The sequence below is a fragment of the Camelus bactrianus genome, chromosome 7 (genome assembly GCF_048773025.1).
Source record: "Camelus bactrianus isolate YW-2024 breed Bactrian camel chromosome 7, ASM4877302v1, whole genome shotgun sequence".
In the NCBI taxonomy this organism is placed as follows: Eukaryota; Metazoa; Chordata; class Mammalia; order Artiodactyla; family Camelidae; genus Camelus; species Camelus bactrianus.
The window spans coordinates 10312437-10381197 of NC_133545.1; the positions used below are offsets into that span (position 1 = coordinate 10312437).

Below are 68761 nucleotides of genomic sequence, written 5' to 3' on the forward strand. Positions count from 1 at the left end.
AAATGTGTATCAAATAAAATTTCCCGAACCAAGTCACTCTACTGATTTGTTTTGTAAATGAGCAAACACATAAATCAAGTTTTTCTCTGCAGCATCCAGGATGAATTTTCCATCTGAGGGGCTACGTTTAAGCTCTTGCTCCTTCTCTTTCCAGCTGGGTGATCCTGGGGGAAAGAGTGAATCAGCCTCTAGCCCCAGTGTTCTCAACTGCCATGTAAAGGCAGTGGCTTCCTTACTGGGTTGTTGTAAGAGGAGACTGAAAACTCTGTCAACTATAAAGTGATATTTATATGTTAGGGATTATTATTTATCCTCTGTCTCCCCCATCCCTAGACTCTTAGTAGATGATCTCTCTTCCTGCTTCTCAAAGAAAATAGACTCCATCAGACAGGAAGCCCTGGTTTGCCAACATCAAACGTGCAACCCACCAGCATCTGCTCCAACCTTCCTTCCACTGGAACAAGAGTCGGACCCCTCCATTCGAGCCTAGTCCTCCTCCCTGAACTCTGCCCCCAGCCCTGTGGCTGCCTTAGGAATTCGCACTCAGTATCGATTCATCTTCCCCTCTTATACTTTGAATGTCCCCCTCCTCAGTCACATCTTTTCATAATCCCCTAACTGATCTAGTGTCTCCCATTATGACAAAAGAAGCACTTTCTTAGGCTGTTGTATTTTAGAACCGTCTCTCCATTTGTTGGGGGCAGGCATGCCTTTGGTGTGTCTCCTTCAGTCCTGCAGATAAAAGGGACGTATCTTTGTTCTTGGGGACCCAGGCTTCAAAATGGAATGTTAAGTGTCTTGCTTGGTCATTTAAGTTGGTACTATTAACAGGACTGCTAAGCTCCTGCAGAATTAGAGGTCCCACTACCGTCACCACCATCAAATATGTATTTAAAGGCCAGGGGTTCTTAAACTGTTTTGTGCCCTGGACCCCTTGGCAATCTGGAAAATCCATGGTTTCCCCCTCAGAATAATACTAAATGTGGAAACAAAAGACATAGAATTACAAAGGGAATCAATTATATAAAAATACAGTTATTATAAAATTATAACATAGTAATATATCTGCTTCTTTATAAAAGCATTAAATAAGAAAATGTTGAGGCAGCTTCAGTACTACCATAATTTCAAAATAGTGATGAACATAAGATATTGTAAAAAATCTACAACTGTTATGTAATGGAAACATCTGCAATTTTTATGGATGATAAAGACACAGCACAATACCTCTAATACAGCTGTGGTTTGCTGCCTACGTGCATAGCTGAAGTGCGTGGGGAATTTCAGTTACAAGTTAGTGACCATGAAGATTTTTTTTTCCAATCCAAGGTTATGGACTCTGGATTCTGTCCATGGATCCTGGGACAAGAGTCCCTGTTTAAGACAGTACTATCTCTAAACTGGGTTTATTCCTCCTATCCAAGACCCATCCACAGGAGATTCGGAGCACGAAGCAGCAACCACAGAGAGGATGGAAGCATAATTTCACCTTGGGGCTGTGTTTCAAGGGACCAGTTAAGAACGTGCCAGTGTTATACTGGGGCATTCTGCCAAAGTCCTATATTTTTAGACCTTCAAAATGGACTTATTAATATTGTAATTTCATTGAGAGTCAAACTAACTAATGAGCAGAATTGGACATTTGTAAAACATAGGCTTTCCTCAAGGATTTCCATAAATTATTTGGGATGGAAGGCCTGACAAAAGGCAGGAGAAGAATCTACCTGTGTGTGTGATTTTTAAACAAAAGTTGATCTAATTCTCATAGCCTGTTTCTTTCTAAAGTCACAATACATCACGAATAATTTTCTGTCAACAAATACAGTTATAAGATAGTATTAATGGCTGTACAGTATTCTATTATAGGCCTGTAGCACAATTGATTTAATTAAATAAAGGGTTGAGCATGTGGGTTGTGTACAATCTTTCATTATTATATAAACTGTGCTCTGATGGGTGCTATGGATTTAATCTTTGTCCACATTCTATTTTTATTTTCTTAGAATATTTCTATAAATGGAATTGCTGTGTCACAATTTAGTTAACAATAGCAATGCATATTTTAAAGATTTTTTGATCAGTACTGTCAAATTGTCCTCCAGAGAGGTTGTTCCGGTTCATACCAGAACTGGCATCTTTGACCTTGGCACAGAAGATGACAAAGAGATTGGGAGAATGTCTCTAAATGGTGAGAAGCAGGTCAGTGTTGTGCCTCTGGGATTCTACTTTTCACTGATGTTGGAAATACCTTTAAGACAGAACATGGGATGGAACTGAGTCTTAGACCTGGGATCCCTTGTATTGACTTGATTTAAATCATTTGGATAAATCCAGCCTTGTACAGCTGTGTTAAGGAGACAGGGGAAGGTTTGTATTCATGTTTGGACCAGAGTCATGGTGAGAATGGTGGAATCAGAGAGCACCCCAAGGGGAGAGCTGTTTCAGGTGAGAAGGTGTGAGCAGAACTGGCCACCGGAGTCAGTGCTTTCTCTCATCAAACAATAGGGATTGGGAGCATTGCTATAGCAATGAAGGCTGTTGCTTCTTTTATCTCTCTTTTTTTTTAAAAATCATCTTTCCATTTTCTTTCCCTTGCAGCTAGACAATATATTCCAGGAGGGCAGAAGCAACTTGATACTTCTTTTGTATAACCAACAAAAGCTGACATGGGGGAAAAATGCTTTCTAATCCTCTCCACTGTCAAAGTAAGACATCAGATCCTGCCACAAAGTAAACTGGACAAATAAAATCTCAGTACAACTGACCCTTCCCTCTTTTCTCTCGTGGTTTTGTAAATGTAGATTTCATTTATTTCTTCATGCACAAGAAGCCAAAGATCAGTTCTCTCTCCATCATCCCATCTCCCAAATCTGCAGTTAAATTATTAGTATCTTCTCCCATATCTCTCATCTGGGATTCCACAGAATATAGTGGTGATCACCCTAAAGTTTAGCTTCCTATTCATAATCTAAAAATTTTTTAATTGCATTCATAGGACTTGGTCTCTTTCCCTGTTCCATGACCACACCAGGGTCCCCGGCCCCTGCCCTATTCCCTGTCCAACCTCAAGAGGACATAAAAGCAGGTGGGCACCAAATAGACCCTGAATTATTTTGGTACTCCCTCGGTGGGCTCTCTTACACTTGGGTGTACTGCTTAGATAGAAGGGTCTCGTTCTTTTCTCATGTGACTTTTATGGACTCCACTTCTTGCCTGCCTTAACTAAAGTGCCCACCTGACCCTTTCCACTTAGATCTCAGTCTCTCACAGAGGAGACCGTTGGTACCCACCCGACCCGATCCCACAGGCCAGAGGGCAATCCTCCTGTCTTTTGCCTGGTGTCCTGATGTCCAACCTCTCATCTGTCAGAGAAGACCGAGGCTCAGAAAAGTTACATTGGATATAAAACTGTCTTCTATCCAGCCTTGGGTCCTGACATTTTTATTTCTCCCGAGATATAATTGAATTGTCTTTTATTCTCCCTCCCCGATCAGGCCTGGAGTTAGATTATCCGCACCATCCCCACATCTATGCCTGATTTTTCCGCGAGCGCCGAGCACCAGGGAAGTCTAATACACTATCCACTTGCAAAGACTTCTCGTTCTGTTTGGGTGGACAAGACAGAGCATGGGAAACGCAGAGCAATCGGAGCTGTATCCAGTCACGCTCCCATTTGTGTCCCAGATGCAGCCCCAGGAAGAAAAGAAGTGTTTGCGGGATTTGGCGGCCAAGGACCTTCATCTAGGCTTTATTCTCACTCCCGCCCCACTTTTTCCCTAGGCATCCCCAACCCGGATTCTCAGAATCAATCCCCTAGATCCGAAGGGTGGGCCCGGGGTTCTTCACCCAGTTCCTGAGACCCAAGGCGGGCATCCTCCAGCAGCCCCCGGGCGCGAGTCCAGCGGGGACCGCGCGAGTCCAGCGGGTACCCCGCGAGAGGCTCCCGCGCGGGACTGGGGAAGGGCGAGGGAGGGAAGGGCGGCGAGGCTCCGCCGGCAGCCCGGCTCCCCGAGGGAGCGCCGCGGGGAGCGCGGGGAGCGCGGCGGCGGGGTCGGGGGCAGGGCGGGGAGGCGCCGGCACAGCCAATCCCCGGGCCGCCCCCTCCCCGCCGCCACGAGCCGAGCCGGGGCGGGGGAGCCAGGCGGCGGCGGCGGCGGCGGCGGCGGCGGCGGCGGCGACGGAGGCTGCCGTGGGGAGGGATGGAGAGGGGAGGGGGGAGCGGAGCCGAGCGGAGACAGCCGCGGCGCTGCAGAGCGGCTGGGGCGGCGGCGGCGCGGCTCCCGGTGCTCCCCCCGGCGCCCGCCCCGCGTCGGTGAGGGCCCGGCCTGGAGGCCCGGAGCCATGGGCTGCATCGGCTCCCGGACCGTGGGTGGGTACCGCGGTGGCGCGGGCGCGGGCGGAGGCAGGGCTCCGCCGGGTCCGGTCCTCTGGCCCCCTCCCCCACCGCCCCCCGCGCCCCTCGGGGTCCCTCTCTCCGCACCCGCCCGGCCCGGCCTTGCTCCCTCACTTTCCCTGAGAGCTCTCGCGGTCCCTGCATTCTTCCCTCCTCCTTGCTCTCCTCTTGCGCCTCCGGGATTTGCATCCCTCTGGGCTCTTTCCGTTCTCTCCATCTCCCTCCTGCTTCCTTCCATTGCCCTCCCCCAGGCGCGGTCCCTCTCCATCATCTCTCCACCAACCTCCTCTCTTTCCTCCGTCGCTCTTCCCTACTCTCCCGTCCCCTCACCCTCTACCTCCAGGCCATCGGCCTCGACTCTGCCTTCCCCAGCGCCTCCTATCCTCCTCATCCATTTCTGGAGCAGCCCCCCTTCTAAGAACCCCCAGACTCAGTTCTCAGCCCCGAGTCCCCTTCGCATTCTTCACCCATCCGCCTCCATCTGGCTTTGATGTTTTGCCCCCATCTCTTTCCCTCTCTGTTGCCTTTTTCTGTCGTTTCTGCCTCCCCCGATTTGCTTTGTTCACGTGCATTTTCCCTCCGGGGCGGAGGCGGGATGAGCCTGATGCCTTGGGGAGGGGAATGGGTTCCACGCCCGAAGGGAATGGGGCTGGGCTGGGCTGGGGTGAGGGGAAGAGCCGAGGACGCCCGGAGAAGGCAGGGGTTCAGAGCGCGGGAGAGGGGTCGGGAGCCCGCTCCCAGGAGGGTGGGGCCGGCCGGCGAGAGATCCCGGGGACCTGACTGCACCTGTCAGCGGGGGCTGGCGGGGCGGGGCCGGCTCTTTATTTACCTTTGACTGAGCGAGGGAAGAGAGGCTCCTCCTAATTCTCCCCTCACCTCTGCCTTGCTACCACCCCCTTCTCCCCAACCCCATGCACCCACTCCGCTCTCACAGCTCAACAGATTGATTCAACCTTCTCCCAAACCCCTCAATTTTTCCCATTCCAACTCCAATTTCTCCCGCCTACATGCCCCAGTGACCTCAGGCTGAGAGAATAATTCGTATTATTATTACAAACAAACTCACTCTCCGGCAGCCTGATTTCTCTGAGCCCCGATTTATTTCCATGGATACCCCCCTTCTCCTCTGCTTTCACCTCTTCTCTGGGTTCTTTCCCTCCCCCTCCCTGCCCCCCATGGCTCTGACTCAGCTCTCCCTCTCCTACAAAGGCCACCCCCCCAGCCCTCTCCCACTCTGCCCTCCCCATCTCCCTTCTCCTCACAGACTGTTCCCCGCCTGCCCCGTTCCTACTCTGTACGGCCAGATATCCATCTTTTCTCTTCCCTCCCAGCCACAGCCTCTGGTCTGACCCAGGTCACCACTCCCCGTAGCCCCAGGGGAGAGCGTTCCCACTTTGGACGGGTCTTAGCTCTCTCAGACCTGGTAACCGCCATCCCTTCCTCTTGCACTAGCTATGTTACTGCATGCTGAATGCCTCCTGGTGCCCCAAGCCCCTTCAATTCACCCCTTCTCAAGAGTGGACCCCTAATCCTAAATTCACATTCATACAACTTAATGTGCAGAAAGGATCTAAAAGGTCAGATGGTTCTGGCAGCCATCTGGTGCTTGAATCCCGAGCATCCACCACCAAGTGCCTCTTCCCCAAGCCTTCCAGTAGGCACACCCTGCCCTCACACCAGCAGGCTCCCTTCACAAGGACCTCTGGCCTGGGCTGAACAATTACCGGCCTCCAGTTTCCCAGTAAGCCCTCAAGCCCTGTCCACCCTCTCCCACTGTCTTTTGTCTTCTCTTTGACTTGAGCTCCTATTCTTTTAGTTCCTGTATCAAAGAGTCCCCTGCTGCCCTCCTGCTGTCCCCCTTCACTCCCCTTTAATCCATCACTCATCTCCCCACAGTCAGGGAAAATGATTCCATCTCACTCGCTGCTTCCTCTGCTCCCACTGCTTCTAGGTGAACACACCCAGGTCTTACCTCTGTCCCCACCAAAACTCCCTCCTGTCACACAAATTCATCAACTCCTATGGAGGGTCCTCCAGGGAAGATACAGTTCTTCCACCTCACAAATAACAAAGCCAACACTTAGGGAAGCTTGTTCCTAGAAGAGTTCTGCCCTTACTTGTAGAAACATAACAGAGGACAAGTGTCATTCCCACATACTCCCCTACAGAAGCTCTCAGAGGTTCCCCTGGACAGAGTGGAGCACTATTTTCCCGCTAAAACCCAGCCACTGCCTCTTCCATTTAAACAACAAATAAGGCCATAGAACCCTTTTTCTGGGTGGGCTATGCCTTTTATTTTTTTAATTGAAGTGTAGTTGATTTACAATGATGTATTAGTTTCAGGTGTACAGCAAAGTGATTCAGATATATATATGTCTGAAAGTTATTACAAGATCTTGAGTATAGTTCCCTCTGCTATACAGTAGGTCCTTATTATGAATGTGCTGTTTTTGGTTGAGCTCAGCATCATCTCTCCTACCAAAACTCTGAGGAGAGCAGGGATGTGAAAGGAAATGGTCAATCAGAAGAGGAAGCAGTAGCTGGAGGGAAGGGAGGGGTTGGCAGGGGCTGGCCCCCATTTGTGGCCTCTGCATTCTGAAGGAAAAGAACGGAGAGGGGCTTTTGGGGTGGGCATAGGGAGATGAAAGGGGAGGAACTAACCATCTGTCCACCTTAGGAAATGAGGTGATCGCAGTCGACTGGAAGGGCCTGAAGGATGTGGACCAAATCAACATGGACAGCACCAGCTCGCTGCATGGGAGCAGCCACCACCGGCCATCGACCGAGGTGAGGCCCTCCGAGCTCAGCTTTCCTCCCAAAGAACCTCTAAAAGTCCCCGGAACCACCATGCACAAAGCCTCGTCCTTCCGTCATCGTCCTAAATTCCAGGACAACATCCCAAACATGCCTTCAGACTGAACCTTTCACAGAACATTTCTCCTTTCCTCCAACACAAGCCAAATGCTCCACCCTGAGACCCTAATTCCCTGCATTAATCTCAGGAAAGCCCTCCCTACTCCACACTCTTCTGGAAGGCGAGGTTACTTGCATTCCTGGAAGTGCCCGAGATACCCACTCCCTTTCCTCTCTCCTCACAGCAAACCCGGACGGATTTCTCCTGGGATGGCATCAATGTGAGTGCAGCTTCCCCCAGACCTCCCCAGTCCACCCTAACTCCTCTTCCTTGTGCTCTCCCTTAGACCTGCCCTAGGACATAGTGCTCCCTGGCTCCAGCAGGTACTGCGAGCCTTCACAGTCTTTACCTACCCCCAAAATTTCAAGGGTGCTTGGGGGATAGGCCTCCTTGGGACTCCTGGGTATAATGGTTTCCTTGTCACCTGCCCTAGCTCACATCCTTCCTCCTGGAAGCCATGGACTGTCCTCCACATATAAAGCACCCCACACCCTCTTATTCTTCTGCCCCTCCTCCCACATCCCCTACCCCAGCTCTCCATGGAGGACACCACTTCCATTCTTCCGAAGCTTAAGCGAAACTCTAACGCCTATGGCATTGGGGCCCTGGCCAAGTCATCGTTCTCAGGTGAGACTCCCGACCTGGGGATGCATCAGACAGGAGACTACCTGTAGGCTCCTGGTCTCAGTCTCCCTGTTCCTCCAGGCTTGAAGAAGACCTTCATCCCCATACCCCTGACCTATTTGCCCTTTCTATCAAGCCTCCCATCCTCCAGCCACCCCTCGGGTATGGAGCTTTGGGGCATCCCTGCCCCTCTTATGGGACTAGGGAGGGGATAATCAAAGGGGTCTGGTATGGGTATTGTGTGATGTTCTGGAGGATGTGGGGAATGTCTGGCCCCTCAGGGATTTCTCGAAGCATGAAGGACCACGTGACAAAGCCCACAGCCATGGGGCAGGGCCGGGTGGCCCACATGATTGAGTGGCAGGGCTGGGGGAAGGCACCAGCCATTCAGCCGCAACACAGCCACGAGGCCGTTCGCAGGGATACAGATGCCTACTCCGACCTCAGCGATGGTGAGAAGGAGGCACGTTTCCTAGCAGGTACTTATTCCCCAACTCCTTAATAGACACATTTTCAGTATGGCTGGAGACTGACCCTCAAACCCGCTCCCCTGTGGCAGGACTGGCTCTGTCCATGTGATGACCATCAGACAATTTCCCAGCTAGCTCTAATTTCAAGGACTCAGACTTGTTAATTCTGCTAAGAGCCCTCAACTTATTTACATTATTATCTCAGAAATTGAGGGGAATTAACATGGGATTATGGGTCCACTTGATGCCTTCTCTCCTATATGGTGGGACTACCCAACCCCCGAATTCCCTCAGACAGGAAAAAAAAGCTGGGGCTTTAGACTTCAGAAAGCTCTGCTTCTTCTTATGTTTCTTGATGAGAAGGAAAGAAAAGCCTTGAGGTTCTCTTCTAGCCTTTGCCCATCTGCATATTGCAGTCATGAATTCATGTACAGGGCTCATTATCGTGACAACCACCAGAAGATCGAGGGACCTGGGTGAGGAGAGGGGGCGTCCAGAAGAGCTTTGATTCAGTGCAGGTGTGAGGCAAGCGTATAGTCTACCTACAACTCTGGCCTAAAAACTTTCAAAGATAAAACTTCTGGAAATCCCCAATTTCAATCCCTTAGAATATCTCACCAGAAGGCCCCCAAATCTTGCCCCTAAGAATCTTAAATCTGACATTCTGGAGAGTCCCCCATGATTTTGCCTTGTTTTGGGACATATACAAAGGCTGCAGTGTCCAATACAGTAGCCACCGGCCACATACTGAGACCTTGAAACGTGGCTAGTCTGAGTGGAGATGTGTTATAAGGGTAAAATGTCGACTGGCTTTCGAAGACTTCATATGAATCAAAGAGTATAAAATATCTCAGTAATTTTTATATGGATTACATATCGAAATGATAATCTTTTATATATTTTAAATTAAATAAGATGTATTATTGAGATTAATTTCACCTGTTTCTTTTTAATTGTCTTTAATATCGTTACTAGAAAATTTTAAATTGCATAAGTGGCTTGCATTGTATTTCTACTGAAAAGAGCTACACTGATGTCCCCCGACCCCATGCACGTGTCTAGGCTTCCCAGAGGTAGCTTGTGCTAACTATATTTCTTCTTGCAGGTGTCATGGAACAGTTTGCTATCTCTGAGGCCACTCTCATGGCCTGGTCTTCTATGGACGGTGAGGACATGAGTGTTAACTCCACCCAGGAACCACTGGGCTGCAACTACAGTGACAACTACCAGGAGCTGATGGAGAGTCAGGGTGAGGGATGATGGTTCCAGAACCTGACCCCTGAGGCCTCAGAGGCCTCTTCAACCATCTAGACTACCTCCATTCACCTTTGTTCTAAGAATTCCTGTTCATATCAGCTTCCCTACTCCCCTCCCTCCTCCACGCCTCACCCTCAGTTCTCTGTGCTGTTGTTACTGCCTTTGAGAGTCTGACCCCACTGACATCCGTGATTCTCTTTACAGATGCCCTCGCTCAAGCCCCAATGGATGGATGGCCTCACTCCTATGTGTCCCAGGGCATGTACTGTCTGGGGTCATCAGATGCCTGGGAAGCAAGCGACCAGTCCCTCATTGCCTCTCCAGCCACAGGATCCTATCTTGGCCCTGCATTCGATGACTCACAGCCTAGCTTACATGAAATGGGGCCTTCCCAACCTGCTTCAGGTTACTCTGCTCAGGAGCCTCCACCTTTGCTGGGGGGAGACACTGACTGGGCTCCAGGGGTGGGCGGTGTGGACCTAGCAAGGGGCCCTGCTGAGGAGGAGAAGAGGCCGTTGGCCCCCGAGGAGGAAGAGGATGCGGGATGCCGGGACCTGGAGTCACTTTCCCCACGAGAAGACCCCGAGATGTCCACTGCTCTCAGCCGGAAGGTGTCTGATGTCACATCCTCAGGGGTGCAGTCCTTTGATGAGGAGGAGGGTGAGGCGAACAACTAGCTTCCTCCCACGCCACGCCCTGCCTTCCACTCCCACCCGAGGGGCATGGCTGCAGCAACATCCTCCCTCCCCCAGCAGTATAGCTGCAACTGGAGCAGAAGACCTAGAGGAGCCCAGGAGCTGCCAATCCTCGCCAGCAAAACGGAGGGCCAGGCTGGGATTTTATCCAGGCTTACGCTGCGGAACCCACAGGTCCAGGAACTAGATGGCTGTGAACTTCACTTGGCTGCCGGCTTCTGGGTCTGTGATTGTGTTCTGGGCACAGGTGCGCAGAACGGCTCATGGCCGTCCCCAGGATCTCAGTTCACTCCCTGCTCTCGTCTCCCTGTAGCCCTGACTGTGGCTGTCTGAAGGCCTCCTTTCTCCATGCCACTCTTGCTTTTCCCGACTCTTTTCTCTGGCTGTGGCCCAAGCTCATCTCTCATACGAGGAACAGACCTCAGGGGCTGTGAGACGTGGCTCAGTGGGCACAGGAGAAGCAACTTAAAGACCACGTCTCCTCAGAGGGTGGCGATCTGCCCTCAGAGGAAACTTGGCTTCTGGGATCAGGAGTCACGGAGGAGGTGGACGTGGCAGCCGGGGCACAAACATGGTTCCTTCTCTCAAGGGCTGCCCAAAGACCAGGCCATCACTGGTGAGACCGATAACAAACGTGGCCACTGGTTCTGGGATCTTGAATATCCTGTAGCCAAAAGAAGGACCCTAAGGATCTGGGAAGGGACCCCACCAGGGCTGGCTGCTCCAGCTCCTGCTTCCCTCTTCTGCCTTCTTCCATTCCCCCGCCTGGGAGCCCCGGGCTGAGCAGGTGACAGAATGCAGGTGTGCTGGCCAGACAGGGAAGCATGAAGCTGTGTCTCCCTCCATCCACCCCCTAATTCTCTGGAGCTGTTTACACTTTTCTCTTTGCCTTTTCTACATTTTTATAACTTCTTGGGGACTCAGGGTGGAGTAGGGTGGAGGGAGGAGTCCGGTGCTGTCAGATCCGGGCGGGACAGGGTGTTTGCCGAGGAGCGGCCCGCGTGGGCTCCCCGTGCTCCTCTTCGCCTCCTCCCAGGACTCCCAGGAGGGCCGCGCAGGTCCCCCTCCCTCCCTAGGCCTCCTGAGGAGGAAGAGAGGAGAATCAGGGTATTCTTCTTTCCAGGACGGGTTACACTGAGACATACACCCCTGAAACTGCTCGCCCTCCCGCACCCACTTTCCATTCTGGTGGGGACTTCCGCGCAGCACGTGAAGCCCCGGCGCTTCTGCAAGATGTCGGGACGCAGGGGCCAGGGTGGACGGGTTGACGGGAGAGGCAGCAGCAGCGCACTGCCCCTCCCCTCTGCAGTGGTGCCCCAGAACCTGGGCAGGAGAGACACACTGAGAGGATCCTTGTCCCACCTCCCTCCTTTCTCACGCCCAACTAAGGCTCCGGCTCCGAGGCCTCGTGTCCCACCCGAACTTTGTCAGGGGTCCTGCTACTTGTCTCCCCTGCCCGGAAGGGAGCACTGAGGCCCTCTCTCGGAACCTGGGCACACACCATCCTCACCCCCAGGCTCCAGACTTCTATTTCCTCGGAATGAGGAAGCTGAAAGTTGGGGTGTTTCTGTCCATCTACGACCCCGCCCCTGCGCATCGCGTCCACACTCTCATGCACACGCGCACGCGCCTGAAATGCAACCAAGGCCGGGTCCCACGTCATCGGGGGAGGGGAGGGTGACTGCCTGAGGTTGGTTCTTGGAGGAAACAGGAGCAGGCAAGGTGAGCACAGGTAGGTGAAGTCACCTCGTCTAAAGCTGTGGGTTGTGTGATCACGTGACCCGGCGTGGGCGGCCCTCGCCGCCGGCCCCGCCCCGCACGCCTGCCGCAGGTCCCTGGGGCTTTGCATGTCACAGTTCCCTCCTCTCACGGGGTCAACCCGCCCCCTCAGTGCATCATCCTTTCCTCTTAGTCTCACTCCCTTCGTGCCCCACATTCCGCCCCCAAACCGCAGTGGACATCCAGTCTGAGCGGGTTCATTCATCACAGTTCCTTTTTTGCTCAGGGCCCTGTGGGGTTAGGAAAGGTCACCTAAAGGAGCATTCTTTCCTCCCTCCTTCCCCGAGGAAGCCAAACGGTTCCCGCCGATCCCTGCCAAAACATGATTACAACTCTGAAGGGCTCTAGCAGAGTTGGGACGTTAGTGGGGCGGCATCCCCAGGGTGCTGGCATCGCTGCGGACCAGAGGTTGGGTGGAGGGGTCTGCATTTTGCAAGAAGCTCCCCCTCCACTCTGAAGAGGGAGAAGACCCGAGGAGCTGGCCTGGGACCCTCTTAGGACTCTTCTGGAGGGAGGAACTGCCTCTCTGGTGCTGGGGGCAGGGTGCATGGGGTTTGCTTATAGCCTATTTTCTGGGGAGGGGAGGGGCATGTGCAGGAAGAGGCTGTTGGGGGGTGGGGGAGGGCTGCTTTTCCTTTGGGGTTAAAGGCTGTGCAGCACGTTTTACAACAGCCCCAGAACAGGGCTGTTTTTATATCATTGTGAATGAAACTTCTCTTGCTAAGTGCTTTTCTTTTGGTGGGGGGTGCACTTTTATTTTCAATTCATTTTATTAAAGGAAAATCCAAATCTTCCATTGCTCCCCTCCCACTGTCCCCCACTCCCCCACATACATGTTCCTTCTTATCCTTGTGGTAAGGAGGGAACCTTGGTGAATGAGTTTATCATCTCTCCTCACCCCCACCTCTCATCCCACTCTCCGTCTTCCAGGTCTGGGGAATCCCCATTTTTATGGCCAGTCTTAGCATGTTTTCTTAATGTGACATTTCCTCCCCAGGCCCAAGAGAGATTCTATGACATATATTACAGAGAGAATTATATATAAATAGATATATTATAGATTATATATACACACGGGCATGGGCTCCAATGCCCACAGCCAGCCCCCTCCCCAGGCTGCAGCCTCTCTCTCTCTTGGCCTGGGGAGGGGGGAGGGATGTATTGTTGTTGGAGAGGGCTCCTGGCTGTGTTCAATGGCACTAAACAGAATGTGGTGGCACCTTTGACTATGAGTGTCTTATTTGGGGGGGTGATGGAAGCCGGGCATGGGGTGGGGAAGGAGGAGAATGCAGGGGATGGGGCACAACAGCAGAACTAAGGAAGGCATAAAAGGAGGGGAGGACAAAAGAGTTGGATGTGGGAGCAGGAGTTTCTGGCTGCTCAGAGCACCTGGGACCACTTGGAGAAAAGGCAGGGTGATGGCAGGCTCCCTGTTGCTGATTTGGGGTGACAGGGATATGACGTCCCAAGTGCGGGAAGCATCAGAGAGGTCTGCCATCTTGACATTGAACCCCTAGAAGAGGAACACAAATAACCAGTCCCTAAGAGGGGCTAGTATCTGGGTGAACCAGTGGCCCAGCTGCCCTGAGCCTTGGATCTTGGCAGGAGAAGCCCCAGCTAGAACAGCTGGAGGGCAGAGCTGACTCACAGGCAGAACAGAGCAACAACTACAGTGGGAGAGGGAGTGACCTGGAAACTGGAGGAAGCTGTGGTGTGAGATGGGGGAACTTCTGCCAGAGGGAGTTAAACAAATCCACTGGGGCTGCAGGACCATTTAGCCACAAGGCACCGCCCCTTCCCCACAGAGCCTTCCTGCGACCTTGCTCCTCACAGGCTGTTCCCCCAATAGTCTCTTTATCCACATTTCACTGCTTAAATGGAGGACAAAGGAGGGCGAAACGGGATTGGCCTTCCACCACCCTGGTAATGACCCTGCCTGGGGGCAGACAGTGGGAGCCACACGGAGTCTGGAGGCCGACTTCAGGAAGTGGCTGTGGGCAAGTGAAGGACAGGGTGGGGGGCTCTGAGAGAAGGGGCTGTGGACAGTTTGTGAGTATATTCTGGGGCCATCAGTCCATAAGGCCATGAGGTGGTCCCATCTCCTCCTCCAAAATGGCACTGGCAGGCCACAGTCCCTCCACCCCTGCCTGGGGAAACTGATGGGCAGATGGGCAAGGCCAGAAAGATATCAGGACAAGAACACTGGGGAATTGTTGGGGAGTGAGGGGAGCCAGAGAGAGGCAGGTACTCCCCACACATGCACAGACAAACTCAGGGAGAACATGGAACATCAAGGGCCCTTCACAGGGGTCAGAACCACCTGCCTGTCTGGGGATGGGGGAACATGGCCCAAATCATTGACCAAGGCTACGCTCTGCCCAAATTCTGGCCCCTCCTCCAAAACTATCACTATCACAATTTAAAATTCCCAGCAGGGACCAGATATTGGTTCGATCTCTCCAACTTCAAGACATATCCTCTCCCACACAGAGCCACCCTCTGGCCCAGGTCTCTGGACAGTCTTTATGAGGAGGTCCAGGAAGTGGTCAAAGGATCAGTTCATCCTCATCCTCCTCATCGGTGGATCGCAGACTGGGGCCCTGCAAGATATCAGCCAGCTCCTCTTCCGGCCCCGGACTCTCCACCAGCTCCAGCTCCTCAAGGTCACCCTCTGCCTTGGCTGGGGCCCGGGAGAGAGGGGGCTCTGGGGAGGGGGATGGCACCGGGGTCTCTGGGGAGGCAGGAGCCACATCCCCTGCCCCAGTGGCCCCAGTTTCATCCTCAGGCAGGCTCCAGGCATCTGCAGGAGGGAGCGGGCCCCCAGGATTCTTTCGAGTCGAAGTTGTACTCCGGAAGCTGGCGAGGGGAGGGCGGAGCTGCACCCCAGACTTGGTGTGCCCCTCAATGGCCTTCTGCAGCTGGGGAGCAGAAGGGAGGGGAGAGCACAAAATTGGGAAGAAAAGAGGATGGGAGTAGTGAGAGATACAGACACCAGACACAAGAGACGAACAGAGAACAGAAACAATAAAAGGAAAAGGAATGGGAAAGAAATTGAGTAGCAAGAAAGATGGACAGCAGGGAGGAATCAAAGGGAGAAGACAGAAAAGGGAAAAGAGGGCGTGATGGCTGAAGAGCCCCACCTGCAAAGCAGTGAATCTCAAGACCCCTGACCCAGGTCCTCCTTCGGCCCCTTCTTAGTGACCCTCAGGCCTCCTTCAGTCACTTCCTAGCTCTTCCCTCTATCCCCACCCTACATAGTGCACCCTTATGAAGCCACGACTCAGGCCCTGAACCTCCATCCTCAAACCCATGAGGTCCATGGAAGATCACAGGACCACACAGCTTTCGCCATCCTCTCTCCCTCCGGCTGGCTGCACCCCATCCCCCTCCAGTCTCTGCATGAGAAATAGGAGGAGAATCTGGGGGACCTCCCGGATGTTAAAACCATCCTCCCCACCTCACCTCCTTATCTGGCGCCCACCCCTTCCTCCTGCTGCTCCAATGGGACACATCCGCTCTTACCTCCTCCAAGGCCAGCACACCCCTGAGCTTCCCCATGCTGGTCACGTAAGCAAGGTGGAGGCCAAGAAGGGAGAACAGCGTGTGAGTCTGCGAGGAAAGAGCAGCAGGTCAGAGCGCAGGGCCGCATATCTCCCCGCCCCCTCAGCAGCCAGTGCGCGGTGGGCGTGGGCGAGGACTTGCCTTGTGCAGAGACGTCTGCTCCACCAGCTGGAAGGGAGACTGGTCAATACAGCAGCAGTCAAAACAGACAGGCTGGCTCAGCTGCTCCTGCTCCCAGGCCTCAATCTGCCGGCAGAGGAGGGCCGTCACCCAGTAGCAGAGCCCCGTTCAACCTCAGATCCACAGTCTTAATCCCAAACAGCCCTCCTAGCCCTGGCCCATGAGCCTGAAATCTGCAATGAACTATCACAGCTCCTCCAGATCAGGAGCCCTCCTCCCTTCCCCCCAGGGGACAGCACCCTCCTTCCGCCCCCATCAGGCCCCAAATCGACCTTCACCCTCAGGCACTCAGAACATGGTTCCTTCTTCCACCCTCTGGTGCTCCAAAGGCTTCTTCTTTCCTACCCATCTTTCCAGTCTTATTTCCCACTGCTCCAGTCAGACCAGACATGCTTCTGCTTCTGCAGCTGCTGGCCTGGGCTTCCCTAAGGGCCCCACCCTGACCCCACACCCCACTCCCGACACTCCCAGTCAGATGTGCCATGTTTCAGGTCCCCTAGCGCTCTGCGGGGCTGCTCTCCTTTTCAGTAATGGCACTGGCCTTGGCTCTGCCTACCAGACGGAGCTGCTGCGGAGTCTTGTGTGGCATCACTCGCTGTGTGTTGTGGAGAAAGCAGCACACCGGCCTTTTACACAGCAGATCACAGTGAAGATTTGTTGGATTTGAAGAGCTGGACTGGGTCGCATGGCACCTAGTTGGCTTGAACAAGCCGTTCTGTGTGTATGTGTGTTTGGTTTAAATTAGGTGTTTGGTTTTGTCTCTGATCAAAGCGTGAAGGCACAAAGTCCAACTCTCCTCTGGATTTTAGATTTGCAAGCCAAAATCCCCAAGATTCCAAACAAGCCAGTATCACTCTGGCTCTTGTAAGTGAATTTAACATTTTCTCTAATCTCTTTTCGGGCTGTCCCCTCTGAAGGACGGACTGCTTTCCTTTGCTTTTCCGTTTGTCCACATTTACATGTCCCAAGCTTCAGAGGACACCACCTAGTCCTCGTGTCCAGTGTTTGCTCCACAGTGCTGACTCTCCATCTGGTCGGTCCTGATTTTCCTGGACTGCAATCACACCTCCTCTGAACTCTCACTTTCCCTGACTAAAGGTTCACACACAGCTGGGCACCTCTCACAGCACAGGATGGATGACCACTTAGCAGGTACATTGCAGAGAGAATTTACTTATAAGACAGGGAGGCAGGCCTTTGCCCACCCTGGATTGGTTGATCCTGTCCTCCTGGACCTTTCGGTGATCATCTCTGGCCTCCGTGGTTCCATTTATGCCTGCCTTTAAGGAACAACAGCAGCAGAACCACTTCCAGTGCACGTGTACCAAACACCTTCACTGCACGAAGCAGTATTCTAATCTCTTTACCTGTCTCCACTCACTTAATCCTCTTCAACAACTCTATCATTACTTCCATTTTACACATGGGAAAATAGAAGCACAGAGTGCTTAAGTGTTTGCCCAAGATGACACAGAGGTGGCCTTCTGACCTTGACTGCCATTCGATCATGTTCCAGGACCCCCAGCTTTTGTCTACTCCGGGTGTGGTGTCTTCCACGTGAAAAAGCTCAGCATCAGGTACAAACCGGGGCACTAGCCATGTGTGTTCCTAACAGAGCAGCAGAATTAAACAAGTCATAGCAAGGACTTCTGGTGACCTAGAATTGAATTATTTCACTGTTCCCAGAGGTATCATCTTGATATTGCCAAGGGTGTCATCTTGATCTAGTCTGAAAACCGTGTTCAAAACATCCTGAAGTTTGACTCCTGCTGAATCTTATTTCTCCAAAATGGCTCAGTGGGTCCCCTGGGAGTTGAGAGCTGCCTAACGTCTTCCTTGAGAAAGACATCAGCTAAAAACATGTGAGCTCTCTTCTTTTTATCCCCGATTGCCCTTTATTTCTAGCGGTCATTAAATAACCTCACTGATCAATGAGTCGGCTTTTTCTCTTTGATGTATCCAAAAAAGTATTGTTGGTTTCAGTGTCTAGTGAGGTGCTCTTTAATTGTAGCCACGACCCATCTGATTCCTGTTTGTAGGCAGAAGGAAGAGTTGGATTTTTTTCCCCTCTGTGATCATCCATTTGATTTTTCAGGTCATTTATCGGAAATGTGTGTGTTTTGAGGGGTGTTATGGGGAGAAGGGGAAAACATCCTTTCCCTCTTGTCACGCACCACCCCTTCCTCCAGCCCTGAGTACTTTAAATTTTTAGCACGTATTTATGCTGGATATCCAAATAGATGTTTATTTAAAGATAATACGCATTGTGGTATTTCATCAGCTACATACTTTTAAAGTTCTACCTTTCAGCCTCTGCAGCAAGCGCGTATTCTTTTTTCACTAAACGGAATGGTTGCTAATGGATTTTTTTTCTTTTCTTTCTTTTTCTTCAAATTGAGGCATAGTCAATGGATTTTGTTGGTGTCTCTCCACACCCAAGAGCAGTTTTAGTCAGCACAGCTCAGCCGCCTGCTTCCAATCGCTGGGCCACATTCTGTTCACTGCTCACAACCAAACCCACTCAACGCTGGATTTTCTCTCTCATGGACTCCATAACTACTTCCTTTAGAAAGTAGGCATTTGTCCCCACAAGGCACCACTGTCAATATTTGCTCTCAGTTTGTGGTCCTTCCCAGTCTCGCTTCTTGAAATTTTCCAGTTGTCCACTATCTCCGGGCCCTGATCAATCCAGCGTTGAAACCTTACCAAGCACTGATTTCCCCATTTTAGTTTCCATGCTGTTCTTCCACATCAGTTTCAGCAAGTGCTGGCCGCCCAGTGAATGCTACAGCAGGTAAATCTCGTCCTTCCCTCATAGTCTCTGCCAGGTCCAGAATATCCCTAAGGTCTAAAAGGTCTAAGGCTCATTCTAGCACCATGGGGCCATCTACACATGGAAGCTCAAAATCTCCCTCCTCTGAAATGACATTGGTCCCCCTGAGAACACCACCAGCATGTGCCCCAACCTCCGAGCAGTGTGCCCAGAACCCTCTTCATAGTCATTTACAACCTCTCAAAATGCTCTCCTGAAAAAAAAAAAACAAAACAAGACTCTCCTGCCTGGACTTGCATCTTACTCTTACAACAACACAATGAAGGTCAAAACAATGAGCAACGTCTTCATTTGACAAGGCAGTCCGCCCCACACTGCTGTTCCCCTTACTTACCTCTTCAGGTGACATGTTATCCACTAAGTCCGTTGAGTCCTAGAGAAAAAAGCACAGGTCCAAGTTCCTTCCCCTTTCCTTCCTATTGGAAACTTAGCCATCTCTCCGTGACCAGGACACGGATGTCTCTTTCCAACCCCTCGTCCCTTCCATACGAGGAAGGGTCCCCTCCTTGCTGGGACCTCTTCCCTCCCGACTTACGGATCACAGGTTTCTCACTCGTCAAAGACAAGTCCCCTTTCCCTCATCCCCCGACGTGGACACAGCTCCTCTCACCTGGGTCACTTTCTTCTTTGTGGGGCGAGCTCTGCCCAGCAAGCAGCTCAGCAGGGACCGAAAGATGGAGGGTCTCTGACCTGAGAGGAGTGGTGAGTGGACGGAAATGGAAACAAAGCAATATCCATCCTGGGAGGAAACGGTCAGGGGCCCCAAGGAGTCCCTGACATTTTGCTGCAAAAGGTCCTTCTCCCACACACCTCACCCCCATAGACACTCTTTCTTCGACCCTCCTCGTCCAGCCCTTGCCCCCATGCCTTGGGACAGTAACATGGAGACTCAATGAAAAGAATCCCCCCACCGCCACCATCCCCTGGCCTCACCCCCCCTCACAGTAGTAACCTGTAGGTTGAGGAGTGCCCAGAGATAACCCACAAGGCATGAGGCAAGGGTGAGGGGCATGATGGGAGAATCTTCACCTGCAGGCTCCGGTGCTTCCAGCTGCTGTTTGTGGCTGGGCAGGGGCCCATTAGGCTCTTCAGAAGGCAGTGGGGCAGTAGGAAAGGGGTGAGGAGAAAGAAGAGGAGGCAGCTGTAAAGAATAGTAAAAATTCTCAGTCCCAGAGAAGAAGCTGCCTAGTACTTTCCTGCCTTTACCAGCTGGTGTCCTGGGAAATCTATCTAATGCTATTCTTCCCCTGTCAGAAGTCCCCTATCCCTCTGAATTCTGCTACCATCATCTGCAACCTTATCTCCTTCAGTCCCTGGAACCAGGGGCACTAGTCTCTTTGACTTTGTCAGTGATCAGCATCTAACCCTCCCCTTTTCTACTTCCCCTTTGTCTTGATCTGTCCTGTTCCCCTAGCCCTTCCCAGCCTGGTCACCTCCGGCTTCCCATAGAGGTCCTCATCTTCATCCTCATCCACAAAGGCGAAGGACTCAGGTCGACCCTGGGGCCCGATGCCACGGCGCCCCTGCCCAGCCAGCCGCACCTTCCCGTCGAAAGGCAGCTCAGACAACTTCCTCGCCATGTCCTGGGCTGCCCGCAGCCTCCGCTCAGGACACAGGTGACGCTGCAGGAGGGACTGCAGTTCTGACCGCTCCACAGAGCCCAGCAGGATCATTGACTCTGGGGGAGATCTGAGATCAGCCTGAGGGCCAGCTCAGCTCCCCCTCTCACCCTGCTCAGCAAGATGAACTCAGGGACAGAAGCCCAGCACCCCCGTCTTCAGATCCTACTCTCTCTTCCTAAAAATTCATTTCAAAAGTCTTTCAGGATTGACCTCACTCGATCCCTTTTATGTCACCCGTTTAGAACTTGTAGACCCAATTGACAGTACACTAATTGGTGCTAATTTGTATTTATTTTGATGCAGCCTTCACACAGACTGTTTGCAAATAGGCGAAATTGTTATTAAAATAGGCAAATCAACACTGTCTCCAAAAAAAGAAATATCAAAATCCATTCATAGACAGAGATGTGAATATACTTAGAAAGACGTCTACAAGGATAACTGATACTTCATCACTTAAAGATTCTGGCTCCTACTAGATGTCAATAAAATGCCCACATTTCCTGGGAAGGTCTTTTATATCTTTATCAGCATTCTGCTACTATAATTACCATTTTCATTAAGTTTTAAGGCCACAAGACTGTGGCAGTGTTACTGAGACAAACCTTACTGTTAGGTCTTAGTCATTGTTATAAAAGCCCTCACCTCCTGGGCTGCACCTCTGTTCCAATGAGAAGCCACTGCTTTAGAGACCACTGAAAAGGTGTTTGGGGTTTGGGAAATTATTTGGAAAAATATTAAAACTAATCTAACCCGGGCGATTCAGATACACTGATGATCTGAAATCAGAACTAACCATTTAAATGGCTCCAAATGGTCCTACATGATTGTCTCTATTACATTCATTCAAACATTACACAAGTGTTTATCTGATATCTACTAACTACTGATAAGGAGGCGGTCTGAGGGAGACAGGCATTATAGTGTCTGCCCTCAAGAACAACCAGCCTAGTGAGGGAGATAACACACAGTTATACAGACCACAGTAAGAAATAATACAAAGCAGGACCAAGTGCCAAAGGTGGGGAGAAAGGATCGTGAAAGAGGTGAAACCACTGCTCTTTAAAACTGTCCCCTCCTTCATATGGAACAATTTCATCTGTTCCTCAAATTGTAACGAACAGCTATCACTTAGTTAAGCAGCAAAGAGGACCACGTAAGAGGCTGTAAGACTGACAGCTGAGCCTCATTTGCAGATTCCCTATTTACAAATTCACCTACTGCCTAAGATATATTTGTATCCCAAAATAAGTCCTCGCGACGCTCACCCCCTCATTCACAGCATATGCAAAGTAGAAAAAAAATCTGAGCCACCCCCCTCCAAACAGATTTCCAGCTGAGTCTGAACAAAGTAATGCTGTGCCTTTTTTTTTTTTCCCAGCTTTCATATTATAAGCAAGTGTTCCTTTCCTGGTCTCATTGAATGCCAAGCTTTTTGCATTTTTGTGTTTTGTGTTGGTGATTTTGCTGTTTAAAATTGCCCCCTAGCAAGAAGGCTGCGATGTGACTTAAGGAGAAAATACTTGTGTCAGATAAATTTTGTTCAGCCATGAGCCATCGTGCTGTTGGTCGTGGTGAATTCAATGTTACTGAATTAACAACAGATAGTAAATAAGATGTCTTAAAGGAGAAACACACACATAAGACAAGTGTATGCTTTGATTACTTGAAAAAAATGTGGTGACCAGAAGTTTGCAGGAACCTAACCCTGTATTTCCCCTAGGAGCAATGGTTCAGTATAGTATCCCTAATTCAGTGTTAATGGTGACTTTATAGAACATAACTACAAGGAATAATGAGACTCAACTGTATTTCTTTAATTGGATCTTTGTCTTCTTGTGCTTGTGTTGTGGCCATGCTTTTCCTTCCTTGAAGATGACATGTTCCCTAAGGAGCACAAGCTGGGTGCTCCCTGTAGCAGACTGGGTGGCCCCTACAGACAGGGCCATACCATAGTGCCTCCTCCACTTCTGTGGAGCCTTAGCTCAGGTCATTAACTGCTTCCTTCCTTCCCACTGACCTTTTGAATCGACCAGTGGTAAAGTCTTGACCGTGGTGGTCTGGAGCAGGGTTTGCAACTCCCCATACGTGCAGGAAGCTGAAACAAACTTCACATCACGTACCATGATGTCCTCAACAAAGATTGTAAATTTGCTATGGAAGGAGAAAGCACGGGGGGTTAGCCCCACCATATGCCTGTCCCTTTGCTGTCCCTTCCATTCCTCCTGTGATGTTTGCCATGCATTTGATCACGTATAACATTTATTAAGTACATGGGAATATAAAAATAATTTTAAAAGTAGTGCTTCCAGATGTTGACCCTAACCTCACTCTCAGTCTTGGAACCTCCCACCCCAACCCCATCAAATCTGAACTAATTCCAGCTGGTGCCCCTGACCTGAGCTGGTTCCAACCAAGGTCAGGCAAGTAGGGTAGCTTCTTGACCTGGATGATGCTGTCATAAAGGGAGGGCTGCAGGCTCTGAGCCACCATGTTGGCCAAGATAACAGCCACCATCATGGGTAGGATGTGAGCAATCTGACCCGTTAATTCGAAGCAAATCACGGCTGTGGAGACTGTGTGGGACACTGCGCCAGTCAGCGCTGCTGCTCCTAAAATGAGACACAGGACTGTGGGTTAGGGGGGCTGTTCTTGGCATGGAGGCTAAGTGGGGATGTAACGGGAAGGAGCTAGAATCGGGAGACATGACCCTGGTCAGTGCCAACAGTCACTGAGATAACCAGTTGTCAAGAGTGGGGGCCAGAATGCTGAACTGTTAGAAAATCATCATTTTGATCTCACTCTGCGACCTTTGGCAATTTACAAAAATGTATGAGTGCCCAGTTTTTCATCTGTAAAATAAAGATAGTGATGCGCTATCTACTCCTTGCTTTTAAAAGTTTGGATCACTCTTAACTGAGCATTTAAAAACCCATTTACAGCATTTTGCTTTGGACCTCAGGTTTTGATGCCAACAATTTATGAGCAATGGAACCCTGATTCTACTGTTTCTCAACTGTACGAGTAGAACTTGATTCTTCTGGAACCCCACGCTCTCATCTCTAAAGGGGTCATTAAATCAGTTCTAAGGCCCTTGCAGATCTAAAACATGATTCCATAAGCTCTTTGAAGATAGACTCTGCCTTACTTGTTTTTGGTTATGTTTTCCCACCAACCCAAACAGGCCCTAGTGCATTAACTGTATTTCTTATTTAAATATTGGGGCGGGGATAGTCTATGAGAAAAGATGCTGGGGAAGCCATACATGAAAATGGACAAGAAAAAGTCACAAAAGGAAAATATCGGGGGTATGAGTCTACTGGATGGTGCACACAATATACTCCAGAACATGAACTGACACAGGAGATACGCATACTGGGAAATGTCCACCAGCAAGCTTGCGGGGGTACCTGACAGGCATGAGGATGGGGAGTAAGAGGCTTTGGCAAAGAACTATGGTGGGCAAGTAAGGCTGCCTATAAAGCTGATATGCTCTTCTATATTAAAGGGAGGCACGGCTTTAGATTCTATGAGATTTCAGTGAAGACAGGAGGGAGGCAGCAGGCATAATGATTCTGGGGAATATACTGGTCCCTCTTAGACATGGTTTTGGTTGGCTAGGACTATAGATTTCATGGAAAAGATCTCAGACTCTCAGAATATTAAGGCTGTAAGCTATCTCAGAAGTCATTTTAGAATAAAGAAACTAAGGTGCAGAAAGGCAGCTAACTTGCCCCATGGTCACCCAGGTGACAAGAGGCAAGGGTGGGTCCAGGGCCCATGTTTCCTAGCTCTGAGTCATGTGCTCTTAAGTCCCTGCAGATTAGGAGTGTTCAAGCCAGTCACCTGCACTGTTGCTTCCATGATTCTTTGGGAGAAAAAAAAAAAAAAAAGCCTTTACCAAACATCCAGAGGCAATAGTAGGCGCCCTCATCCTTATCATCTTAGTTAATCCCCATAATCCCTTTTCTACGTGAAGAAACTAAGGCTCTAAGATGTTAAATAAGAGCTAATGAGAGTCAGAGCCAAGGCTTGATTATTTGAATAAAAGTTGAATTAAATAGCATTACATTAAAACATATTGTGTAGCCTGGGATGAAGATGTCATGGGAGAGTTTGAGTGTGGGTACGTGGGGTTACAGGAGGGTGGAGTGTGTCTCACCAATTACTGCGTAGCCCCCAGGCAGGATCTTGTAGATGATGCCGTCAAATAAGATACCATCAGGGAATAGTATGGCCATGATCTCTCCCACCAGCCTTCCAAACGCAGCTCCTGGGGAGAGACAAAGGAAGAAGGAAGGTGTTGAGAGATCCAAAGTCCTTATCCTCTGTTTTTTTCAGAGCCAATCCCTCCTCAGGCACTAAAACCGAATACAAGCCCCCAGCATTCCCGGTCTTTCCTTACTTTCCCAGGGCACTAGATTGCAGCCATCAGTAAGATCCCAGACTTCCCATCAGAACTTACCGAGCACAAACACAGGCATGAAGCCTCCGCAGGGTATGGGCATAGTGGTGGACACGATGGACATCCAGAACTGGGGTGAAAAGAGACGTCAAGACACCCTCTCAACTCTGCCCAGAACACACATACACACTCAACCCCCTTCCCACTATCCTCCTCCTTCCTTCTTCAAGAGTTATAGAAATCCTGGGATAGCTTATCCTTCTGGTAGCCGTCTTGTCTGTCTCCCTCCCTTCCTCCAGAAAAACATGGGACGCTCAGGCTAAGAGATCACCAAAGACAGCACCGTAAGAAGGTTCCTCCAGATGGTTAATCCCAATTGTTCCTGCTTGCAGTAATAATATTTCCCTTTAGGCAGTCAAAACAAGGACTGGAGCCCTAGAGGACTCCTTTGTCACTGACCCAACAGGCCCTAGCCCACTGTATCCTCTTAGCCCAAAAAGGTCCTCTCAGCAGACCAGCCTGAAACTCTTGAACCTGGAGGATATCTTTTCCTGGCCAGATTATGTTTCTGAAAAAAGACCCCCTAGTTCTAAGTGGCAGACACCTTAAAGTCATCGTGACTTACTAGGTGACTGACTTAGCTTCAAGATGGTCATTTACGAGGCCATATATATGGCAAACCTCAAGAGGGAACCTGGAGTGAAGACTGTCCTGCCCGAGCCATTTCCTTTAACATCAAATCACCTTAGACAAAGGATCAGAAAACAGATCTGTCCTGACCCTACTGGAAGAGTACACTGAGAAAGCTGACAAAATCGGCCAGTATAATAGAAAAAAAAGCTCTCCAAGGCCAATGTTGCCAGGTAGTGGTCCTACAAAAATTGAGATGATTTCAGAAAAAGCAGTATGTACATTCTACGGCAAAGAACACACAAGAACTGAGAAATAGTGGGAAAAGGAGTAGTGGTTGAACTTTCGAAATTACTGTCAAAGAAATTAAAATATGAAACATGATACATAAATTAAGCAACAGGTTTACATATCACTTCCAAAATAAGTAAGCCAATCTTAGAAAAAGATCTCAAACTGATTTGGTGAAAGATGATGGCAGCTAAAGGTCAAAACAAATTGCCAGGATCAAAATGTTTACAATTTAAAAACTGCACCAACTTTAATGTAAACAAATGAGAAATAAATGTCTTAATTTTATGAAACTTACAAAGATTCCCTGGAGCCAGGGCTGACCTCAAGAGGCAACGATAAAGGCTCTGAGAAGCTTCATCCCAGACAGTCTGAGATGAGGAAGATACATATGTCATCATGTCAGACTATGACTGTTGAAAACAGTTAAGAACTGCAAAGTCACACGTACAAATGAAGAGGATAAGGATGGAGAATTCCTCGAGTGTGTAGCTTGTCTCTGCCTTGTCTGAGCATCGGCACAATGCTCAGTAAATGCTCAGGTAGTATGTAGAAGGAAGGAAAGAAGGAAGAAAGGAAGGAAGGAAGTGAGGAAGGAGAGGGAGGGAGGGAAGGAGAGAGAAAGAAAGAGAGAAAGAAAGAATGAAAGGGAGAGAGATTGGTCAAACAGTATTCATGCAAGGCAAAAAAGCTTCTCAGAGCTAATGTTTGCTTAAAATCTCCAACAGTCATGCTTGCGGGAGAACTTGTTTAAACTTGGATGACCAGACAGCACGGGGGGCTGCCCCATCAGACCGGACATGGAGTTCCAGGCACTTGTAGTTTAAGCTTCTTAAGAGATTCTGACATATAACATTTTGAGACCCCTTGAACTCTTCTCTCCTGTCTCTTTGGAATAAGTACATGAAAGCCACAGGGGATTTTGTAGGCTCAGTTTAATCTGAGAGCTCCAGTAATACAGATAATACGTGGCTGATCGATCTGCTTTAGAGGATGAACTTTAGATTATCCTCCAAGATATGTGTAAGAGCAGAATCAGGATCAGAGGACATTGAAGTCACCAGCTCCTAAAGCACAGAAAACGCCACTTGAGATTTGCAAACGTTTTAAGCTACTAGCACATGAAAGGGAAGATCCAGAAGCAGTATAAGTAGGTGATCTGGAACACAAATAGCCCCCAAGATTTTAAACACCCAGTTCTAGAGAACTGGGAAACTAGAGACCCGTTCTCACAGATTTTCCTCTGTTTAGACCCTTCACAAGAAGGAACCACAGGAAGATCAGGCAAGAAGAATTCTACAGAGCCTCAGGCTGGGTGGAGAACTCGTGATACTAGGTAGAAACGGTAGACTTAGTAAAAGGGAAACTGAGAAGCTGTAATTATATTCATGCTTCTTGTAAAAGCGCCAGACTTACAACAAGATGGCACTTTCCATGTCTTAAGATTGAAGAAGATGGAAGCTCCCTTCATCAATGCTACCAAAGAGCTGGACTGAGACCCTGATCTGTGAGCACGGATAGTGCCAGAAGACCACGCAGGCTAAATTTCATATCAGACTGGAAAAACAGTTCTGGTCACTTTCAAAATTTTAGCTTGGCTTGCCCACGCTTTGGAAATAATAAGGGTACGCTTATATGTCTAATGATAGGACAGTGAAAATGCTGGAAGCAGTGATAACTAGGTAATATCATGGATTTAGAGCAATGAATGGTTTTATATTTAAAATATTATAGAATATTATAGGCCTACTGCAAACAGTTGGGCTTGAAATACAGCCCCAAAGATGTGAGTTTCTTTTCTTGATTCACTTATGACGTAAACATGATCAAGGATATAATTCAGTGAGAAATTAATAATAGTGCCATATAGCTGAGTCCTTCTCTATAATCCTTGGTTTCTCAGAATAAACTTGAATCCGTGAAGTGGAATCCAGATATATACTCGGGAATCTGGGGAAGTGAGGTGAGGTGTGAAGGAAATGTTGAAAATATATACCGAATTCTGTTTCTCCAAAAATTTTCAAATGCCTAACATTTCAAAAGTATATATCATCCCAAAGTTACCATATAGCTTAGTCTATGATTCCATTTGTTTTTAATTTTGGGGGAGATAATCATATTTATTTGCTTAGTTATTTTTGATGGAGGTAGTGGGACTTGAACCCAAGACCTCATGCATGCTAAGCATGTGCTCTACCACTGAGCTATACTCTCCCCCCATATAGCTCAGTCTAGACAAGTATCAGAAACACAATTATTATCATTGAACAATAAATTCTGAGGTGCCATCAAAAAACTTGGATGTGGTTACCAGATGGGTCTGTGTACTCAAAACTCAATTATAGAATTTTTAAAAAATGCCTATAATGAAAAAGAATATGAAAAGGAATATGTACGTATGTGTAACTAAATCACCATGTTGCACACCAGAAATTAACATAATGTTGTGAACCAACTATACTTCAATAAAAAATTTTTTAAATTAAAAAATAAAAACCAATGAATTGCAGGACGTTGGGGTTTATAAATTAGAGAAGATTACTATCATGAAATTCCAAAAATCAAATTCCTAACAAGACACTGAGAACTTCTTTATGACAGAAATATCAAATCTTTTGAAGGGAGAAATCAAAATGATCTAATTAATAAAGTAGATGTTCCAAATTTTTGAGCTATAGACTCAATTAACCCACCTGGAATGGGATGGGAAAGAGCAAACATAAATATAGCTTCCAGAGACCCACAGCAAATCCTGAGAATGTACGTGACAGAGTTGGAACCTGGTGTGTCAAGCACCTGGTAGCTCTAATCATAAGATCATTGACAAGCACACTAAATGAACAGCAAAACACAAAGAAGGAAAATTTTAAATAATCAACCATAAGCATAAAATTTGCCAAAGCTCAACAATCAAGTATTATATATTTGGCACATACTAGGTACATAATAATATTTTTTGAATAAATGAATAAATGACCCACTACAGCTCTTAGAATATGAGTATAACTTAGTGACTTATATCCTGGGGAAACACAGACTCACAATAAGTGTCAAGAATAAGTTAATGGCAAGGTATTAAAAAACATGAAAGTTCAATGTGGACAGACTTTCAAATGAGAGCCCTAATACGCAGAGGAAAATGCTGGATTATTCAGGCAAGACATACTTTAATAATAAGGTAATCATCCGAAAAGGGGAACAGGGGAAGCAATCAGCATCTGAAACAGATGTCACAACCAAGGATGGAAATAAAAATATATTTGCAAAAGGCAGTAATGGAGAAGTTTGCAAACACCTGACAGGCAGGTAAGGGATAGAACGCATGCACGTGAGATAAGCTTTTGTTTCCTAGTTGAAGTTAGAAGAAACTGGTTTAAGAATAGCAAAATCTTCCCAGCCTCACTACCTAGATAGAGAATAATAACATTTATAAAAATTATTTATAGTCACTCATAAAATTGATTTAAATATTTTATCCCTTTTGTAATTCTAGAAAAGAGATTACCCACTAGACTGGGGGAAAAATGGATATGTAAATCATCTAAAAAATTGATAATCAGACACATGGGGAATGAAGCTCCTAATTATCTAATAGGCGGAGGGGTTTGGTTAATTTATTTGAGGTTTTTACAGTTATGTGTATTGCTAAACTCTATCTTGCCCTTATTTACTTGGCTGCCGTGACGTATCAACAATTTAGCAAGTGGAACCTTTAGAAGGGTTATAATAATTATGGCACCATCCCTAAGTTGACATGAATGGAACAATGAACCCAGAAATGGTTCACTTCTACAGATGAGCAACTTACTTATGCTCCGGTTTCCAAGCTATTTCTTTTCAGGTTGGACAAAGACCAAATGAAGTTTTAGCCTCCCCTCCCCTCCCCTGTGCAAACCCTGGTTCCTAGATTGGAAACAGAAGCTCGGGAGTCAGGAGTGTAGGTACCTTCATGATAAAGAAGAGGAGGATGATGACGACAACATTGACTTTGGGGTGGATCCACACAGCAGACCGGCCCAGGCTTTCCGGGTCCCCTACGTGTTTTACCCACGTATTGTTGTCAAACAGGGAACTGATGGCTTCACGAGGCATCAACTGTGAGAGGAGGAAGCAAAAGGGGGCAGTTCTCAGGGGTGTTCAGTACTTCCATTTTTGTAAGAGAACCGATTCCCCAACTCATTTTTCATAGGATCCTTTTGCTTTTTTCTCAGGGAGAGACTCTATCCTCAGGCACAAGTACCCAAGTTCAGAAGCCTGAGGGACATCTGTGCTGTTTCCTCTTGTCTGTGTGGCCCAGCCCCAGCTTAGTCCCAGTCATGTGTTCAGTGACCTGACCCCCTGCCCCTGGCTCCCTTGGAGCTGACCTCTCCGGCCATGAATTGACCCATTCCTGGTGGAAAGGTGAAGGAGGCGATGACAAAGGTAACAATTCCAGGATACAGCAGGCGGCTGAAAAAGAAACAGAATGAAGCCTCATCCTGGTTTAGCATCACACTGGACTCTGGTCTAGGCCCAAGTTTCCTGTTGTCCACTGTAGTCTCAGGTCATTGCACACGGACCTTCTCTCCACCAACAAGCAGCCTTTAAAGGGGAAACCACGCCACTCTTCCCGAGTAGACTGTCAGGGCTTCCATATTTTATCACAAGCCACCTAGAGGCATTTAACGTCTTCCACAAAGATTAAAAGGGAGGAACTCTTGGAGAAACCAGAAAGTAAATGGGTAGGGCAGAAGAAGGGTGGTGACTCACTGCTTAGCAAGAAACTGGCTCAGTGCCTTGTTTTTTCGGACGCCGAGCATGACTTGGCGATGCAGATACACAAACACAGCTCCCAGGAACCCACAGCAAATCCTGAGGATGGAAGTTACACACAAACGAAGCCCTCGTCCCTCGGACTTAGCCACCGCAGGGAAACAGATATCAGGCACCCACCCTCCCCTTCTACCCACCTCCCCTCAACAGTTTACACTTTGTGCAAGCCTGCCCCCACTTCCCATCTTGGATCCCTTCCAATCCAAAGCCACACCCCACCCCTGGCTCACCAGTCCCAGGGCAGACAAACCCACTGACCCGATGACCGCAAAGGCTGGGAGTTCCTGCAGGTCGAAGGGGAAATCCATTCGGAAATTGGTTCTGAAGAGAGCGGTGATGGTGACTATAGGAGGGAAAGGCCAAGGATCATGGTGGGAGCATCACGAAACCCGCCAAAGGGGAACCAAGGTCATCAGGTTTCAGGATTAAAGCTTCCTCCAAGGCCAATGTCTCCTCTTCTGTTTAGATTCCTTTTTCTAATGCTACCAGCATAAACGCTGCTCCCCTATCCTCTTCCTATGCCCTTAGGCTTTGTTCCCACTTCCCAAATAATGCCATCCATTCCTTTTCTGCAACGGCCCTTAGAGCTCCCCTCCAAGCCCAGTTACCAGCCTCCACGTTTCACACTGTCCCCACCCTAGGGCTCCCCTGTTACCAGCATCCTTGTTCCACACGGCAAGCACTCGGAAAACAAAGGCACTGAATGTGGCTGCAAAGAACCCCCGCCAGTAGTTCCTCACAGCGAAGTAGGTAGAGGTGACCTCGATGCTAAACAGCACGCCTACAGGGACAAGGAAGTAGGGAAGGTCAGGTGCAGACAGAAGTATAAGGCTCTCTCCCAGCCTCCCACCCCGGGAGCTGAGGAGCTTTTGCTGAAACTTGAATCATGAGAAGCAGTCGCAGGAAGCGATGATCTCTTGGAGTGTCCCACACTCTTAACCATATACCTGCTCATGCTAGCAGGTTTTTGCAGGTCAGGGATGCGGTTCAGCAAGGTACAGAGATGATGGGAAATGAGGGGTTTTAACACACAGCACGTGAGGGTCAGGTGGTGATGCCCTCTCCATCCCTTAGAAAGCAGGGTAGGGTGGGATTCACAGTTGTCTGATAACCACGGGGATTTAAATGTTGCTGAAAACTTCCTGCAGAAAAGTTACGAGAGAGAAAGCTTCCAGAGCTGGAGCTCACCAGAGGGCCAAGCAGAGCTCAGGACTCACAGGGACTCTCCTTAACACCCACTTCAATCTCTCCTCCCTCCCCCTGGGCACCTCGCACCCCATCGCAACTTCTTAAGGAAAAACAAGAAAAATGAATAGGAAAGGGTTTTGTAAGAGCTGACAATATTGAATATTGCAAGAAAAGAAAGAGGATTTGTCTTACTTAAAAAAAAAATATTAAAAACCCAGCCGAAAAGAAACAAAGCCAAGGGGAAAACCAACAGGCAAAAGAAGTTAAAAACAGTTATGTTTAAGAAAGGTGGGCGAGGCAGAAGGAAAGCTAAGTTGTACTGTTTCTGACAGTAGATCCTGGAGCATAAAATGAGGAAGCAGACATATAAAGAGCACGAGTTGGTGGAGACAGAGCAAGGACGCTAATAAGGACATAAAAGACAGACTCAAGAGTTGCGAAGAAAATAATCCTTAAATATATTAAGAATAAGGGAGGGGATAAAATGATTATAAATCAATAAAAAATGTAAAAAAAAAAGTTAAAAAAAAAGAATAAGGGAGGGGACTGTGATTAGATGCCAAGTCAAAAATGAAGACAGAATCACCTATCACCTGGTTAAGCCTCATCTTTATCAAAAATGATGAAGGAAAACCAAGGAAATGCAGCCCATAGTTAGATGAACGGAGAAGCAGCCCAGCCCCAAGAGAGCCCGTGAACTTGGTAAGGTCCCTCTCCCCTTGTTCTCCCTGGGGCTCGGGCTGGCTGGCCCTACACCGCCACCTCCTTCCCTCTGCTGGTGGCATCTCACATCTCTCTCTCCTCCCTGTTCTATATTACAAAGTCACATCCCTTGAGTCCCTCAGGAACCCACCCTCTCTTCCATAGGTGACAGTCACTGGTTATAGGAAGTCATTTATGCTTCGGGGAGGGTGGCCTCACGGTTACTCCCTTGTGGACAGCTGCTGCCTTTGGGCAGAGGATTCCTGATGGTTAGCCCAGTGTCACTACCAGAGCGCTTGCCGCTTTCGGATACAGTTATTTATTTACATCGCTGAGTTCCCCCAGGACTGAAAGTTCCTTGGAACCCAACACCTAACACAGAGCCTGGTACAGGGCTCAACGCTTGTTCTACGTATGAACAGAGAGGAGGGGAGGGGAGGGGAAGGAAGAAAGCCAGCCGGAGAGAATAGATGGGACACAGAGCTTCGCCAATCGGCCCTCGGCCCTGTGCCTCCAGTCTCATCAGGTAAGGCCGCTGCCTCCTGGGCCTAAAAGGAGGATTTGACACAGCGGGGAGTCCGGTGGAGCAAGCCTCTCTTTCCCTTTAGCAGGAATAAAACCCAGGTTGGCTTTGGTTAAACTATGAAACGCATGAATATTTTACTACCCATTTTTGAAATCCGAGGCTAGATTTTCTTTTCCCACGGTGTGGTTCTGGGACACTCTCCCCAACAGTCTGTCACTGTGTACTTTGGAATGAGAGCTAATTTTAGTACCTGCCTGAGCCAAACAGAAAATGTGCTGCTCAGAGGAAACAAAGCACTAAAAACACAAACAGCATTTGGAAACTCTCAGAACTCTTTGGTTCCGTCATTTTGCTCTCTCCTCCCACCCCCCAGGTTCCTCTGTCTACTCCTCTGGCGCCTTTGTCTCTGCCCAGAGCCTTGTCCTTGCTCTCTGACTCCTGCTGCTCATAGGCCCGCTAGCTCAATTGCATCCACGCCCATGGCTTCAACTACCACCTCCGTGCTAACCTACTGGTTAACAACGTCCCGTATTCCACTCATCTCCTGAACTGCAGACTCACTGACCCAGCAGCCTATTTGACATCACTTGGATCCACCACAGGAACTTCAAACTCAACATATTCAAAGCGAAATTTATCAACTCCCCCAGGCCTGTTTCACTTCCTGTATTCCCCTATCTTGCTCGCAGCACTGCTATCCACCCCATTTTCCTTGTTATAAAATTGGAAGTTAGTATAAATTGCCCCTCCTTTCTTATCTTTCATATCCTCACATAAATCAGCCACCAAGTGCCATCAACTTTATTTTCTGTCACCCACATATATCATGCTGTTCTCTGTCTCTTCTGCCTCTGCCCCGTTCCGTCTCCCACCATCCAGCAACAGGACTATAACCATAACAAGAAGACTCTTGTTAATCTTGGATAAATCCTGTTAATCCACAGGCCAGTTCTATCTCGCACATATCTGCCAAAGCTGGCCACATCATTTCCTTGTTTGAAATTCTTCCATGGCTCCCCTTCACCCATCACAGCATTTCCCTAAGTCAAGCCCATGAGATAATGAATCCCGTAAGAAGATCCTTGCAAAAGACTCTGTGGGACATGCTGTATGCGAGCCATATTTGGGATATTCACAGTGCAGGTCAGCACATCAAACGTTCTGATAACTTCTCCAGTTAAAAACACTGTCTGTTTAACACAGTATTTTCCAACGTATCTGGCCTTGGAACACTGTTTACATGTTAAATCTATTAACACCATGAAGAACTGTGTTTTGTAAAACACATTTGGGTAAATTCTAGCCTAAAGAATGAAATCTACATTCTTGTGCATTTCCTATGAGGATCTGCAGAATTCAGCCCCCAGATACCTGTTCAGACTCATGTCCTGTCAGTCCTTCCTCTGAATCTTCTAGCAATACTCATCTGTGGTAATGACAGTCCCTTACATCTTTGTAATGCTGTTTCTTCTGTCCAGAAGACGCTGCTCTCACGGTCTTCCTTGCACTTTGCCCGCACTGCCATTGGGACGCTTCTCTGAGTAGGTTGTGAGGGTCTGTTTGCCTGCCTGTCTACTCTTTCAGCCATGGGTGCCTGAGAGCACAGGACTCAGCACAGTGTCCAGAGGGCTCACGGCAGAGGGCACATATAGAAGCAAAAAGATGTCTGTCATTTTAGCCAAATGTTGACATAGATTCCTTTCACTGGTATAAGGAATTAAGAGTTGACTACATAGCGAATAAATTATTTTAATACTAATTTTTGCTTTCAGAATTAGTCTATGTTCATAAAATAAAACCAATCAAGTAATGTTACCTGCAAGTCCATTTAATATTTGCCACTTAATACAGATATCCTGAAAATGGCATTTTAAATTTTCAATGCTTGATAATTTTCTTATGTCAAGAGCCATGTTTTGTCTGCAACTTTCCTATTTGCCTTTCCTATTTCCTTCACAGGATCATGACAAACCTTCCTCGTTCATCCCAGAAATTCCAGTTTTATGCAAAAAATTCATATGCTTATCACTTTAAAAAGAATCTGATTAAAAAGAAAAACAACAAAATTCTGCCTGTCTAAAAATGTTCTTCAGACTTTCTGGATTTGTAAGGCAAAAGACCAAATAAAGGCGAAAGTGGGTATAAACGTACGTGTGAACATTTAACGTGTGCAGAAATTCAAACACGCTACCCTTCACTGCTGGGGACTAAAGACTTTAATGACAAGAGCTGACGACGGAAGTGCAAACAGGACGCTAGCCGACACGTTCGCTGACCTGCTCTCCCTCCGCTGCGGGCACTGGTGTGGGGTCAGTACAAGTCAGCAGAGACATTTTCATTCACTTTAAATGTTTATCCATGTATCATTCCTGAGCCAAGTCATCTGAGCTTCATGAAGACTCTTCTACAGAAAGACTGATTACATTTTCATAATGTAATCAAAAGTGTCCTCTAACAGCTGGTGCGTTTAGAAGCACATGCCTTTCCTGCAATTTTGCCTCTCCAAATGTCAACATGGCGTGTCCTTTTTGTCACCCATGAATCAAATGAATGATCTATATCATCCCTGTTCTCTTAATCTGGTTACAACTGATATCTCTGAGTAAATAAACAGATACAGCTTTCTCTGACCAGGCCCACTGGTTAGTCATCCAGGGCAAGGAAAATAATCCGAAAGGTCACCCTTCGTCTAACACTTGTAGAAAGAGCTCAATGTAGTTTCAAGTTGCTGTCAAGGAATAATGACCCTTTAACTCCCATCTGTAGCCCTCATTTAAAGCTAACCATTAATCTAAATAAGATCCACCTAAACTCCTGTTCCTTAACAACATACAACCAAAGGTAAGTTTCCCTTGGAGAAGGAAGCACATAGAGATGTTTATTATACTTCAGTTAAAAACAACAACCACAAAAATGAATGACTAAAGAGAAAAAAAAAAGAGGAACATACATAGGAGTCCCCTATTAGAAGATGTAAGGAGTGAAAGGCAAAAATATCCAACAATACAGAAAGATTTTAGTAGAGATAGAGGAACCAGAGAGGCTGCCAGACTTTTCCTTCCTGGCTCCACCACTTACTAACAGGATGACCTTGCTCAAGTCACTCTCTTCTCTCTCTTCTTTAATATTGATCTCGTACAGCTTTGGGCAGAAATGGATGTGAAGTCCTTAGAACATTGGCTGCACATAGTAACTGCTCACTAAAAGCTCTTCTTGTTATAGTCTGGTCTTAACGGATAATACTCGTCCTTGGGGATGCTGACAAAAACTGTGTGGGGAGCAGACAGCCAAGAGGACTGCTGTAGGTGGGGGTAAATCACTTGCCTCCAAGTGGTGTCCCAAAACAACAGCCGACTCCTACCGCACAGCCCACCGTCAGCATGTCAGTGTAATAGTATGGCTGCTACTAGGGGAGAGACAGACACAGAGGCAGATGGGAGGGGTGGGGTGGGGGCAGAGAGGAAAGGAGAACAGGCAAGGGTGGGGAATAAGGCAGAAGGAGAGGCTTAAGTCACAGGGAATCCCAGTGGCCCCATCTCCCCTCAACCATCCCAGGCCAAGAGAAACTCAGTTCCTATGGCAAACAGGAAGTGACCTCATAGCGCAAGGCCAAAAATAGAAAATGAAATAAATGTTAGGCAAATATATGCAAGGAAGGTAAGCCAATAAATGGTCACCAGAGAGGGGCTAGAGATGTGGGCAATCAGGGCAAAAAGTGTCAATAGCCAGGGAGACAGGAAAGGACTGCAAACAGCACCAATAAAGTTGGCAAGAAACAGCCACCAGCCTCAAAGGAACACACAGCCAGCCCTCTGGTAATAAAAGCCTGGGTGGCTGGAGACCAGGGGCTGTGATCCAGCTCACTCCCTGAAGGCCCACCCACCAGTCCCTTAGCGAGCACCCCTCTCCGCCCCGAAGCTTGTGGCAGCCACCCCACCCCCCTTCCAAGGCGCACTCAGGCCACCGGGGTAGGGAGGAAGTGGGACTTGCCTCCGATGGGCGCTGCAAAGCAGCACCCCACGCCCACCGCGCAGGCCGGCACCAGGAGATCAAGCCGCCCAGGCACTGTCTGCAACAGAGAAGCGCGCGGACCAGGCGGGTGGGGGACCGGGAACGACAAAGGGACAGGGGCGGCACGGGAGGGAAACGAGGAGGGGAATGGAAGCCGAGGCGGCAGAGGAGCGGGCCACGTGCAGACCCCGAGGCAGGGGCAAGGATGGGGAAGGGAGGGGCGTCCAGGGACCGGCACAGGCTGAACAGCGGCCTCGTGTGGCTGGAGTAGGCGGGTGGGGCGCGTGTGGGGCGCGTGTGTGGAGGGCGAGGGAGCGGGGGTTAGCGCAATGCCCGGCTCAGCGTCGCCGCCGCCAGCCCGGAGCCAAGGCAGCCGGTCCTCACACCCCGAGCGCGCAGCCCCGCCTCATTTTACCTTCTCAGCCTTACCTCGTACACCCCGCAGAACACCGACATGAACTTGCTGAGGACAGCAGCACAGATGCTGGCAATGTGGACAAAAGGGCCCTGGCAGAGAGGAGGCAGAAAGGGGGTCAGGGGCAAGGGGCCAGGAGGGGGCTTGGTGGCATTCATGGACTGACATCGGGCGCTCCAGGCACCTACTAGGGGCTGGAAATACAGATGTGGGTAGGAAAGAGGTTCTGCCTTCCCAGAGCTTCATCCCAGAGAGGAAGGGAGGGGACACCCCAGCAGATCATCATTTCAGAAAATGCCAAGGGCTACGAAGAAGCTGAGAGAGGGGAAGAAGACAGAGAGAGACAAGACAGAGGGTGGGGTGGGGTGGGGAGGGCACAAGTGAGTAGGGCCTTGATGGAAATGAGAGCGTGAGCTACTTGGGTGTCAGGAGGAAGAATGTTCCAGGCTGGAGGAACCGCAGATGCAGGAGCCCCCATACGGGGGCAAGCTTGCGTGGTGGCAGAACAGAAGTGCCTTGTCACCCAAGCACAAGGAAGGAGGGGCAGCCTGGGAGGACAGAAGGCCGGCAGAGAGGAGCCCCATCACTGCAGGCCCCCTAGGCCCTGGGAAGAAGCATGGACTTCCTTTTAAGAGGAATGGAGAGCCATTCACAGTTCCTGACCAGAGGTCAGACTTTCCTGATTCCATTTTGAAAAGATGACTCTGGCTGCAATGGGGCAAGAACTCCCACAAGCATGACCCTAAAAAAAGCACAGCCTCTTTTTGGTCTCAGTTTCCTCAGAATTTGTCTGGATTATCTCTAAGGCAGTGGTTCTCAACTGGGGGAAGATTCTGCCCCCAGGGGACACTTGGCAATGTCTGGAGAGATCCTGGTTGTCACAGGGTGGGCTGCTACTCGCATGGAGGGGGTAGAGGCCAGAGAGGCTGCTAATCGTCCTACAATGCACAGGAAGACCTCCCGGAACCAAGAATACCTCAGCCCCAAATGCCAACGGTGCCCAGGGTGCGAGATTCTGCTCAAAGGCCCTCCCAGCTCTGACGTTTTTGTCATTCTGCCCCCAGGACAAGGACCTTCCCATGTACCTCCCCTCTGGAATGTCACTTGACCCTGGCTCATCCCTGTCCATGGTCCACGTCTACCCCCAGCGCTCCCTCCAGACTCAGGGCTGCCCTCTGCCTGAGCGCACACCTCAGTCACTGCTATCTTACCTCCTTCCCCACAGGAATGCCGCTGCCCAGCCCCGCAGTCAGGGCCACAACCTTGGCCACGAAGGCCTTGAGCGTGAGATATTCCTTCAGAACAACCCCTCGAAGTATTGTCTTCATTTCAGGGATTCCAGAGCCTAAAAGGGTTTTAAAAAATCGTTATATGCAGGTTCAAGCTGGAGGTTAAAGAGAGATGGACAGCCAGACAGTGGACACGGGGGTGGTTCAAGGGGGCTGTGGCAGGGAGGAGGGGCAGTGGCAAAGCAGTGAAAGGGCTGGGGGCTGGGAGGAGGCTGGGGGAGGAAAGAAGGGGGAGTGGGAGTTCTCCAGGCCAATAGGATTCTGCTGGATCATGTTGATTGCTTGATGGGGTAGGAACCCAGAAGTTCTCACCAACAGCCTGGGGAGAGATGAGGTGGCAGAAGAGGGCGCTGAAGAGGATGAGGATGAGAGGGAAGGTGACCCAGACCAGGAACTGCAGAGGCAGGCTGGGCTGCACGTGGTAGTAGGTCCACTTGTAGGCTGCAGAGACAGGCGTCTGGGCTCAGTGACTCATGTCACTGCCACCCCCCCCGCCCGCAGCATAGGACAGCGTGCTAGGAACGTGCTCCCGCCTGGCTCTCCTGTTTAACCTCAGAGATGCACACTCTGGGTGCATCGTTAGAGGCTGCGGGGTGCCCAGCCACCCTGGTTTACCTTGTACTGAGGGGTTCCTGGGACTCCAGATGTTTTCCAGTTGCCCAAAGTGGAAAGTCTTAGGAAAATTGGGACAAGTTGGTCACCTTATTAGAGGGGCCCCCACAGCTTGGCTGGTAGCAGGTGGAAGGGGCAGGAAAAATGGATCTGGGTCTCTGTCTGGTCTTGTCCTGGGTCAGAGTCACACCTCATCTCCTCTGTGTACCATCTCCCTCCCAAGCTTCCCCAGGTGAAACTCTAGAACAGTCGCAGTATGGGGAGGGCAAAGGACCAGGTTCAACTTACCCTGAAGGATTTTAGCACTGACATAATCCATGCACCAGCTAACCAGGGCCATAAGGAGCCCCAGAAGCACTAGAAAGATCCAGTCTTCCCCTAATTTTTTTCTTACCATGTGTCCCAGGCGGTGGATACAATCTAGGAAGGGAAAGTAGAGAGGGGCAGGTAACCAGTCACTTCTCGCGGTGTGACTGAGGACGGGGGAGGTGTGGGGCCCTCAGTCTTGTCTGTATGTCTCATTCCCCGAGTTTCTCCTCACCTCCCTGCCCTTTGGAGGCCACCAAAGTCCAACTCCCCATTGGCTACTTGATTCTTTTCTAAACTCTGGTTTCTTGGGGCTGCATGGGAGGGACAGTAGGAAGGCAGAGGGAGAAGGAGGTGGGAGCCATGTCCTGTCCTTAACACTTGGAGGAGGGCTTGGTGTGCACGTGGGGGCAGTGGAGGCAGGAAGTATGCAGTGGGACTTCCAAGTTAGTGTCCTAAGCCCTGTACCTCCTTCCATTCCAGATTCCTTTATTCCTCAGTCCCCATCACCTTGACATTTAGAATAGTGATCCTCATCCTTGCTGTCCATGGAAGCACTGGGGCCCGTCTTCTTGGGCATCCCCATGTCCTCCTCCTTGTCTGAGAACTGCTCTTTGTGAAGGCCGTAGATCTGGACAGAGGGAGATGGGAAAGGTCTGTCTCGTTGAAGAGTCAAAAGAAATAGAAGGAAGCACATAGATCCGCAGGAAAAACGACCAAGCAGCCACTAAAAACCCTGGGAGTTGAGGGCCTCATCCAGGGTCACTTTGTGGTCCTTCCTGCCCTCCACTCCCCATTTTCCATCCCCACACTCCCCTCCTCACCCTTGTCTCTCCGGCCACAACCTCGCCCATCTGTACTCATCTTGGTTGATAGCAGTCTTCATCGAGGGGACCGATGCTACCAGAACGATGCTAACACTGGCGTTGGGGTCTTAGATGTTATGTGTCACTGCTTCCTGTGTCTCAGCCCCTCTCTCTCTCATTTCCCCAGACGCCCCACACTGAAGTGGGCAGGGTGAGGATGGACTAGAGGCGACTCTTGGTTGCACCTGGCCTTGGTGTGTCTAGCCTTACTTGAGGCCCCTCAGTTACGCTCAGGCTCAGAGAAACTCACCCACCTCCCCTCCTATGCACACACAGGACCCAGCCCTGAAAAGGCAAGTCAGTCCACTTCTTCCTGGAGAAGGGTAATGAGGTGTTCACCAAAATGTGAAGAGGGCAGAGCAGTGCCCCTCAGATCTGGGAGCCTCCACTCGCATCCCAGAGTAGACCATGTGTGTTTGGGGGAGGGGTGCGCGCATGCGCGTGCATACGCATGTGTGTCTGTGTAAGGTCTCCAAAGGCTTTTAGCCTGCCCCACCCCCACTGCACTAACTCTGTCCTCAGGCCAGGGTCAGGCCAGGCCACATTGCTGGTTCTGGGAGAGCCTGGGTAGAAGGGATCTGATTTCACAATACAAGCGGTAGAGTTTGTGGCTGAGTCCTGGTTAGGCACGAACACCCTGCTCACGGCTCTTCCGTCTTCTAGGGTGAGGTTAGTGACCAAGGGAAGCCGGTTTTCCCTCCTGCCCTACCTGGGACCTAAGAGGACACACTACCCACAGGGGTCAGCTCACATCCCTCTACTGTCGCCTCAGCCCCCTTGGGTCCCAGGCTGGCGGAGATGAGAAGCGGGTGCTCTCTACCAAACATGGGATGGGAAACACTGAAACAGCCGAATCTGTGCCAGCTGGACCAGGGCTCACCAGCCGGCAGAGCTAGGAGGGGAGGGACAAGTCAAGCCTGAAAGGGGTGTGGTGTCTGGATTTGTTAACAAAAACGCCAGTGTGTGTAGGGGTGAGGCTGGGGATGGGAGGATGGATGAAACGATGCTGACAAAATATTGGTAACTGATCATTGGGCCAGGGTACCTGGGGACTCATTACATGGCTCCCTCTATTTGTGTGTATGTTTGACATTTCCATAATAAAATTTCAATAGAGAAAAACTTATGTCCAGGGCCCTGTGGACACCTGCCCAACCCGACTTCCCAAATTACTGTAGCATTCTTTTCTAGTAGGAAGCTTCCTCTAGTTAGGTCCCTGGTTTTCTTGCTGTCACCAGACGGCACCATCATGGCACTTGTACCCACATTGTCGTCCCACCCATGTGTGACTGCACACATGGGTGACAGTGAGTTCAGGGCCACAAGGAGAGGTGTCTCTGTCCAATCCCACAGGGTTCCAAGGCCCCTCTTCTCCAGGGAGCCAGCTCTGACTCACCATTCAAGTCTTCCCGACTTCTGTGTCCCCGCCCCCACCTGATTCTCCAAGGCTGTCCTCAGCCGCCAACCTCAGGATGATCAGGAGTGAGACCTGGACCCTCATGGCCCCCGATGCTGAGACCACCAGTCCAGGCCAGCCATCAGTTTCCCGGCTGTATCTAGACCCTCCCCCTAAACTAAAGGAACCAGTCTGCACCCTTGTTGGCTCAAACAATTTTAAATCCTGACTTCCTGGTCCTCCTGACAGGTTCCATCCTGTCGCTCTCTGAACGCACATTGCTCGCTAATCATAACCTGTGTACTTCTCTGTGACCGTCTCCCAACCTGTCCCTCAGTGGTGCCCATCCCATGGTCCTTTCCTAGATGCCCATTATCCACCAATCCCCGCTCCTGGGATGTTTATCCCTGGTCACCTCTAATGGGTTCACAAGCCCCTCCCGCTGGAATCATGCAATCGCAGTACCTCTCCAGGTGCCTACACTTCAGACGTTCTTACTGATTAATCTTCCCACCTGGACATTTGGTTACATTTCTTCTGCTCATTTGACACTGGACTATCTTTGATGACATGCAATTCAGTCCGTTCTCTCCACTCATCCTGACTCTTTTCTTCTGCCTTCTACAGAGTGTTTATTTGGGTGTGTTCTGCCAAGGGTGGGGGAGGGAGGAATCTGGGGGCGTCTGCAGGCGAGGGTGGGTGGAAGCGACAGCTCACACACGCGGAGGTGCGGGCTCCCCTGCCAAGCACCTCGCGTGGGTTATGTAAGCACGGGCTTGTCGGGCGTGTGTGGCTCTGCTCTTTCCCCGCAGGATTCGGGGGCTCTGTTAGTAACGCGTGTATTAAAGCCCAGCGCAGCTACAAGTGCACACTTCACTAAACCCAGACCTTTGAAGAGTGTTCATATTTTGAACACATTACCATGTTCTGTTCTAAACAAAAGAAGATCACACTGCTCCCTCTTTTTAGCTAATTCCTCATTTCCCTCCATCGCTGGCACCACTGCACCCTCAAATCCACCGCCCCCCTCCCTAGGGCTTTACCTGCGTGGGGCGGACGTTGGGACGGGGGCCCGCATCCCTCCGGAGCCTATGCTGCAGGACCCCATTCTCGGAGGGCAGTCCGTAGCTGGTGCAGTGTTCAAAGGGCATGTACTGGTACTGGGGAGCAGTACCCCACCAGCTCTGTTCGCCCCCATGCCGATGGGACTCAGGTGGCTCCATGCTCCCTGCCCCGGCCGGCCCGAGCCTGCCTGCCCCCGCCCTCCCTCCAGAACAGCTCCTTAAGCCTGTCCTCCTGCCTGTCCCCAAGGCGTCTGGGGCAGCATGCCCACCCCCAGCTATTTATAGCCTTCTCTCCGTCACATGACCCCCCCCACTGCCACATCTGATCTGCTTGGGGTCGAAGCAGGTGTGAGAGCCGTGCGGGGGAGGGGTTGGGACGAGAACCTACAGGGCATGGCCCGGCAGGGAATTCCCTGAGCAGGGCCAGCAGCTCTGTCCCCCTCCTTACTCACTAGAAGGCTTCCAGCCCCAAGCCATTGGTCCCTCTATAAATATCATCCCGACCAGGATGGAAAACTGGTTTGCCTGCTCTCAAACCTGCGTGCTCCCCTCTAAGCATCTCACCTCTTTTCTTCAGTACGTGAGGAGGTGAGGGCTGGGGAGCCGGATGCAGTGACTGCAGGGTCTGGAAAGCCTGGGGAGCGTCTTACCTGGGAGAGCAGCCGGTGCCCCTCAGTCATCCCTCCCTGCAGGGTTGCTCCCAGCTCCACATCTTCCTGAGGGTCAGTCCTCATCCGTCAGACCAGCTCTCCCAACCCAACCAATCTGCAGTTTTCTCCTCCAGCTCTGCCTTTTCTGTCTGCCAGAGGCTGCCAGTGATGCTTTGAGGCCATCTCCTTGACCCCACCTTTATCACTCACTGGGTGTGGGGCTCTGCTGGGAAGCAAGGGTAATAGTCTTGGGTTCTGGCCTTTATTCTGCTTCCCAGACTGATCTGTCAGCCACGTCAGCGGCCTGGATGTACAGGGAGGGACCGAGTGTCCATCTAGACTGTGGAGAACCCCCCAAGGTCTATCAAGGCAGGTGAGTCAACGGGAGAAGGGGAAGTGGGCCAGGGACACAGGGAGGCCAAGGGGGGAAGGGAGTGGGCACTTGTCGTGATGAGCCTGACAGTCATAAAAGATGACAGGGAAGTACTCTGAGATTCTTCCCTTTTCAGGCCAATAAATAATTTTTGGCCAAGGCCAAACTACTCTATCTGGCATCGCATTTTTTAAACCAATTTTCCTATGACAGTCCTTCCTCTCTGAACTCTTCATGATAGAAGAAAAGTTATAAACAGGAGCCAATGTGTGGTTTAGGACCCACCCCCAAGTGTGCTCTGTCCCAGGACAGTTCAAGTTCAGGGACCACAGGGTAGGGACACCAAACGCCTGGTACAATTAAATTTTGTTCTAAACAAGACAGTCCAAAGCAGGTGAGAAGACGAATACCATTAAAAGCACCTTTTCTGACATAAATCCTACAAGCCTGAAGGCCTATAATCCAATAGCCAAGATTACAAATGTGTGATGGTTTGAGGGACTGAAGGTCCGTGATCTCTCCCTTCTCTGTAGGCAAAAGATAAGGAAAGAGATCTAAGGGGTTGGTGTGAGATGGAAGAAATACTTTCTCAGTAAAGAAAACGGAACCCCAAAGTGAAATTATGTTCTCTGGGGGCTTCAGAAACACAAAAGGTTTCACCTGTTTGTGAAGTATGGCTCCCCCGGAAGGTGGCCAGTTTCTGTAGGGGCTTGCTAACCCCAAGGAACAAATGTTGAACAATTACTATTTCTTTACTGTTCCTGAGAAAGTCAGGTCCTGGTTATGGATTCCAAAATTTGAAGGCAGAGGTCACTGGCACTGAGAAAACCCTCCCACTCTACCAAACTATCTAAGAACCAGACTGCAAAATTAGGAGGGTCAAGGAAGTCTACAGCTGTTAGGTCTGCAGTGTGAGGATTTGAGAGTAATGATCTCGAGTTGGAGATTAGAACTGGTTAAAATCTCGTGGGTTACCATTCTGCAAGAGAACAAGAAAATAAAATGTAAGCTGTGCCGACGCCCCACCCAACACCCCATGGGCACAGTCCCTAGGTTCTTTATTTGGAAGGCCAAAGATGGGTTTCTGGGGAGTTTTGTTTTGTTTTTTTTTTGAAAAACCCCTTGATTTGGAAACAAATTCATAAGCAAGCATTTATGCATGAGATTGTATGCTGTATGAAATATGTATTCTTTTGGGGTTTTAAATAGATTGTCTTGAGGTCCATGATACTAAAAGCTTAAATAGGCTTATGGAATTGCTATTTGAAGGAAGGCTGTCAAAAACGACCACACAGGACACAGGTGTAGGGGAAGCGCTTTTGGGTACAGGTGGTTGCGAACAAGCCAGCCTCTTGGCACCCCGTTATCAGTTTAAGCAGGAACGTTCTCCCTGGTTACACCTTGTTTTCAGACTCTCACCTCTTCAAGTATGGCCTCTGTAACCACTGGACAATACACCATTATACTCTCTTTAAGGGGGCTTTTGGTTATGGCTTTCCCTCTGCACATCCAACCTAGCACAGAACCCATGACCACCTACTTTCCTGAAATTTCACCTAGGCAACCGCAACTTCCTCTGAACACACTTTCTCCTTGTAGTTGTCCTCACTGGTAGTCGTTCCTCCTGTTGCTTATTGGGCCTTGCCTTCCCATCCTTCAAAAATCCTTGGTCCCCTCCCGTGCCCTGCACACGAGGCCTTCCCGACATCACTGGACGGGGCTCTTTCTCCCTCTTCTGGATTTTTGAACACGATGCACTTTTCCCCCATTCTCTGCCCAGCAGGGGCTAAGATGGGATAAAGTTTTTGGGTCTCAGGCTCCTCCTCACTTACCGGGAAAAAAAATCTATATAGGCCCAAACGAGTAGGGGGGTGGTTTCACACTAGAATTCACAGAAGCAGTATCGTTAGCTAAGGGCGTGCAGTCGAGCTGACAGATTGCCTCCCATCCGGCCTTCATCTCCTCAGAAAGGCAGTAACTTAGAGGGTTATGGAGAGGAAAGAATGCTCACAGAAGTTCCAGTGTCTGCCCCAAAGCAAGCTCTGAGTGTTAACTTGTGTCATTAAACTGAAGCTCATTCTGGGAGGCAGTTAAACAGCACCTGTAGTGCGTTAACCCCATGTGACCCACCACACGGCAGCTGGCTTCATCCTCAGAGGGACCTTTTAAGGTAGCAACAATCTCCCCATTTTTAGGTAAGGGAGACTGACGTTCAGTGAGGTTAGGTGCCTTAGCCAAGGTCTCCCTCTGCTATCTTAAAAGGCCAAGCCAGCATTTGCAATCTATTTAGTTCTAGAGTCTGGATCCTTCAAGCTGCCTCTCTTCCTTTTTTGTACAATTGAAGTCTCTGAGCCTCATTTTCTTCTTCTGAAAAGAAAATGGGGGAAATGATGACCTCCTGGCCTGTGGGAGGGTGGTGGAATGTCCAAGCACAGCGCCGGGGAGCTGCCCGAGCATCAGGCGGGTGTGCCGCAGATACCTCCCCCCTTTGCTCAGATATCCCATTTGTTTCATTTCTTCCTGTTTCCCTCTTCCCCACTGCAGGAAACAGGAGGGGGAGGGCAGCAAAGAGCCGCCCCCAGCTCAGGGAGGGGGATAATTTTAGAAGAGAATCCCCTGGCAGAGGGGGGAAGGGGGAGGGAACAGGGCTGTGAAATTCAACCTGATCCCCTATCCCCTTACTCAAGGGCGGGGGTGGAAGGACATGGAACCCGCTGGCAGAGGCTGCCCTCCAATCCCCAAGCAGACCGCACCTCCAGAACGCCTTCCTTCCCTGAAACTGGGCCCTTACCGCCCTCCCCATCCCAGGACACCTCCCCGAGACTCCGTCCCTCCGCCCCTCCCCTGAGGACATCCCGGTTTTTCTTTCTGGTGTCACCACCCCGGTCCAGTCCATTTCTAGGGCCCCTCTGCCCCCAGTGTTCTGCAGCCAGTTCCCCTCCCCCGCCTGCTGATGCTTCAGTGCAGCTCCATCCCTTTTTGCTCTTCCTCTTGTGGATTCCTCAACCACCTTCTTTCCCCCAGGGTCTGAGGCTGCTTCCTACCACAGTGCTCCCACAGAACTTCCCATCTCTTGCGAAACCCTCATAGCCCACCTGAGCGTGCACACATGCCTCCCCAGGCCTATACTTCATCCACACTGTACCCCGAGAGTCCCCCAGCTTACACACAGCCCGCTGCTTAGATCTCTTCCACGCCACCCCAGAATTCTCTTACAACCGGTGTCTACCCTAGAGAAACTTAAATCCAAATTGGACGACGTGAGACATGGAATTCCACGTTTCTCATCACCTTCCTAGTCCAGCTCAGTCTGCTTCTCCAGCCTCCATCCTATAATCTCAATAATCCAGACCAACACTGGCTGCCAATGACTCTTCCATCTCTCCTGACCATGAGGAATCCCAGAGCTGGTAGCTGTATTCCAGGCAGTTGCCTGCGGCCATGACGATGGACTTGGGCCCATCCCAGGTATGGACCGGGGTGTATAAAAAAGATCAGGCAGCAAAACCCGAAGGGGCGTTCAGCTCTGGGCAGGCCCTGTGAGGCGGTGAGGAACGCTGCAGGAAGCTAAGGGAGTGAAAATAAGTGGGCTTCATAACACCGATCGTCTACAGACACAGAGACACTAAGCACACAGTGGTAATAAATATGGGCATTTATTTGGCACCAATGGCAATACAAAATCCTGGCAGTGGGAAGTGGAAAGGTTCTGTCACCCAAATACTTCCATATGATACTGAGCCAAGGGCAGGACTCGGCAGCAAGTCTCCGACCCACGTGGCTCCCAGAGCAAGAGTTCACCAAGCACCTGGACCCCTGGGGGCCGAGCGCTGCGCCCGGCACCACGGGGGACGTAGAGGAAGCCGCCTCACACGTGACTTGTCTTCAGGAGCTAGTAATACCAGTGGACGAAACAAAGCACACGGGAGATACAGAGCACAAGCACTGCACTGTGCCTTCTGCTGAAAGGGAAATTTCGCCAAAAGTAGGATTCTACTTCGGGCTGCTTTCCTCCTTCCTTCAGCAAACATGTGCTGAAGGCCTACGAGGTGCCAGGCACTGGGTACACCTCAGTGAACAAGAGACAAGGCTTCCGCCCTTGAGGAGCTGACAGCCTGGTTGGGGAGACAGGAGTGCACCAATGAGGCACGCAAACATATGATTATAGGTTGCGGTAAGTGCAATGCGGGGATTAAACAGGACGCAGTAAGAGAGAGACACCGGACAAGATTATTTAGAGGCAGAGTGGCCTGGAAAGGCCTCCACAAGAAGGTGGCATTTCCGCTGACGCTCAAAGAAGCAGCCATTCGAGCCAAGAGTGGTGAGGAGTGGCACTCAGCGGACCCCAGCAGAGCACCTGGGGTTGGGGGGGCAAGGAGCTCAGAATGTTTGAGAAAATGAGGAAGCCACTGGGGCTGTCCCTGACAGGGAAATCAGCACTTACTGAGGTTCAAGGGGGCAGGCAGGGGCCCTGCGGGCCAAGGTCAGGTGTTTGGATTTTATCTGAGGAGTGACAGGAAACCAAAGGATTCCAAACAGGGCAGTGATAAGATCAGATTTCTATTTAAAACCAAAACCAAAACCTGTCATACAGAGATTGGACTGAAGGAGGGAAGAACAGCAGGAAAAGAGAAGCCTTGAAAGAACAGGAAGGTTTCACACAAGCACAGATACAGACAGCTTCTAGGGTGAGTGAGTGACGGGCAGCAACGCAGCAATGGCCTCCCCAAGACGGGGAGGGAGAAAGGGAAGGGGAAACAGACCACCGAATCGAAAAGGGACTTAATACTGAAACACAAAGAGGAACCAGGTACTATCCTTGAGCAGCCAACTGGTCCAATTAAGCAGTATCTTAGACAGATTTGGCGGCAGCAGTGAACAGGATGAAACAAAGGTAAAGAGCCGAGAAACGGGAAGTAGGGAGGTAACAGCTAGGAAGCTTTTACAGAAAGGGACGTTTCCTAGGGAGAAGAGGAGGAGACAGATAACCAAGTATGACATAACCACGCTTATCTGCCCCCGCTGACACTCTCTGTGAGGCTCACTTCAGGAACAAAGCTCAGAGAAAGAACACCTAATTAAAAGACCTTTGAAACTTCCACGGGCCAAGATCAACAAGCTACAGAAACACGGCGTCCGAACTCTAACCTCTGCCGAAAGGCTGGATTCCTTGAGCGCCAAGAGCCAAGAGTGGAGAAGACTGTCTTCCGGCTGTGTGGCCTCTGGGAACTGAAGGAACGGCCCCACAGCTCAGGGCCGCACACACAGCAGCAGAGCGTGTCTCCAGTCCTGCTGGCCCTTTCGGAGCCAAATGAAAAATGTCTCCATTAAATCAGGACACCTTCCAAAGTCTGGGGTAGAAAGAAAACACAGGAGAGGACTACTGAGACATCTCAACTAACGTAATAAAAGCAAGTGCCAAAACGCTTCCTACAAAAGCCCGGGGGGCAGAAACTGGACACAAACACGGAGGAAACCCACATGCCCTCTCCCTACGGAGACGCTGCTGGAAACGTCGGTTGCGAAGCTCCTCACCGCAGGCCCAGCCAGAGCGGGTCCTACGGGGGGCTGGCCTGCAGGCCGGGCTCAAAGCGGAGATGACGGGTGTGTGAAACAAGCCTGGGAGACCCCCAGTCCCCGAGGGGGCGGAGCAGAAACCGTGCACCCTGAAGAGAAGGCTCTACACGCCTCCTGCGGTCCAGTGGCCTCAGTGTGGCCCGGTGACGGGGAGGCGGCGTCACGTGGGAGGGTGTCCTGGGAAGAGATAGAGGTGGCGGCACAGCGTGCTGCAGTACTCGGGCATCTCCTTGCACCGGTGGAACTCCGTGCCCGGGGCATAGCCCTCGCGCTCCTTGATGAGCGCGTTCACCTGCAAAGGCAGAGACCCACGTTCACGGTCCCAGTACAACAGGAGGGGCAGGGAGAAGACGAAACTCAGCACGAGGGAGGGCGAGGCAGAAGGCTGTGCAGATGCAAGAGGCTCATGGAGCCAGGCTGAGCCAACTCACCTTCACGAGCATGTCAGCCACGTGCATGTCACAGGCCCTCTCAGAGAACACCTGCGTCAGGGCCTCAACGTACCAGGAGCCCCGCTTGGTGTTGCGCATGGCGGCCGTCCCTGCAACCGGGACGGCAGTGAGTGCAGCGTGCAGGCCGGGGGACGCCCTCCCACAGCGGCTCATCCCAAACTTGACCCCCGCGGCACCTGCACCCTCGCGGGTCAGAGCCCTGCGTGACAAAGCGCAAGTCTGAGCCGCGTCACCCTTCAGGTTACTGTTTTGGGGCTCACGGTACCTCGGAGGCAGGCATAGCCACAGATCATGTCCGAGCGAGTGGGCAGTCGCATCTTCAGCAGCTCCTCCTTACCCGCATCACTCTCCTCACACTCAGGGGACCCACCGTGGTTCTTTCCATCCTGCTGGTCAACCCCGCGATCCGTTTCATCTGTAGAGGCAGACAGGATGGACAGAGATGTTATTTACTCCCATCTCTCCCATGTCTGTGACAAGCCCAAATCCCTACAATCTTGACTGGGAAGAGTCATTTCCAGCTGTTGCCTCCAACCTATGGTTGCTGAATTAAAACACACACAAAATCCCATTACTCCCGTTCCTCTGCCAGCGTGCATCCACCAGGCAGAGGGTGACCGAGACAGGCTGGGCACATGCTCCAGCATGTGCACATACGCCTGGTCTGGGCTCTGTCCATTCTGTGTAAGACAGGGAAAGTGCTGAATCAAACACTCCCTGTGAAGAGAATTAAAAGCCATTTGTGTCCATGATTCACTTGTTCAGTTCTCAATATACCTGGAAGTCAAAGTGCTTTTTATTGTATTACACAATAAAATACCGATGTATTTAGTTTTACTGCATAAAAAACTTAATTAACCAAAAATGTGATTACTACATGTTTGCCATATGGAATTCATAAGCTCAGATCTATATATCAATACACAAATTCTAAAATTAAGCATAAGCAGCTATTTCCAAGGTGGTTTTGGTACTTCTAAATCATGTACTACTTTATTAATTTCATAATTTATTTATTTCATAAGCCCAACTGTAGCGGGCATCCAAGATGAAAGAGAAATTTAAAAGAGAAGAAACAAAATTGGGGTAATTTGAGTATTTCCTCCTATGCAACGGAAAAAGAACACAATTATTCAATATTAGAAGCAGATTCTCAACATTCTTTGAGCACATGACCAACCCCTTGACCCAGACGTCTTCTTTTCCTGATGCTGTTTTGTTCTGGGGGCGCTAGGGGTGCTGCGGTAGGAAAGAGACGGAGAGGACACACAGCTTGTCACGCCAAAGGTAAGAGTGTGGATGCTTTTTACAGTATCTTCTGCTCCATGCAACATTCAAGAGAGCCTAAAAGGGAAGTGAAGCTTAAAGATCTGTGGGGAAAATGACCAAGATTGACTGATTAACAAAAATTTGTTGAGCAACTGCCAAGTGCCAGGCACTGTTTTTGAGCCCTAGGGGTGTAGTGAAAAAAAAAAGTCCCTGCCCTCATGGGCCGACGTTCCAATTTAGAAGCCAGTCACCTGAGGTGGGGCGGTCCTTTTTACAGGCATCAGTTATGTTAACTAAACAGAATAGAAGACAGGTGAGCTTAGACTTTGAAAGGAACAGCTAGCTCCTGGTCATCCGAAGAATTTAATTTAGAGAAGATTCAGATTACCCTAAAAGAGAGCCACTTTTCCCTGTCCAGGTCTAGTATTTGTATGTCTCTGAACACAGGAGACAATGATGACAAACATCTTTATTTCATTTTATCTTGCTAGTGGTAACTCCTAAAGGAAACAGGCCAAGCTGAATGTGTCCCTCAAGAGAAAGGAGACTGCTCTCTTGCCTTTGTGCCTCAGCTCTATTAATAAAGAAGTGTTATTGGTTCTTTTTCCATAATATCTTCCTAGCTGTTTTCTAGATTATTGCTACACTCTTTAGGCAGATAAATTTCCATCCATTCATTCAATATTTATTAAGTGCTATTAGGTATCAGGCAGTGCTCTGGGCTTGGGGATACAGCAGGTGCGTACAAAGCAAGCTCCTGCTGCACGTACTCTTTTCTTAGCACTGCCCCCTGCCATGGTAATCACCTTCAAAAAAAATTCATCTCATTACTTCTTAAGTTGCCAATAGCTCTGTACTATTATCTGTTGAGGCCCAAAATCTCAGCTGTGACTAAAGGTTTATAATCAGCTGGATCTGCCTCACATGGTGAGCGGTGAGCCACATCTCACCACGCAATGACTTACATAGATGTTCAGTTTTTAAATTAGATCTAGGCATACTTCTGGCTCAGCAAACCTTTTTTTTTGGGGGGGGGGGTTGTCTTTTTAATCTTGGAATGCTTGATATATTGCATTTCCCCCCTTTCTCCTAAAAGGCTCTTACTGCTACTCTGTATCTAGGTAAAAAAAAATATTTGAATGTTTGGACAAAGTGACCTTTAAATAAAACTGTAAGTCCCTTAAGGGCACAGACCACGTTGTAACAGTCACAGCCGGCATTTCCTGTGAGTCTACTGTGAGCCAGGCTCTGGGCTGGGGAGCTCTTTCTATGTGCTATTTCACTTAAGCGTCATGAGAGCCTAACCTTATGAAGTAGGTCTGATGATTATCTACACTTTACATCAAGGAAGCGAAGGTGGAGGGACATCAGGTAACTTCTCTACCTTGACACAACTAGTCAGGGGCAGAGGCAGAATCTGACTCCACGGTTAGAGCTCTTCAGTATTACTGTTTTCCTCCAAGATGAGAAGCATGCCCGCGTGTCTTCTGTGCCTAGTCACAGAGTCCTGGCTCTTAAAGGGGTAAGAGACCGTGTGCAAGAAAGAAGAGGGATGGAAGTGGTTTGTGGAAGAAGAGGAGCTGGAGGCTGACACGGGGCTCCTGTGCTGCTCTCCGGCACGGCACGCGAGGGACACAGAGAAGAGAGGACGTGAGAGCGCAGTGTAGGTGAGAAGTAAAAGGAGAAGCGGAGAGATGCAGAAAGAGGCAGACAGAAAATCCTTAACTGAAATGGGCAACAAAAGAGCGCATCAGAGTTAATAAGCACAGGAAAAAAAGCGTTCTCAGCAAAGGCAAAGACACTGATAGCATCCTGTCCCTGAGAGCAGGATCTGGCGGTGCGCAGAGAGCTGTCCAACCTGAGAGCCATGGGCTGCCCAAGTCCCAGCACACCCCATGCATCGGGAGACACTTACAGAGCAAGAGAGGCGGTGGCAGCAGTGAACAGAAGGAGGTGCCCAGGGGATCCGAAAGCACCTGAGAGGAGCAAACAGCAAAGTGAGAGCTGGTGGGAGGCTGCCCAGGAGCCACCACCCAGGTGCTGGGCTGCCAGGGCACTCACCTCCACGGCAGGCCTGGATGAAGAACATTTTCGGCTTGTTCTGGAGGCTTGGGCAGTTGGCATTGTCAAAGAGCCGGAAAACCTCTTGCAGCTGCCAGAGAAGGGAGAAGGGAGGTTGCCGGTCAGAGGGGCCTCCCAAGACCTACGCACACAACAGCAGCCGGTGCTGCAGACGGGCCAGCGAGAGGGGAGGCGACCCGGCCACCACAGCTCTGTCCTCAAGGCTGCACACACCTGAAGCAGTTTGCCATCCACACCGTAGACGCCACCCTCCACGCCGTGGGACAGGAGCGCCACTATGCAGGAGTCGGTGGCACGGTGAGCCGGCAACTGGGCAAAATTCTGGAGTTCCTCTTGCATTTCCTACAAGAAAGATTACCTTTTAGCGCTGTTCACTACAGTCGGCACCAATGACAGCTTTTCTTTGGTGTCTGAAACCCTAAGCTGTTAGAAGATATGTGTTCAAGGATGAGTGAATTCAGAGACCCTGAGAGGCTAAAGAAAGCTATGGATGCACCAGAAAACTGCACCACTTCAGACAAACTTACAGATATAATTTTATAATTCACAGATTCACAGGTATGTTAAGAACTCCTGGACTAAAGCAAGTTACTAATGAAGGTGATCATGCAGGAGCTAGTTAACTTCCTCCGTTCTCCAATCATCCACCAGAACCTTCTTCAGAGTGCGCCTTGTATATAAATGGCACGAGGAGGACCACCAGGTAAACAGTGGGTGAACAAGTCCGTAACAGCTACAGGAACTGCTCTGTAGAGAACAGCAGTGCTTCTAGGCTGCTTTCTGAGCATTTAAGTTCCCAGAGACAGCAACGATGTCTGTGTAAGACGTTCTGTCCATGAAGAACACACTCTACGGAAGGTTCTGTACAGGGGCGTGACTGCATACGTGGTCTAGGGGGTCAGGCAGACCTAGGTTTAACGCCTGGGTTCCTAAGTTGGAACAGCTTACTCAGCCCCTCAGGGATCGGATATCCATTTTGTAGGAAGACAATTATGAGTAAATTTTCTCCAAGTTTGTGAAGATTAAATGAGATATTGCGTATAGAGAACTATGTCTGGCACGTATTACAAAGACCTGCCATTATAATGTTCCTGTCTAATGAAGGGTAACAATGCTATTTTTTCACAGGTAAGAATCTTGTAGACCTTGCACTACATTTGCCACACATGGATAACACTCCTCTCCATAATCGTTTTAACAATGTGATACCAGCTGTTAAACCTGTGTCTCCCTCCACAGCTCAAGATATCTGGGTCCTCTTTGAGATGAGCAGAGAGAAGATAATTTTATTCTAGTACGAATTTGAACAGAACGTAATGATGATTATGCTATCCAGGCAGAACAGTTACAGTTCACGTGTATCTGACGGTTGCCACACACAGCCCCCAATTAAGATGCACACTTATACAGTACACGGCAGTGCTTCTCCAAGTGTGGCCCCTAGAAGAGCAGCATCAGTATCACCTAAGAACTTGCCAGAATTACAGTCTTGGGCCCCAGCAAACTGTGGCTTCCCAAGCCCTCCAGGTGATCCCGATGGGATCACGTTTGAGAATGACTGATCTATTTGTTTGAAATACTTCTGTTTGCAGATAACTGAGACTTAATAAAAGACTTGAAAGTCTGCAACTTCACTGGAAATGGAGAAGTTGGCTGTGTTGAAAGAGTAGGTACATTTTCTGGGCAAACAGAAGCCACTCATAATATTGGAGGTCTTAAGCTAATAAAAGATATCCAAAATTCATTCATTTTTAAGAATAGGTTATCTCAAGAGAATACACAAGCATGGCCGCTCCCCTGGAGCTGACTACAATAGAATCTAACATGTAATAGTTGAAGTTAATTTTGCTCCAAGAAGAGAGGAAGAATAAATGCTTGGCACATACTCACAAGCATTTTGAACTTAAGTGAGATTATTAGGTCAGTAAAGAGAGAACAACAAAGCCCAAAGTAAGAACACACAGACTTTGTCACTGAATTTGATAAGACTAAATCATTCAATAAATGGGGGTCAGTCATTTGGGGAATTTTTCCAGAAGTAGCATAGCTTAAAATAGGATCTCTAGATCTATTTCTGATAAAATTACAGTACTTCTATAAATAGCAAGGTTCTTAACACTCACATGTGTTTCTCGCTGGGGGACACAGGAGAGGAAAGTAACCTGTGAACCTCCTGAAATTATACAGAAAACTCTACGGGCAACTGCATTTCCCAGAGATGACCCACAGCCTGTCTGACCCTCTCAAAGCCACCTGTGACCAAATGTAAGTTAATAACCAATACCACAAGGTAAAAGGAAATTTGCCACTTTAAAGTGTATCACATTCCCTAATATATGATAAACTGTAATTCTAGAACTAGTAACCTCATGAGGTAGATACAAGGAGGAAGACTCTGATGACAAGCAGAACCGATGACAAGCAGAACCGAACGCCTATGCGAGCAGTGAGAATTACCAGCGCGCCTGCCAGCACTGGCCAGCCAGGGCGACTCGAAGACTACGCCGTCTCAGACTTTTAAACCGAATTCTCTCTACAGCAAAAAAGTGTAATAGAGGGAGAAAAAGAGGATCTTAATTTTGGGGGGCTTCTGTCTCTTTGCTGGCCAGATAATTATATGATAAAAGACTTGAGCCTCTTGAGATGGTCTTTCGGGAAGAAGGTATTCTGTGCAGCTGGCCAATGTAAAAAATTACCACACCCATTGTAACTACCTGGTTTCAGCTGAATCCGACAGCTTGGCCACTGTCAGAACCTGATTCTGCGATGTCCTCCTCATGTTTCTGCATCTCCAGGGCTGAGGAGGAGGACACGCACACGGCTATATCCCCAAGGTTCAGTCCTAAGCCTGAAATTTCTTTCTCAAAGATCTCATATTCTCTCATGACTTAAAAGTCTTTTTCCTACGCAAGTAATTCCCAAATGTACATCTCTGGTCCTGACTTCCTCTGCGGCCCTCAGTTCCCTACCTTTTCCATCTTCTTCCATATGCAGTCATTCAACCACAAAGCCCTGGCAGCCCTGACAGTACAATCATGCCACTACACTAGTTTTTACATATTTCTCTTCCCTCTGGTCCGCTACCCTGTCCAGGCCCCAGCACCTCGCACTGGCATTATGATATTAACTCCAAGATGGATTCTCTGCCACTCTCCGTTCTTTATAATACTGTCACATAAATCTCCTTGAATCACCACTGTGACTGCATCACCTTTCTGTTTAAAAACTACCAACGATGTTCCGTTCCCCTGGGAAGACATTTAAGGCCCTGCACACTCTGGTCCTCTTACCTTCCATCTCATCTCTGGCACTCCTTTGCCCAAGACATTTGGTCTACACACAAGGTCCCTAACATCACACATGTTTCTAATCTGTATGCTATTCTCCCTGCACAGGGCCCCTTCACCCGCCTCTCTGCCTCAGCAGCTTCTATCCTTCAAGGGCAGTTTAAGGCTAACCCTGTCCATTTACCCATCTGACCACATCTACCCAGGTGATTGCTTCTTTCTCTTCACTACTGTAGAAGACACTGTCTCTAATCTTGTGTGGTCCTTAGGAACATAAGTGGACACGCTTCTTTTTTTGCTGATGTCAAGACTCCCTCAACTGAGGTCCCTTGAACTCAAGGTCAACATTTCTTTGGTAGCTAACATAGTCCCCCCGTCCCCTCCAACCCCCTTATAAGGTGCTCAAAATTAAACTCTACTGCAATTCAAATTATAGAACAATGTAACCAAAGAACCAAAATCCAACAGGTCCTTGAATCTGCATCAGGTTTAGCATAAATGGGAACGGGATTTGTGCAGTGGGCTCACAGGCCCATCAAATCTACTGAATGTCTCTGAAAATCAGTAGTACAGAGCTGACTCGGTGATTCAGGATGTATCTTTAACTATCAAGCATATAAACTTGTCCCTTATCAACTACATAAAATTTGGAAACCCATGACATAATAAATTCCTAGTAAAAGGAATGACTAGACCAAAACCTGTGAAGAAGCTGAAACAGCCTTCACTCTGTGACATGAACTTCTAGTAGGAGCCCCTCTATAGACATTACAGCTGATGTCCCACCCTTACCCCGTCACGCCCAGACGACCGTCACTTGAACTCTTGATGATTAAAGAAGCTGTTCCTGCCATGGCTTTGAAGCAAGAGTGGGTTTACTTCTCTGCATGGGCTATTACTGGGAGGCTGGCAACAGCATATAAAGAACATTCAGGTACCTACCAATGAAACTGGCCTCACCAAAAGTGTAGCCGACACATGACTACTCTCACAGAAGCAAGACAGCTAAATAGAAATGAAGACAACAGACTACACTGAAGACAAAAGAGACCCCCTGCCCCCACCTCAACAGATCAAAGAGAATTTCCTAGAAACCTTAATTTTACCACGGCCATTCCCAAAGGCAAGTTTAGGAAAATTACTATCATTCTGGAATCAAAAGTAATAATTAGCATAAATTTACCAATGGAGTATTTTTAATCTCAAAACAGAAATACCTAAAGGTAACGAGGTCAGCGTGCAGCCCCGTAATTGAGGTTAATGGGGACTAACTCATATTGAAAACGCTTACGACTTGCAGGAATCTGGTTCAGAAGTAATCTACCTCAGATCTGTCTTGTGGCCACACAACTGATAAGAATAAGTTACGTTAACTCATGAAACTGCCACAAAACAGTATTTACAAGGGTGATTCTAGCAAACTTTCATTCACGAGAATTTTATCTGCCAAAGTAAACCCGAGAACAATGACTGGACTCCTTAGGAGCAGAATCAACCAAGAAGTCCTGTGTAGCCTGGACTCACATATAAATATCTTTTCTGAGCTGGTAGGTTCTTCTCAGCGTCTCCTCCCCACCTGAGTGACTGGGAATCAAGCCACCCCTGGACTAGCATTACTCAGGGAGAGCACAGCCACCCTGAGAAATCAACACTGAAGCAGCTGGCTGGCCCTAATTCTCTTTTTTTCCCCTTTCTTTTTCCTTTACTAGACTGCAAGGTGAGAGGCAGAACACAGCAGGCAACAGGTAAGGAGAGAAAATAACCCTAGCAAGGCAGAGCCCAGCAGGCAGGGCAGAGCGGGTGTTCCCTGCCCCAAAGTGCAGCCCTTCTCTCATGTACACGTCAGCACGCCCTGCCTTGGGTACCTGTGCAGTCTGGTCGAGCAGAACGTGGACTTTGTAGCCCAGGAGCTTGAAGAGGGCAACCAGAGTGCTGCGGTCCACATCCCCTCCAGAACGGAATTCCAGGTCTTTCTCTCCAGTGAAGTGCACATTGCTCAGCACCAGTGCCAGGCCCCGGGGCCGAGACCGCAACCTATAGGCCTGGGGAGGGGAGGCCAATGAGACAGTGAGCCTCGAGGCCAGAAATCAAACTTTCCCCACGAGAGGAGATATTTCAAAAAAAACAAAGACATCACATTCTTCTACTTAACCCTCCCAAGTCGTAACAGAGGAATGCCCACAGAAGACACTCCATCAGCAATGACTTCCTAATAAATCAGGAAGGAAATGTATACACAGTCTAAGTTCAGACGCCCAGAAACGGTTTCTCATTTCCCAACCCTTTTCCTCTTACCATTTTGCCAGACTCACCAGCTGATAGTGTGCCTGATAAAACTCGGGAGTGCAAGGCTTCACCTGAAGGCAGGCAGGACCATCCCCGTTGTCTAGGGAGTATTCCACCGTATCTGCAGCAGAGAGCCAAAAAACTAGCACACAACCCACTTGTCAATCCGAGCACTTTACTGTAACTTCAGGCACCCTTTTAATAATTACTGGTCTTGCTCACTTCCCTGGCTTGTAAGATCTATGAGGGCAGGGGACCTGCTCGCTTTCGCTCACCACTGGGCCCTCTGCACTTAGCCTGCGTATCAGAGTAGGTGCTCAACCCAGAGAATGACTAAATGGAAGATGAGAAGAGCCTTATTCTCATTGCTAGGCTGCTCAATCAGCAGGTGACAGGCCCACCATGTAGTCTTTCCTCGATGTAAAACAGCTTTATAGAGGAGATGGGCCAATCATGTGCAGGCATTTTCTATCCGCAGAAGTTGCTCAAAGGGCAATTACCATTAAAAAATCACCTGTGATGAAAAGAAAACAGGCCCCACCAACACCCCATCTAAACTGTCCTGCTGGCCCCTAACAAGTTCACTCAGGGAACCGCTCCCACTATGAACGAAAGTAGGTATCACACTAGGGCAAAGTCGGGTACCAGCCAAGAAAAGGGAGGTCACCCTGCGGGACGCACTTCACGCCACCAGTGCTCACCTGCAGACAGGCGGAGCTGCTTGTGAGGAGGGCAGGACTCACACGCCGGGAAAGGGAGACTCAAGTCGTAGTCGCAGCTCAACTGTAAGAAATCAGGGCCCACCAGGCCAGGCCTTAGGGAGCTGGTCCAGTCCAAGTAAAACACATCTAGTCTCCCCCCGCACTGTCTCAAAAACTCCTTTCCCACCAAACTAACCCTTCTCAACACATCGCATGTCTAGGCTCCATACCGGTGGGAGTACACGTGGAAGACCAGACAGGGTTCTGAGCAACAGTTCCTCCAGGTGACTCTGCTTGGTGTCCCTCAGGGCTACACAGAAGGCATCAAAAGCCTGGGGGCCCCTCTTGGGCAACAAGTTGAGGAGTTCCACATTCTGGTTGAAGCTGCCCACCTTGGCCTACGATACAAGAACAAAACATGAAATTGTATTTACGTATCTAGCTGTAATTCTAACTCTCCAGGTGAGCTTCCTAGTAATTCCATCATCCATCTCAAGAATTCCTCTTACAGGAAAAAGATGTACGTGTGAAGTCCTTCCCGTCACCCCTGAATTATACGTCTTCTGTGTTAAATGCTCTAGAGCAGAAGGTCATTTTCATTTCCTTAGTAAAGCACTACATCTTTTTCACACTTTACTGTGCTCTATTCCTAGTCCTACAACTAGTAATATTTACTTGGCCTTTCTCTTTTGCCTTCAGATACCTGAATGTGCTCCCTCATTTCCATGGTGATAATGTCTTTCTCCAGGAGGTGTTCTAATAGTTCGCTCAGCAACAGCTGTTTGGCCAGCACCACTCGGTTCTTTTTCAGGGCTTCCTGATGGTCGGGGTGCATGCCACACACTCCTAATATCCTACAGACAAAAGGCAGACAGAAAGCCTGTCAAGTAAAGATCTGGCACAGAGAAGTAGAGCAGAAGAGGTGTGGGGAGGAAAAACATAAAGAACAGGACCTATGGTAAGATTACACACATTTTATTGAATCCAGTTAAAATCAAAGGATTATTAAACAGTAACAGATTGACCATAAAGAAATGATATATAATCCTTTATGGAGAACGTTCAACTGAGACCATCTTCTGAGATGAATGGTCTGGCAAGGGGAAATATCCACCTTGACAAAAATAATACATACGTAAGTACACGTATTCGTGAGAAGGCACGTTCCTCTTTCTGACAGACCAATTTTAATTAAGGATTATTCCAGAAAACACTTCACATTATTTGTCTAAGCTGCTGAAAGTAATATGAGTTTAAAACAATCATTGGTGAGGAATAAAATAATTTAATACAATGGCACAAACTCAAGCCAATGGACAGCTTAAAAAAAATAAATCAGGCAGACACACACGTACACACAGTCTCTTGCCTACTTATCCTAGTTATGACTATGGTTTTTTAAAACTGTAAGTTCCTGTGATAAAATGACACTAAAAATGGCCAGAATCCTGTAAGAACTGAGTAAGTAGAAAGTATGACAAAAAGTCACAGAAGATAAATGCCAATGATAAAAACAATGTCATATGAAATCACTTAAGGAGTTAAAGCCTGTAAAGGATAAATTATTTCAGTAATTTAGTTTACTAAAGACGTCTTATTTCAGGGATTCCTTGGTTTTGCTACGGGTTTGGAAAGAGATCAGCTTCTGTTTATGCGCTAAAAGAATGCTATTTTCTATTTATAAAATCTATGTGCCTAGGGATCACCAACCTGCTTAGTCACAGTTTCCAAATACATGACAATGTGAGGACTTGATGGAGGTGAGAAAGGAATATGGTAACAGCGTCAGTTTATAACTTAAAACCCTATTTTAAAATGTATCCTGATTTCAAAGATGTTAAAATACGTGTGTGGAGAAACATGCATCTTAGAATCAATGAAATACCACGCATTTATAGCATGTACTTGGCTCAACTCTAGGTTGGTTAGAGGAGGGAAAGGCAGAATCTTGTTAGAGCTGAGACCCAAGAAGATAGAACATGGACTCCAAAGGCAGGGAAAATGGTCAGTAAAACATTCCCAGGGTTATAAGCAACCAAGTCTGGTTAACTTTTGGGTTTGGGACAGTGCTGCTGGAAACTCCATTTTAATTTCTTGTTTCTATTCGATTGTAATACTCCTGCTACCCCAAACCTTCAGTGAAAACATGCCACAACACAATCCAGAGAAATCAAAAACCTCATTTAAGAATCCCCTTAGAACACGCCAGAGCAGTAACAATAATGACATACATGAACTCTGGTAAAAAGAAGTATTACTGCAAGATAACATGGCAGCTGGATACTGGGTATTTTCTCAGGATACATACCAATGGTGGAGCAGGTTTACTCAGCTTTCTTCCTTTAATTTACCAGCAGCATTTTCTCCTTGACTTTCTTCTCCCTCGGTTTCCATGACATCATTCTCTCCATTTTCCCTCTCTACCTATGCAGGCCCTGTTTCCTTCACAGGACCTTTGGCCAGCCCTTAAATGTTGGTACTACATTAGCAACTCCCCCTCTCAAAAAGCCTCCTCCTATTCAATCTCATCCAAACTCACAATTCAATAGTGAGTAACTCCCAGTTCTTAATTCTTTGTAAGTCCTAGACTTAAATTTTCAATCAGTAACTCATTAGATTTAATCTGAATCATTATCATATTCTCCGCACTCTTGCTCTGCCTGTATACCATGAGGAGAGTCTCCAATGTGGACCCTCCAAAAGTAACCACAATCACCTAGAACTCTAGGATACATCTGGAAGGGGAGGAGGGGGTGGAGAAACGGACACAAAGGGAATTCTTTAGTCTTGATTCTGGTTCCAAAGTCCTCAATTAATTTTCTGGGACTGGACCAGAAGATATTAAAATGTTATCCTGGGTGATGTTTGCCATGAAATGATATAATTGGGGCAGAGGCGGTGTCACATTTTGAGCCTCGGGAACCTCCTTGTCTCAAAGTACTCAAACTCCAAAGCCTGTGTTGACTGTTTTGAAAATCCGGTCGTTACACCCAATGCAAGATGGGTCGTGATATATTCAGTACAAAACAAATGCACATCAGGCACAATTCCAATCTTTGCAAGTCTCACCATATTTTAAGAAAACAGAGTTTAATTGCTCATAAGGGGACCAGGGGAAAGAAAGAATGTAGAATCTTGCAAAGAACCGTGATTTGGCAAGACTGCAAAGAGCTTCCCCGGTTCAGAGACCCCTGGTTTGGAGGAATCGAGGCTGGACGGTCTTTGCTCACGAAGAGCAAGGCCGAGAAGGAACCTGCCAGCTCGCCCGCGCGCTTGGGGGGCTCAGCCGGGCCTCCCACCCTTGGCAGGAAGCGCGGACACGGCTGCTTCCAGGGGCTCCGAGAGGAGAAGGCCTCTCCCTTGGCCCCACTAAGGACCCCCGAGACCCTCCCCCACTCACCTGCGCCTCCTATCAGCAGCCATCAGCCCCTTTTGCTGGAGGGCGGACCTGGAGCCCGGGCCCGGCGCCGCCATTTCCCGCTTTTCCCGGGCTGCGAGCGCACCGCCCACAACCCAAACAAACCGCGACCCGCCGCTTCCGCCGCATCCCTCCCCCGTCCGCGGGCGCGCCCGGCGCCTGCGCGCTGCCTCCTCTAGCCCCACCCCTACGCGAGGCCGGCCGCGCCGCCGCCGGAGCGCGCGCAGGCGCAGAGCCCCCGCGGTGCACGCGCCGTCCAATGGGGTGAGAGAGCGAGCTCGGCGGAAAGGGAAGCGAGGCACCGCCCCGCCATACGTGGGCATCCGATTGGCCGTCGGTTCCCGCGGAAATCACGGCGCCCTTCCCGGCACCGCCCACCTCTCCTCACCCGCCTATTGCAAGAACTCTAAGGAGATGAGTGTGGCCGGCCTTTTCACTTTATTGAAGTTGAACTCTAGGGGCCCGGGTAAGGAGTGCAAGGGAGCCTAGAAGGCGCTAGACGCGCAGAGTGACGGCCTGAGTGGTGGCGCCCCCCTGAGGAGCGTAGGGCGGCGTTGGGTGAGCAGCTCCCAGTGGCTAAAACCTACATCACAGGTGTAGCACAGGATTCCAGAAAATCTGGTCTTCTGTTTAGATCTGAGGAAGCAGGGCAGGAGGCTTGGGGTAAAACCCTAGCGGTCAGAGCGCAGGGGTGAGGTTGAAGCGATTGGAGACACGGTGCAAGTGTTTCCAGTGCTTCATAATAGATGATTCAAGAGGGATCCTTAGAAAGATAACGAAAAAATTCAAACAAGCGTTTTAAAATTAAAAAAAAAAAAAAAAAAGGGGGATCCTTAGATACTCTGCCACCCCTCGCCAAGCTCACGTTTTATCTTTTCTGACCCTCATATCCACCTCTTCTCAAAATCAGAAGTCCCTCCTCCTGGGGCAGTTTACTCCACTGCTTCCTGCTAGGATGGGGACTGCTCTCCTGCCCGGGAGCAGGAACTGCTCCCCATCAGCGACAGAAGCTATCACAGTTCTGATTCAGTTTGCTCCTCAAGGAGGCTGGTCACATCCCCGGTCACACTCAGCCCTGTCCAGACACAACTGGTCCTCCAGTCTGTCTATATGAAGTCTTTCACCTCTCTTAGCAGTTGTCCAAGACAGAAAGAGATGTGCGGATAACCTGGCTTCTGTTGCCTCGTATTGAAAACACAGTGGGCTTTGGGATCAGAAGAGCAGAGTTAAAGGAATTTTTTTGTGCTGTTTACTAGCAGTGTTCCCCTGTGCAAATTATCAAAATTTTCTGACCCTTAGAATCCCCATTTTTCAAATGAAGGGTAGTTAATACCTCATTTTTGTGATATAGTAAGAGGCAAAGCCCCCGGAACAGAAGCAGCATAGGCAGTCACTCAGATGTTGTTTCTTTTCTTCCTTCACTAGATTCTCTGGATCACCTTCTCATCTCACCCTCCGTCTAACTCTGGAAATACTGGATATGGGGTAGGTCACTGAATATCTCCTTAAGTCTCAAGTTGTACCACCTACATCTATAGGATGTGCCACCTCAAAACTGGGAAGGGCTCACCATAGCCTCACTCCCTTCTGGGTTAAAGTCCTCATTTGTGATGTCCAGGTGGAAACACAGTTCCTAACACATAACAGGCAGTGGGAAGCATCACTCAAACGAGTGAGTCTGGTACAGAAAGATGATATATCCTGGGAAAGTCCTTTAGGGAGGTGTCCAGTTGTTTCCATAGAAAACATCATCATCAAGGTGACCAAAGCTGACCTCATAGGCAGGGGGTGGAGTAAGAGGTTCCAGTGTGGCGGGCGTCCACAAGCTCTGCAGATCAGGAACGGTGGACACAACCCGTGGTCCCCGAAGCCGAAGGCTGACTGGAGGTCTTCTGGGGTTTCCCGAGATTGCAGACCCCTCTGAGCCCACTCGCCTATCCAGTCGGGGTCTCCTGGGCTCCTCTGGTTGGCTAGGCTGTCCCTCCTCAAGTCCTGGTGGGATCACAACACTGCTGTAGGAGGGTGGTTGATCCAGCTCTTGGGGTTGGCACTGTGATTCCAACACCGTGGCCTCTTCATACGTTGGCACCTCAAAGGCTTCATTGTCCCTGAGGGAGGAGAAATAAGGTCACTGTTGGCTTCTTGAAAGGAGTCTTTTTTCCCTTTTCTATCTCCTACCAGCAAAAGACCCCTCCACTTGCCCCTGACCCCTCCACTCCCTGGTAACAGTGGTGGGAGAAAGCAGAGGCTGTGTGCCTAGAGACTAGAGGGAGACAGGGAGAATGAGTCCGTGTGTATTCCTCCAATCCTGCCCACCCCTTAACTCACCGTGCACTGCCTGACGCCCCTGGGCTCTCGGTCTGCACTGATTGAAACCCCCATTCCAAAACACAGGCCAGGAGGCAGGCCAACAAGAAGAGTCCACCCAAGGTGAGAAAGAAATAAGCAACAGGGGCGATGTCCGGCCGTATCCCCAGCAAAGCCAGCCCCAGGAAGAAGGAGGCGCAGCACAGGAAGAGAAGCGGCTTCTCCAGTCGCCCCCACAACTGGCTTGGCACCATGGCCCCTCCCCAGGCTCCTGCAAAAAGACACACAGCTGTTGTGTCTAAACTAGCAATTGGCATTGCGACTGGGTCAGATTTCAAAATAACCATATTAGACACCCTTGTTTGGGTTTCAGGTTCTTCTGTCTCAAATCAAATAAATGCCCCCAAATAAATGATCTGCAGGGTCCCCTCCAGCTCTCGAATTCTCTCTAGGATCACACTGTTGTCCCAGGGTATCAATATGTGTGGAATAGCCAGGAAACCAGCCCAGGAGTTCTGACTCCCAGCCCTCAAGCGAGTTTACTATGTTAAGGCCCCGAGTTCCTTCCTTTTTCCTTCTTCCCTGTGATCTGTATCTTCCAGCTCCATTATTTCTTTCCCTTCCAAGACCCAGTCTTGGGCAGGCCCTGGGGCCTCAGTGCTCACCGGCATGTCTGGAATCCAGGTGGTGATGCAGGCCTTGCCCTTTGTTACTGCTTGCAGTGACCCTCCGCCTCCCCCATCCCCCCACCTTCCCAGTCGGAGGCCCTCAGTCTGACCCTGAAGAGCAGAGAGCACCGCTTACCCTGCCTGACCCTGGCTTCCTGCTTTCTCCAGCCAGAGGGAGAAAGTGCACGTAGACACCACAAAGCCACAGGGACACGACTACCTGAGAATCTTACAGACAAAGCTCTAGGGCAATGGACAGAAGCCCAGAGAATCCTTGACCTTTCTTCACCCCATATCAATCCAGGGCCCTCACCTTCTACCAGGCCTAACTCCGTAAACTCAGATTTTAAGTTTCCTGCCTGGAGTTATTACCACAGGGCCTGGGAGGTTGGTGGGGAGAAGCCTCTTCTTTTCTCGGTGGGGAGAAGCCTCTTCTTTTCTCGGCAGGGCAACAGCCACGCCTAGGCAGCCCCTACCCTCAAGCCAGCCTGTCAGGAGTTCCCTGATTCTACAAAGGGGCCAGATCCCCTCCTTACACCCCAGCCCCAATGCCATGACCAGCCTGCCCTTCTTACCGCGCTCGGAGTTCCTCCCTCACCTGTGCACGGGGCTCCGGAGAAAGCAGGTTGTGGGGAGTGGGAGGAGGGCAGGGGGTGGAGCCCACTGGTTCCGCCCACTTTTCTGTCCCAACCCCTGCGTTCCTGCCCAGGCTTCCTCCTCCTCTTTTTTGCTTAAGGCTGAACTCCTACTACTGCCCCACCTTGATTTGTCTGGCTCCTTGATTTACTCCGCCACCACCTACAGAGCCTTCGAGAGAGCCCTCCTCAATCTCAGCCCCAAAGATCTTTGTACTTTGGACCAGAATTAAATTTGCTTTTCCTTCTCCCTTCTCAGTGCACTTGGTGTTCTGGGCAGTTTGCATTATATTTAGGTAGTACGATCTGTGCCTGGGAGCAGAAACCATGGGTTATTTCATCTCTGGAGGCCACATAGTGCTTTCCATCACTACTCTGGGCATGAATGATGGATTCTGCTTCCGCGGCCAAAGTACCGTTTCTATACATTCCTTGCTTTCTGCAGACCCGTAAGTCATGTTTGTGTGTATGTTTCATGGCCCAGTTAACTCGTCATTCTTCAGAAGCCACCTCCGAGGTGATGGCTGCTATGGAGACTGTCTCCATCAAGTATACACAGCATTCCTTCCTAGCCCTGACCCAGCCTTTGCCTGTATAACCACTCTATGTAGTACTTTTCTGTTATATACCTTCCTTTTGAACCCAAGCAGGACCCTGTGGGGTCCTCTTTGGTACAAAAGCCTTTCTGCGTCACCTGTTCCTTGTTTGTAGGGAAAAGACTTCAGCCTCCTAGACATTTCCTGAGTTCCAAAGGGCAGATTCAAATAGTTTCTAATAAGGGAAGGGAGGGAATGCAGAAACAAAGGAGGAGCAGTCGAGAAACAACAATGCAGCAATTAAGCAGAATCCTGGTTCCTTGTCAAGGGTTATGGTAACAATATACCCTTGAGTTCTTCCACAGCAACTCAGGTCCCCACCTAGCTGTAGGATCGTAACTTCAGGCTGAACACAAAGTTCCTGGACCACCACCCTGTTATCTCACCACCAACCAATCAGAGGAAAGTCACACACCTTGTAGCCCTCACCCCAAATTTTGCCTTTAAAAACTTCCCCCTAAATCATCGAGGAGTTTGGGTCTTTGGAGCACAAGCCACCCTTTTGCCTTGCATGATCCTTGCTGTAAACCTTTCTCAGTTCTAAACTCCAAGGTTTTGCTTTGTTTAGCCTCACTGTGTGTCCAGCACATGTACTTGTGTTGGGAAACCCTTCCACTGTGTGCATCCCAAGGTGAGTGATTATTTCAGGCATCTCTGAATCTTTGAAATGAACAGAGTTCCTGACACATGGTAGGTGCCCACTAAACCTAGTTGAATGCTTCCATTAGAAGACTACCGTTTCACCTGGCCTCACCACAGACTGGAGAGCCGGGACCCACTCTTTTCGGTTGTGGGTCTGGCAGGAAGTCTGGGTGAGGCAAGTGCTGGGAGGTGCAGAGTGGCCAGAGGCATACTGTGGTCTTGAGACAAGGCTGGGCTCCATGCTGTCAGGGTGTTAATGTACAAACCAAACCGAGGCGGGGAGCAGATAATGGTAGCAAATCTAATCCCAAGAACAGTCCTGGGACACTGCCAGGGCTCCTGCAGAAGAGGATGTGTGGAGTTTGTTGGGGTTAGGGTGTAGGGGAGTGAGAGGAGAATGAAGATGAGGATATGGATGAGAATGAGTGTGCTGGGGGTAGCTGTGTGTGTAGTGATGGGATGTCAGTGAGGATTCTCTGTCCCAGATCAGCAAAGAGGAGAGGCGGGTAATAGATGTCACAGGAGGGCTGTGGTGGGCTAAATGAGCCTTGTCTCTCGAGAAAGTGGGACTGGAGAGTGGGAAGAGAGCTGGTTGGTAAATTCGGCTCTCTATTCACAGGTTCCCTCCGATTCAACCAACCTTGCCTTGAAAATACTCAGAAAAAATGTCTAGAAAGTTTGAAAAGGCAAAACTTGAATTTATTGAGTGCTGGCAACTATTCACATTGTATTTACAATTATTTACATTGTATCGGGTATTATAAGTAATGTAGAAATGATTTAAAGTGTACTGGAGGATATGCTAGGTCATATACAAATACTGCATCATTTTATATAGTGGACTTGAGCATCCTTAGATTTTGGTGTTGAGGTGGGAAGCCCCATGAAAAAGACCAGCAGGACCTCCAGGCAGGGCCATTACTCTCCTGCCAGCACCATCCGGTTCCCTGGCCCAGTGGCATTATCTCGCTTTTTGC

General features: G+C 49.3%; 4 protein-coding genes and 1 long non-coding RNA gene across 8 annotated transcripts; 2 read left to right on the forward strand and 3 right to left on the reverse strand.

Moving 5' to 3' along the window:
* Positions 1-4162: 4162 nt before the first annotated feature.
* Positions 4163-10469, forward strand: FAM131B (family with sequence similarity 131 member B). Its single transcript, XM_074366875.1, has 7 exons — positions 4163-4369; positions 7071-7180; positions 7492-7527; positions 7841-7934; positions 8213-8410; positions 9507-9650; positions 9863-10469. Exons 1-7 carry the CDS (start codon positions 4342-4344, stop codon positions 10333-10335), a joined length of 1083 nt encoding a protein of 360 aa, XP_074222976.1. The 5' UTR covers positions 4163-4341; the 3' UTR covers positions 10336-10469.
* Positions 10470-12696: 2227 nt separating this feature from the next.
* CLCN1 (chloride voltage-gated channel 1) lies at positions 12697-43088 on the reverse strand. Of its 2 annotated transcripts, XM_074366873.1 has the most exons (23): positions 42821-43088; positions 40026-40146; positions 39498-39629; positions 38910-39038; positions 38520-38653; positions 37323-37400; positions 36207-36285; positions 31122-31247; positions 30725-30809; positions 30404-30505; positions 30019-30103; positions 29600-29749; positions 24794-24863; positions 24491-24601; positions 22727-22940; positions 22349-22482; positions 20140-20384; positions 19736-19847; positions 19317-19396; positions 19041-19079; positions 15835-15939; positions 15655-15741; positions 12697-15050 (listed from the first exon to the last, which is right to left on the reverse strand). In XM_074366873.1, the coding sequence occupies exons 1-23, from the start codon at positions 42998-43000 to the stop codon at positions 14679-14681; spliced, it is 2970 nt and encodes a 989-aa protein (XP_074222974.1). In that variant the 5' UTR covers positions 43001-43088; the 3' UTR covers positions 12697-14678. The 2 variants fall into 2 exon arrangements, with proteins under 2 accessions (XP_074222974.1, XP_074222975.1); XM_074366874.1 differs by lacking the exons at positions 40026-40146; positions 42821-43088 and having other exon boundaries at positions 12699-15050; positions 39213-39627.
* A 4416-nt stretch (positions 43089-47504) lies between these two features.
* CASP2 (caspase 2) lies at positions 47505-63102 on the reverse strand. Of its 3 annotated transcripts, XM_010955726.3 has the most exons (11): positions 62919-63099; positions 60222-60372; positions 59749-59916; positions 59519-59600; positions 58844-58938; positions 58397-58573; positions 53458-53586; positions 53224-53314; positions 50159-50308; positions 49873-49982; positions 49460-49733 (listed from the first exon to the last, which is right to left on the reverse strand). In XM_010955726.3, the coding sequence occupies exons 1-11, from the start codon at positions 62990-62992 to the stop codon at positions 49602-49604; spliced, it is 1359 nt and encodes a 452-aa protein (XP_010954028.2). In that variant the 5' UTR covers positions 62993-63099; the 3' UTR covers positions 49460-49601. The 3 variants fall into 3 exon arrangements, with proteins under 3 accessions (XP_045372531.2, XP_010954028.2, XP_045372602.2); XM_045516575.2 differs by lacking the exon at positions 49873-49982 and having other exon boundaries at positions 47505-49733; positions 62919-63102; XM_045516646.2 differs by lacking the exons at positions 49460-49733; positions 49873-49982 and adding an exon at positions 53078-53138 and having other exon boundaries at positions 50191-50308; positions 62919-63102.
* A 164-nt stretch (positions 63103-63266) lies between these two features.
* LOC141578107 (uncharacterized) lies at positions 63267-65658 on the forward strand. Its single transcript, XR_012508019.1, has 3 exons — positions 63267-63402; positions 64362-64421; positions 65331-65658. It is a non-coding gene; the product is annotated as an uncharacterized LOC141578107 (long non-coding RNA).
* TMEM139 (transmembrane protein 139) lies at positions 63352-65497 on the reverse strand. The gene is made up of 2 exons (XM_010955837.3): positions 65265-65497; positions 63352-65044 (listed from the first exon to the last, which is right to left on the reverse strand). Exons 1-2 carry the CDS (start codon positions 65495-65497, stop codon positions 64651-64653), a joined length of 627 nt encoding a protein of 208 aa, XP_010954139.3. The 3' UTR covers positions 63352-64650.
* Positions 65659-68761: the final 3103 nt, after the last annotated feature.

What these genes read in the sequence shown, in the direction of transcription:
- FAM131B (XM_074366875.1), top strand. Translation starts at nt 4,342, where the DNA reads ATGGGCTGCATCGGCTCCCGGACCGTGG. An exon ending in TCTCCTGGGATGGCATCAAT is followed by an intron (nt 7,528 to 7,840) that starts GTGAGTGCAGCT and finishes CCCCTACCCCAG; the next exon opens with CTCTCCATGGAGGACACCAC. An exon ending in GGCCAAGTCATCGTTCTCAG is followed by an intron (nt 7,935 to 8,212) that starts GTGAGACTCCCG and finishes CTGGCCCCTCAG; the next exon opens with GGATTTCTCGAAGCATGAAG.
- CLCN1 (XM_074366873.1), bottom strand. Translation starts at nt 43,000, where the DNA reads ATGGAGCCACCTGAGTCCCATCGGCATGGGGGCGAACAGAGCTGGTGG. An exon ending in CCAACGTCCGCCCCACGCAG is followed by an intron (nt 40,147 to 42,820) that starts GTAAAGCCCTAG and finishes CCCTCTGTCCAG; the next exon opens with ATCTACGGCCTTCACAAAGA. An exon ending in CGTGTGGAACAAGGATGCTG is followed by an intron (nt 30,810 to 31,121) that starts GTAACAGGGGAG and finishes TCCCTCCTATAG; the next exon opens with TCACCATCACCGCTCTCTTC.
- TMEM139 (XM_010955837.3), bottom strand. Translation starts at nt 65,497, where the DNA reads ATGGTGCCAAGCCAGTTGTGGGGGCGACTGGAGAAGCCGCTTCTCTTC. An exon ending in GGGGCGTCAGGCAGTGCACG is followed by an intron (nt 65,045 to 65,264) that starts GTGAGTTAAGGG and finishes CTCCTCCCTCAG; the next exon opens with GGACAATGAAGCCTTTGAGG.
- CASP2 (XM_045516575.2), bottom strand. Translation starts at nt 62,992, where the DNA reads ATGGCGGCGCCGGGCCCGGGCTCCAGGTCCGCCCTCCAGCAAAAGGGG. An exon ending in GCTGCTGATAGGAGGCGCAG is followed by an intron (nt 60,373 to 62,918) that starts GTGAGTGGGGGA and finishes TTTTGTCTGTAG; the next exon opens with GATATTAGGAGTGTGTGGCA. An exon ending in TGGATGGCAAACTGCTTCAG is followed by an intron (nt 53,315 to 53,457) that starts GTGTGTGCAGCC and finishes CTTCTCTGGCAG; the next exon opens with CTGCAAGAGGTTTTCCGGCT.